The following is a 65,896-nucleotide window of genomic DNA, read 5'->3' as shown; positions in this document are numbered from 1 at the left end:
ATAGCATATTAATGTACTTTTCGGCACAGGGGCAGTCTAGAGATATGAGTGGCCTCGTGCAGCAGATGAAATTGGCATAATATTAAGCATTTTGCCTCCTGCCAGCCACAGGGCCCAAGAGAAACACTAGGGACAAAGCATCTTTCTTCCAGTAGCCATCATCACATTTGCACCCCTTCAATTAACTTTCAGAGCCCTTGTCATTCCTGGAGATTTTGATAATTAAACACCATAATCATGACTACCCTAACACTACTGCTTGCAGAATGATCTTCTAAAAATGAATAACCTGATATCATACTTTTAAATATTAAACTTTGTTTCCTATTGTGATAATCACAGGACCTGTCCTACCCTGAAGAGGCCACTAGAGGCTGCTCTCGTAGTGAAAACCCTGTAAAATGCAAGAAACTGGTCACTAGAGGGAGCTCCAAGGGGGACACCAGTGAAAGATTAGGAAGGAGTCACTAGAGTGAGCTCCAGTAAAGGCCAGGCATATAAGAGTCAGGAAGGACCCATAGCAGGAGATTCCCCTTTAAGAGAAAAGGCATCCCAGGAGAAGGTTCTGGACCCTTTCAGCTAGGAGGAAAGGGGACCTCTAGGGGATGGATGGATGGATGGATGGATGGATGGATGGATGGATGGATGGATGGATGGATGGATGGGCTAAAAACCCCAAGGATCTGACCCCAAAGAGAAGGTCCATAAGGAATGAGAGGGAAGGGCGCTAGAGAGACATAGAGCATCCAGTCGGGCTGAAACCCTTGGGGCACGGTCCCCAAAGGAAAGGATCTCTAAGGAACAAAGAAGGTACTTACCTTGAAATTGTGATGATGAAGCAAATGACTGTTGTGAATTAAGAATTAGAGTATATGAATTAAGAACTGGACTAACAGCCAGGGGTGGAGGACAGGACTGCAAATTTAGAGTGAAAATAAAAGTCCTGTCCAAGGGGTGGTGCCTGTTCTAAACTGAGACCCAGGTTCCCCATAAAGTGGGCTCAGTTGAAGAATGAGTTGCTGAACTGTTTACTTAAAGAATTCTCTGCTGGCATGATTAAGAATACTGAAGGAAGTATAATTTGTCTAATAAGTGGCTGATTTGCATATTGTGAGGAAGCATGCGAGTACAATGTTGGGTCCCCCATAAAAGGTGCCTTGAGGGTATGCTACAAGTGTACAGAACTTGCAACCTATGACTAAGGAAAACCTCACAAGGAGGGGGTCAGAAACAGGATGATTGATAACTGAAGAAGAGTCACCCTGAGTGGAGGAAGACCCCTATATCTAAGTGCGCGCTAATGATTAGTGTACGCTAAATGCTAGAGACTCCCATAGTAATATATGGGAGTGTCTAGCATTTAATGCATGCTTATTTTTAGTTATTTCTATTATTACCAGTACTGTTAAACAGTAACAGACAGAATCTAATAAAACAAAAGTCATTTGATGCAGTGGAGCTCGATCTAGACACTTATCCTTCTGCTTACATGCTTTCTGAGAGCCTTGCAAATCCAATTATAACAGTCCTGCCAGATTTTGCTGTCTGATCCCAGGGTTCTTCAGCTAGGAAAAGAGATGGCTGAGGGAGGATATGATTGAGGTCTACAAAATCCTGATGGAGTAGAATTGGTAAAAGTGAATCGATTTTTCACTCTTTCAAAAAGTACAAAGACCAGGGGACACACAATGAAATTACATGGAGATACTTTTAAAACAAGTTGGAGGAAATATTTTTTTCACTCAAAGAATAGTTAAGCTCTGGAACTCATTGCCAGAGGATGTGGTAACAGCGGTTAGCATTTCTGGGTTTAAAAAAGGTTTGGACAAGTTCCTGGAGGAAAGAGGGAAGCCACTGCTTGCCCTGGGATTGGTAGGATGGAATGTTGCTACTAATTGGGTTTCTGCCAGGTACTTGTGATCTAGATTGGCCACTGTTGGAAGCAGGATACTGAGCTAGATGGACCATTGGTCTGACCCAGTATGGTTATTCTCATGCTTTTATGCTCTTAAGGTGGTTGCTTCTTGAGGGTAACAAAGCGCAGCTGCAGTCTAGGCAAGACAAAGGGGCCTGACAGCCACATAAACTCAACAAATGTTCTGCACATGCATTCATCAGCAGAGAAGGTGGGAAATTATTGAACAAATCATTTTTCCTCTACATATGGCTTTTGGAAATTGTACTATGTATAGTGTGATGAGCCCCTCGTAGTGTAACTAGTCCCCCCCCCCCCCCCCCCCCACCAGACAGGATTATTTCCCAGAGATGTGGTCTCAGGACAGCGATGTTATAGTCGTGGCTGCTGTCAGAAAACACACTCAGGATTAGGGGACTAGTGCAGGATACTATCCTCGTCTTTCGCTCTCAAAGAACGGAAGAGGAATGAAAGCTAAAGTTTAGGATTTTTCTGATAAAGGAGAACAAACTCAGTTTTTCTTTTAAATATAGTTAAACAATTTTAATATTTCAGCTTAAACTTTTAAATTAAACATTAACTTAACTCACTATTAGAGAGAAACAAGCTTCGATTACTACCCTATTAACAAAACCCCTAAAATCTTCTCTGTAATATACCTTTTGTTTCCTTACAGGAAAACAAGCATCAACTTTTATCTATAGCGCTATCAGATAAGTGTCCACTTTCTTTAACTTCTTTTTACGGTAGTACTAGAGTTACTGCGTGTCATGAGTATGTATTTTACCAAGAATTTGATTCTTTGTTCTATTTTTTTTCTCTCTCTCCACAGTTTCCCGTAACTTTTTCTACACAAGGATGGGTAGTATATTTTGTAACCTTCTCTCATGTATAATAGTGTGAGTTTCTTACTAATTTTCTTTTGCTTAAAGTCACCAGTTACTTAGCTGTTGTGGTTTCCTCTTTCCTTTTTCCCGGGTGCAGACTTGCTTGCGTTGGAGCTCGTGAGTTATCCGGTTTTCTTCACTTTTTCTATGGTCTTCTTCCTACACCTCTCTCTTAATTAAAATAATTGGAAGGAAAACCTTACTCTTCCTACTTTCTTCTTTTAATAATCTTTAACAGGGAGTGCTGTCAACAGTGGAACTGTGGGCTCTATTTAAAAAAAATCAAAATAAATAAAGGGCCCTTACTTTCCAGCGCCTATGCTATTGATTTCTCTTCCCTACTCTTAATCAGTGTGTTTGGTCTCTCTCAGTGGTGCAGCACAGCTTCAACATTCCACCAGCCGCACAGCTCTGAACATTCCACTCACTGTTCCCACCTTACATACACAGTTTTTTAAAATTCTTTTTCCCTTACAATGTATAATTTTTCCCAAAAATGTATTAAACCTACTCAACCCCCCTACTTAACCCTCCTACTTAACCTCTCTCTCACATTCATTAAATTTTAACTAAGCTCTTACACATACCTTTCACACACTAACCCCACCAAACACATAAATTGTAGCAAAAACACTTCCCTCTTTAAACAGACCCTTCTCCTAATCCTCTCCCCACCTTAAATTATCCCATCTACCTTTAAAATTATTTTTCCTTCCCTTTTCCACTCAAATTACTCCTCTCTCACTCACACATAATGCAGCGCTTCCTCTCCCTCTGAGACCCAAACTCACTCTCTCAACTCCCAACTGACCAGCAAGCCGTTGCCAAGGCGACCAGGACTCAGCTTGCTCAGCTGTTGTCCCGGGGTGATGTCACTATAGAACCCTGATGTCACTATAGAACTCTTATTGTTTTTCTCTGGAGGAGCTCAGGAAAGATTATTTTAACCCCTTAGGGTTACATTCGTCCGGGTTTTAAAATAAATATTGCCCCCAATATTCACAATCCACCACTTCCAACATTCCTACAACCATACATCCTTTCATACAAGTCTGAAGTACCAAACTTACTCCCCACAAACCTCATCCATTAATTAGGCTACTTTCACATAATCTTACTCACCATTTTAGACTTACATCCCTTCTCTAAGCTAATCCCCCTTCTTTTTCCCAAATCAAACCAAAATAAAATTTTCCTTGAGGTACGAGAAACATAGACATTTGTTACACCTTGTGGAACTTCTTATTGGTTCTTTCGCCTCGGTTACATGTGAATGTAGCACAGGATTAAACACAAATTCAATAATAACAGCATATCCTTTTTGTTTCTCTTTTGGTAGCACTACTGGAATACACTTCTTATCTCCTGGAGTAAGCAATTTTCCCTGAGTTTGTTCTCCTTCAATATCCATTTCCTCTAAAACAAATTTTCTTAAGTCCCTGTGGACCGTTTTCTCTCCTAACTTTTCATTTCTGATTTTTACAACATTAAGATTCTCTCTATATATTTCCACCACGCTATAAGGAAAAGGTTCCCAGGTGTCCTGTATCTTGTGTCTGTCTGGAAATCTCTGTCTCCGCAACAAGACCCGATCCCCCACCTGCAGCACTCAAAACATCCATGAGGAACCTTGACCAACATCCTTTCTTGTGTCTTGAGGAGATATGGAAACTCTGATTGAATTTCTCTTTAATCAAGGACGATTCAGCTGCTGGACCCTGTCTAGCTCCAGCGACAAGACGTTCAGAATGAGTGAGATCTTCTGTCCCAGCCTTCTTTTCCAGCTCTTCAACCTCAGCTTCTGCGTACTCCATATCTAAGACATCCACTTTTTCAGGATATTCATCAGAACCTGTCTCATCCAGAAATGGGCCGTTAAAATCTCGAAGACTTAGTCCCATAGCTTGTTTAATGTTCACGTCTTCTTTCAATTTGGGTGCCTTAAGTTTCAGGGTACTCTGTGCCAGTGTTTGCTTCCGATTCCGTCTCTCCCTCTCACGTTCCAGACCACACTGCTGCAGCCAGACCATATCACTCTGGAAACCTGTAGGCCTCTCGTTCTCTTTGCTCTCTTCAAACTCTTTGGTCATGCCAATGAAGTTGGAAGGATCAGGATCCGGCTCACGTGGTACCACCAACTCCGCTATTTCCAACAACTCAAAGTTACCCAGCACTTTCTGTATCTCTTTCTCTTCATATTCAGTGTCCGGGCAACTGGTTAGCTTTTCCTCTTTTTTCTGTCCAAAAATCGGCATTTCCTTCTTGCTCGTTTCCAACCCAGCCCCAATCACCACCTCTTTACTCTTCCCACAAAAGTTACCTCTTAAGGATTTATCACTTTCTGTTCTGTTTTGTTTTTCCCCATACTTCTGCATAACCAGGGTATTAGCTTCTAGGCTCTTCTCGGGTAAGTTCATCGTTTTGGTAGCAGAAACCAGTACCACTGCTATACTCTTCCTTGTTTGTTGACCAATCAGAAACTTTTCCGGCATTGCCGGTATGATTTTGCTCACGTTTCCCTGTATCTTTACCACGCCAACAGATTCCCCAATTTTGTTGGAACGCTTCTGGGAAATCCTGGACCGAATACCCGCAATCTTCTCGGGCTCGCCCATCAAAGAAAACAGATCTCTGAATAATCCTTCCAGGTACCAAAGGACATTCATGCCCACTATGCCATGTACCACCTGGCTTTCCACTTGGCCATTGTTGAAGTTGTCCTTTACAACAAAAATACAACGCTCCGGCACCAATTGTCCCAAGCACTGGACGTCAGCGTCTATGTACCCCAGCACAGGCAAACTGGTCCCATTCACCGCTACCAACGTTAGTTGACTGGCATCTTGCAAGCAGGCAGGATTAGGGAAGTTCTTGTAGAAGAAACTCGCCAAGATAGTTGAGACACTGGAGCCGGTATCGACTGTGCAGAGCGTTTCCACGCCATTGATTAGAACTTTTAGTACCAGACTGGTTCCAATCGCTCGCTCCCCAAAATAACTTTTCTCAGGGTTCTCTTCTTTATTCACGGATTTCTGCATCTGGACAGACGGCTTTCCATCGCTCCCCTTCACAGGAGCCAAGGTATCTCCCCGAGCATTATTTGTGTTGAAGGAACCACTTGTGCTGGGCTGTTCTGCGTTGTTCCTGTTGCCCCTAACAACCGGATATTTGCCTCCTTGCTCACTTCTTGGGAGATTGCCTCTCTCAGACTGGCAATTCCTGGCTAAGTGCCCCGGCTCCTGACATTGATAGCAAATCAGCTCACCCGTGGCAGTTCTTGAGGGTCTCTCAGCATAGGAATACCTGGGGTATTCTCTTCTAGCACTGGAGTATCTTAGTTGCTCCCTCTCCATCCTTTGACGTTTCCATTCTTCGTCTTGCCTTTCACATAACTTGGCAACCATGCTAGTCAACTGCTGCATCATGGAAACTGTTGCAGACTCCTCAGGATGGTAGTAGTCTCCGGCATCTTCTCTTGATCTTTGGAGGATACGTTTAGGCGCAGACTCCCAGGTCGCCAGACCTCTCTCCTCCCCGGCCCACCTGATGGCCGCTTGCATCAACTCAGCAACAGACAATATCGGGTTGTCTTCGCTGCATTTGGACACTTCCCGTTTCAAAGACTCGTCTCTCAGGCCTAAAATAAATTGCTCCTTTAATGTCTCATCAGGGTCTCCTACACGTCTTCGGTCTCTGGCCATGATGGCCTCCAGCTTCTCCTGCAATTTATAGGCTTATACTCAGATGGAATCCCTATCCCCTTGGCGCAGATTGTAGAATTCTTGGATCCGTAAACCTAACGCCACCTTGTCACCATACACCTGCTTCAAAAGTTCAAAGATTTCCTCCACCGTGCAATCCCTAGAAAGAGAGTATTTCACTGTGTCCAAGGCTATCCCCTTCAGATGGTCACGCACCATGTCAACCTGGTCTTCCACTGGAACCCTCATAAGTCTCATCCTGGTCTTCATTTTTTCAATCCATTCACTGATCTTTAAATCCTCTGGTCCTCTGGGAAATCCGCAAAAATCGGGAACAGACTGGTCTTGTGGGATGATCACCGGATGCGCTACAACTTGAGGCACAGGAACAGCGTGAGCTCTGGACGCTTCTCCTTCCATGTTCTTCCCACTCCAGGAACAGGTGTTACCACTGAAACAGAGACTCCAGGCAAACCCAAAAACACCTAACCAGAACACTTAACCACACCCAAAATAAATCACAAATTTTTTTAGTTATCTTTATTAATTCTGCCTCCCTTTAAAGTATTTCTTCAGGTGTAGAGAATTATCTACCCATACTCCAAATTCAGTAATTTAAGCCCCCAAATTCAGGAAAATCCTGCCAACTACGCCAAATCTGTAGCTAGTCCCCCCCAGACAGGATTATTTCCAAGAGGTGTGGTCCCAGGGCAGCGATGTTATAGTCTTGACCTCTGACTGGAAATACACTCAGGAATAGGGGACTAGTGCAGGATACTATCCTCGTCTTCCGCCCTCAAAGAACGGAAGAGGAATTAAAACTAAAGTTCAGGATTTTTCTGATGAAGGAGAGCAAACTCAGTTTTTCATGTTGTTTTAAACAGTTTTCATTCAATAACTTAAGCATTTAAAATGAATATAAACTCAACTCTCTTGCACAGTTAATCAAACTTTGTTTAAAACTCTAGAACCAAACATCTAATATTTTTTTTATTATTAAAATAACTTTTTGTAACATCACCCAGAACCACGTGGAATAGGAAACAGAGGAGGAAGGGGGATCCAGAGGAGATTGTGGATGATCGAGAAGTACCCCCACTTGGAGAACACAGAGCCGAAGGGAAGAGAGGGGGGGATGGGATGGGGTGGGATTTGGTACTAATAGGGGGACACCACAATATTGGGATACATTAGGAAATCACACTATATTCAGAGTAATGTGATCCCCACAGGAGCTTTCAATATATGGAGCAGGGGGGCTGGAAGGATTAGAGAGGACGGAAGAGAGGGGGTGGAAGGGTTGAAGAATATTCCGCATTCAAAATGGACAGGACTATATTTGCAAAGAGATCCAATAGTTTTATAAAAGGCTTGGAACGTTCTTGTCCATCTACTTATCCATACTACCGTTAGAGACATACTATAGGACCCTCCCCTATGGGGCCCTTGGGGCCATAAGAGCCCAGGCTCCAGGGGATACAGCGGAGGGGGGGATGGTTTTAAGTGAAGACGAGAGATGAACGGTAATGAAGGGTCAAGCATAGTAGGAGAATGAGTGGGAGTAGGACAGAGGATAACAGGATGGGGGGGTGCCAGGGAATTGGGAGAAAATGTTGGACACAGATTATTGGAAATTGAGCTCTGTTATTATTTGGTGTACAATACGAGATGTTATGAATATTATGAATGCCTTGTTGATGTAGAATTGTACAGTTGCACTTTCAATAAAAAATGTTTAAACATAAAAATAACTTTTTGCCTTCCTACAGATAAATCAAACATCAACTTGTATTCAGTGCACTGTCAGATAAGTGTCTCTTTCTTTAACCTTTTCCTTGGGAAATGTAAATGTTATTATGTATCATTCACGTGAGTATAATTTGACAAGAATTTGATTCTTTGCTTTTGCTTTTCTCTCTTTTCAGGTTTTCAGCCAATTTTCTTCACCATGGACTTTGGGTAAGTATCTATTTTTTTATTTTCTTTCATATATTTCTGTGTATATTTCTTTCCTATTATGTTTGTTCAGTGTATACAGTTACTTAGCTGTAGAAGTTTTCTTTCTTTCTCTTCCCGGCCTTGCTTGCGTTGGAGCTCGTGGTGATTCGGTGTTCCTCACTCCTTTCGGTAATCTTCTTCCTTCACCTCTCACTTAATTAAAATAACTGGATACAAAACCCTAATCTTCCTATTCTCAAGAGATCTAAGCTAATGTGGCTATTAACGATAAGACTGTGGCCTCTATGTTACATAAAATAAAATTAAATTGAAATCCCTACTTTCCAGCGCCTATTCTAGGTTTTTCACTTCCCTAAATAATTCGGAGTGGTTTGTTTCTCTCAGCAGTGCAGCACAGCTCCAACATTCCACCAGCAGCACAGCTTGAACATTCCACCTCATTGTTCCCACTTTACACACACAGCCTTTTAAAATTCCTTTTTCCCTTACAATGTATAATTTTCCCCAAAAATGTATTTAAACCTACTCAACCCTTTACCTAACCTCCCTCTCACATTCATTAAATTTTAACTATCCTCCTACACAAACCTTTCACACACTAACCCACCAACACATAAATTATAGCAAAAACACTTCCCTCTTGAAACAAACACTTTCCCTAATGTTCCCTTCCTACTTTCAATTATCCCAACTACCCTTACAATTATTTTTCCTTCCCTTTTCCACTCAAATTACTCCTCTCTCACTCACACACAATGCAGCACTTCCTCTCCCTCTGAGACCCAAACTCACTCTCTCAACTCCCAACTGACCAGCAAGCCGTTGCCAAGGCGACCAGGACTCAGCTTGCTCAGCTGTTGTCCCGGGTGATGTCCACTATAGAAACCTGATGTCACTATAGAACTCTTATTGTTTTTTCTCTGGAGGAGCTCAGGAAAGATTATTTTAACCCCTTAGGGTTACAGTAGCCAAGGGCCCTCTCCATCCAATCTCCTCTTTCTCTGGAGGTTATGCTTGTGATCTGACCACCTCAGACAGTCAAGGCCTTGGTGAGAGTTCCCTAGTTCACCATCAACTTAACTGTAGCCTGTCTGATAAGTACCTTGGGTAGACTCTCTCCAACTGAAGGTGCAGTTACAATGCCTTCTCCTCCCTCTAGTGCAGGTCAGTGGAAGTGCTCTAGAAAAAACTTCTGTAGAGGCCTCAGTCAACCTGGGACTTCTGAACTCACTCAGGATGTTCACAGAAGTATCACAAAAGCTTGCTTCTAGGAAAGATCCCAGAAACAGCTTGTAACTATAGAGGCTCATACCTTCAGTCTGTTGGCTGTTTCACTGAGACAGAGGTCTTTGTGGATGTAGGTATGTTGTATTCCTCTCATTTTTCCCCAAGGGGCTGTGTTCTTTAGCCCTTGTCTTCTTTCTCTACGTTGGCTTCCCTGTTTGGTGCTGGCACTTTGTCTAGTTTTCTTTATCTATGGTTCGCTCATTTTCTCTCACGGGTACTTCTCCTGCCTCTATTCTAGCGGTTTTCTACCTTCAGTGTCTGCTTACCTTTTTGATGCCGGCATATTTTCCGCTGTGTGTTTTGCCAGCAGATCTTTGCCTCCCCCGTTTCATTCAACCTGATGGAATTGTTTTGTTTTTTCAGCGTCCTATTGTCTGTGCTTTGTTTAGCACTTTCTACTTTTTGTTTGAATTGTGCTGAAGTTTCGCATTACCCGGTATGTCATTTATTTATTTATTATTAAGATATATATATTTGTTAATTTTATACTAGCCTTTACACACCGGGTCTGGTGCTCAAATTTGCTTACAAATTTTCCTGCTTGTGATTTTTATGTTATGGCAATATCATTTACTAAATTATATCATATTATATAAGGAAGCCTACCATGCAAGCAGAGGTGTACTTTTCTGTCCTATTATATTAGGGTTAACTGATTGTGTCATTACCATATTTTGATTTGGTAATTATGGTCATATGGTGCCTGCATCAATATATTCATGTTATTAAGATTCTTATTCATGTATACACTCATTCTTACAGTTTTGTGTGTCATTATTAATATATCTATATCATATTTATACATTTTTGTTATTATTGTTTTATGACCTGTTTTAATATTGTTTAATTTTGCCTTTCCAGTTTTGTATAATTTTGTAAATCAATTTTATGTTTTTAGACCCCTGAAGAAGTCTTTTTGCCGAAACACGGACCATGTGCAATGTTATAGAAAACACCCGGTCCACACCTGATTTAGGCGTCGGTGTTTACGCCAAGTTTTATTTGGCATAACTGCCCACAACTAAATTTCATCGCGGAGACAGGTGCTTGGCATATTCTATAAACACGCAGAAATTTAGGCATATTCTATAAAGTACACCTAAATTTAGGTGTACTTTATAGAATACGCCTAGGTGTATTTCATTTTGGCACTGATTTTTTAGGCACAATATATAGATCCAGTCCTTAGCGCTTTTAAAAATGTTGTTCCATTTTAGAATTGCACTGACAACTCGGTAACAGTAGATAGTATTCCTGACACAAAGAAAACACAATTTTTGTTTGTTTTGCTTTTTTTTTTGGTCCATTTGTTTTGAAATTAGACAAAACAAGACTTCTTCAATTAAGCTGTCTTTCATTTCACAACAAATTAACAGGAATTGAAAGAATTTTGTAGAGTCTGTCTTTCCAGCAGTTTAGTTAAGGAACCTGCTGCTGGCCTCAGAATATAAAATGTAACAATATATTCTGCATTTTAATGAGCCTATGTCCTAACCATGAATTTATACCATGGATGTATTTAAATACTTCCTTTATATTTCCCCTTTCCCACTTCTCCTCCAGAATGTGCATGCTTAGATTTTAAGTTTGCCCCGTATGTTTTAGGAAGAGGACTATTGACCTTTTCAGTAGCCCACCCTCTGAACTGACTTGATTTGGTGTGTATCTTCAGAAACCATATGGTAATGAATTAGCTGATGGTTTAAACCCCACTGTCACATGGGGTTTTAACAACTGATGTGCCAAACTAATGATATGCAGAATGTGGTAGCATTACCATGGCCACATTAAAGATGGGTCTGACATAGTATCATAGGCTTTGCTTGCATATCAGGTAATTGGCCAAAGTGAAAGACCAGGATGTACCAGTGCTATTTTCTACTTGATGCGGGGTCCAGCAAAAGAAAAGCCAGATCCTTCCTGTCAGTGAAGATTTGTGGGTCATTTCAATGCAAATAAGTGGGGCCTTTGGGACAGGGAAGAGGTCAAGAACTGTGATGGTGTCATGATTATGACTGTTTTCCTGGTTTGTGCGCCCCTTGCCCTCTGGTGGCCAGTATCAGTGACTGCTATAGACTAGCTGTTGCTGTTTCCCAAGCCTGTGTCAGAGGCCGGTCCGGTCCGGATCTTCCTGTCTGCCAGAATTGCTTGCCTTGTTTGTCCATAAGCAGCACCCATACTTTCTTGGGATTCCTGCAGCTGAGCCTCAGCAGGTGATGGTCTTATTAAGCACCTGTGGGCTTTGCTACTTGGCCTTTGCATTGCAAAGGTCTCTGGGTGAGTTGGTGTGCTCTGTTGCACTTCTGCCTAGTTAGCTTCTTGTCTGAATTCCTTGTCTGGTTCTTGTTCAGTCTGTGTTGGTAGCTTAAGTTTTATTACTTCCTAGTCTTGTTTCTTGTCTGTTTGTTTGTCTTGCCTGGTTCCTGATCAGTCTGTGTGTAGTTAGCTTTTAGATATTGCTTGTATCTCTCCTAGTGACTGCTTGACAGCTTTCAGTCCCTGTTCCTTAGTCTGTCTGTTTTCTGCCTAGTGTTGTGTTATTTGTCTGTGAGTCCTAGCCTAGTATTCTGCCTTGCCTCTCATGTTTATTCCTTTCCCCTCTGAACCCTAACTTTGCTTCAGTCTAGCTTGTTCCTGTACCGTGTGTCTGTGTGGAATCCTGAAGTCCTGCAGGCCGCCCGCCCAGTGGCGTTCCTAGCCTGGCTGACACCCGGGGCAGATCGCCGATGCGCCCTCCCTCAGGTGCAGCACGGCCCCCCCGGCAAAACTACACCCCCCCCCCGGGTACAGCGCTGACCCCCCTGGCAAAACTACAGCCCCACCCGGGCTGGCAGCTGCGACCCCCCAGTTGCATTTTTACCTGCTGGGGGGGTGCCGCGCGCCTGTTAGCTCGGAGTCCGCTCGTTCCCTCCCTGCTGCTCCCTCTGCCCCAGAACAGGAAGTAACCTGTTCTGCACGGAGGGAACAAGCGGGACTCCGAGCTAACAGGCGCGCAGCACCCCCCCCCCAGTGGCGTGCACCCGGGGCGCGACCGCCCCCCCACTGCCCCCCCCCTTGGTACACCACTGCCACCCACACCTAGGGGCTCAACATCCGGGGAATGGCAGCCACCGCAGGTGAAGTCCAGTTGGTCCAGTCCTGTCTTTCCAGCTTGCTTGCTATAGCTTAGTTCCACTCCAATCTCTAGCCCTGTGTGTTCTTGCCTGTTGTCTGCATCTGCAGCTCCTGTCCTTGTTTGTTTGGTAATCTAGTTCTGGTTGGGGGTTTTGCCTGCTGCTGCCGCTTTACGGGCAGTAGCCCAAGGCAAGGGCGTAGCCAGACAGCCAGATTTTTGGGTGGCCTACAAGAAGTGGGTGGGCACAAATGTTCTCTCCCCCACCCCCACATCAAAAAAATATCTCAGCTTGGTGGGAAAATTTTCTCTCCAGTCTCCACCTTGGTAGTCTGCAGCACGCATGCGCTGAAACTGAGCATGCGAAGGTGCCAGTATTGTGGAGAGCAGCATTTTCATTACCATGTGCTACTGTTGGATGGGCTGAGCCCTAAGTGGGTGGGCCCTGGCCCACCCAGGCCACCTGTGGCTACACCACTGGCCCAAGGGCTCACATTTATCCCAGTGTCAGAGAAGCCAGAGATTGTGACAGATGGGCCATACAATTTCCACAAGCCCCCAGACCCAAGTGGTTTCTGAACGAGAGCCAAAGTGCTAAGTGACTGCTGGAGGTAAGAGGCAGCTGAAGGCCCACCAGACTTTGATAGGCCCAAAGTCCAAAGCTTGTTTTGGGGATGGGAAACGTCCAGAGGAGCCATGAAAACCCATAGCCTGTGTGGCAGGGTGGGATTGCGATAATCTGTCAGGGACCAATTGTCTTTTGATGATGGGCATGCTACTGAGGGACACAAATGCTATGGCAGAAATGAGTTCTGGTGATGCATATTATTGTGGACCAGCAGCATAAAAGTTAATGACACCTCTTGAAGCGTTCTTGACTTTCTTGCATTAAGGGACCTACACGAAGCCTCTCAGCTATTAACACTAGATGTACTTTTCAGCATTAATACCTAGAGACCCATTAGAATAATTTGAGATTTTAATTGACTTATTTGCATGTGTGCAATGTTAGTGCATGGCCATGCTAACCTACCTGCAAATACACACTTTGTCCATAAGCAGTAGATAATGCTCGTGTAACACAAGTTAATGCACAGGTAAGGAGTATTTATACGCTTTTTATCACAGGTAAATCCTGTTTTACCTGCAGAAAGGGACTTTATATACATGTATAAAACAGACACAGAGATGTTCGCACTTAGTTTACACAACTCGGGTGTAGGCATGTTCAGGGAAGGAGTTTGGGTGGCATGCAGGCAAAGTCCTGAATGGCTAGATTCAGTAAATGGTGCTCAAACATCGGCACCAAAAAAAACTGGCATTCAATGCTATTCAGTAATGGGCACTCAAAGATGAACATCGATTATAGAATACCATTGAGTGCCAATTTCAGCACCTAAATTTGGATGCCAGGACAACCAGACATAATTCCTAGCGCCCAATTTGATCACACATCCCTAGCAGGGGCATAGCTACATGGGGCCACGGGGGCCTGGGCCCCCATAGATTTGGCCCTGGACCCCCCTCCCACCGCCACCCTGCCGTTCAACCCGCCATCGCCTACATTGCTGGCGGGGGGCCCCAACCCCACCAGCCGAGGTCCTCTTCTTCCTTCGTTCTGTTGCTGAGTCTGACGTCCTGCACGTACAACATGCAGGACATCAGACTCACAGAAACAGAACGAAGCCCTGCAGATCGCAAGGCTTCATTCTGTTTCTGTGAGTCTGACATCCTGCACGTACAACGTGCAGGATGTCAGACTCAGAAAACAGAATGAAGGAAGAAGAGGACCTCGGCTGGGGGGGTTGGCGTCCCCCGCCAGCAAAGGTAGGCAACGGCGATGGTGGGGAGGGTTGGCGGCGGGAGGGGAGGTCGAGAGGGTCGTCGGCAGGGGGGGGTCAAAGTTGGTGGTGGTGGTGGCGGCAGGGGGGGTCGGCAATGGCGGGGAGGTTGCTGACGCCGGGGGGAGTAAAATGTACCCCCTCACCTCGGGCTCTGGACCCCCTCCCACCGAAGTCTGGCTACACCCCTGATCCCTAGTACGCTATAACACTGCGCACAAAGCTTAGGAACGCCCCCAACGTGCACCTCCCATGGCCACATCCCTTTTTTGGTTGCATGCTATAGGCTTTGGATGCACATTGTTATAGAATAGCACGTAACAAGATCTGCACTCAAATTGAAATTGGCAACAATTAGCACCCAATTATTGACACTAATGGGCTCCTTACCTAATTTAATTGGGCACTGGGGGAACTGTGTGTTTATTTTATAATAATAAGCTCATACATTTACTCCAACTCCTGAGCAGGTGTAAATATATAAAAGTGCATTATACCCATGATGGTTGCACGTTTGTGAGCTTATTTTATAAAAGTTTAGTGTTGAATGTTGTTTACTGTATTTTAGTAAGATTCAACACATGATTTAATATGACTGTATTGCTGTAACCTGCTGTGATCATTGGATGTAGCGGGCTTTACATTTTTTAGTATACTTATGTTGTCTTTATGAAATAGCCCAAAATAAGGGGCCTTTTTACTAAGCCGCATAGGTGCCTACATGCGCCCAACGTGCGTCAATTCGGAGTTACCGCTGGCTACCCACATGGGCCCGGGGCGGTAATTTCATTTTTTACACGCGTCCACTACGTGCACCGGAAAATAATTTTATTTTCTGGCGCATGGCGGGGCGGTCTCATCATTCTGCATGCGTAGATGATTACCGCATGAGACCTTACTGCTAAGTCAATGGGTGGCAGTAAGGTCTCAGACCCAAAATGGACACGTGCCAATTTTTATTTTGCCGCACGTCCATTTTTGGCAAAAATAAAAAAAAGGCCATTTTCACAGGCACACTGAAAAATGGATCTGCGCGTGCCCAAAACATGCGCCTACACTAGTGCAGCCATTTTTCAGCGCACCTTAGTAAAAGGACCCCTAAGTATCTGCTTGAACTTCCTTCCTAGGTGACCTGTTATAAATCACTGTAGACATGAAAGCATCAACACTGACATCCTATAATGCACAGGCTCCTGTAAAAGTCCATTAACAGCTTAGCAAGCCGTGTGAACAGGGTTACCATATGTATGGAGACAAAAAAAAAAAGGACACACACACAAAAAATGCCGCCCCTGCCCCGCTACACCCCGCCCCACCGCACAGTCATCTTGACGGTTCAACAACAAATCCTGCAGTTTGGTGCAGTTGTGAGCAAGCTGAGCTGAAGACAAATCCAGTCCAAGCCTCTCTCTCTCGTTCATACGCACACACGTGATGCACCTCCTCTCTCCTGATCTTGCTGCTGAGACGTGCGTTTGCACTACATGAGGATCTCTTGCTGACTCAGGACTCACACACACACAGTAGATCAGGTGACCTCTACTGGTGCATGTGTAGTCAGTCACTGCCACTGCCGGAAACCCCGAAAAATAATCTAAAACTCGCCTGGACGCCCGACGGAGCCCTCAAAAGAGGACGTCCAGGGAAACCCAGACATATGATAAACCAACCAGCATAACTACCACATTATAGAATTTTAGCTCGGGGGGGGGAGGGGGGCAGGGAAAGAGTGGGGAGCGTGTCTTGCAGTTAATATGAGTGCCATTAATGTGCTTTAACTACTAATTCAGTAGATAATGTTGAACAGTTAACTACAGCATTGTGGTCCACTGCATTTGCAGCTTCATTGTTAATGCATGATAGTGGCCATCGTCCTGTGTTAGTGGCATGATGGTTGTTTTCTTCCAAGCGCTGCAGAATTTTTGCAGCAATGGGTTAACTTTTGTAGTTAACATGTGTTAATTGCAAAAGTTTAATGTTGGTTGGTAAATGGAAGATACAGTGCATTAACCTCGCTGAGGAGATATCAAATTCATGCTTGGCCACAACTCCCCATCCCTACACACGCGTGTGCACACATACATACACACACAAGCTCGCTCGCTCTCTTTGTTACAAAATTTACAAATTTTGAAAGGAACTCCATGTTTCAGGACTCATTCTAGAAAGTTCTTCAAAGTCAGCTACATAAATGATTTTTGTAAATATTAAGGGGAAAAAACTTCTAATAGTCTTTTTCTCGTACCATAAAATGGAAAATTGTGCATGTGGAGGAGTGGCCTAATGTTTAGTGCAGGTGGGCTGTGGATCTGGGGAATTGGGTTTGATTCCTGCTGCTGCCTGACAGTTGGCAGCAGGGGCGTATCTGGAATCCGGCGGTAGGGGGGGCCAGAGCCAGAGAGACGCCGAACTGGATTCAACGAATCAGCACTGCAGCGTTACTTCCTGGAAGCATGGCCACGGAGGAAGACGAAAAACGGCGATTGCGGGTCGGACCTCGGCGCCAGCAAAAGTAAGCAGCGGGGGAGGGTTGACGGCGGGGAGGGGGGCCAGGGCGAAATCTGCGGGGGCCCAGGCCCCTGTGGCCCCACGCAGATACGCCCCTGGTTGGCAGTGAGTTGAGATCCTCAGGAACCAGGTTCAATTGCTTCTGCAGCTCCATGTGATCCAGGGCAAGTCACTTAGCCCTCCATTGCCCCAGGTCCAATATATAACTTAGACCGTGAGCCCATTAGGGACAGTGCAAAGTATCAGTATTAGAAATTGTAAACCGCATAGTCGCCTCAGGAATCATTTGTAGACAGTGGCATAGCCAGAAGGCAATTTTTGGGTGGGCCAACAGGTTGGATGGGTGGGCACTAGAGTTGCCAACTTTTTTGAAAGGGAAAAAACAGCAACCTGATGCACCCATGCTCTGTCCCTACCCCACTCCCCATAACTTCAATGAGGGTTGCAGGGCAGGCTTCAGTGGCTGCAGGCCAATTGAGAGCTAAGGGAAGTACAATAGACTGCACTATTCAGCCCCATTGAGCCATGGTCCTCCAACACATATATGGTATTGAAGCCAAACACATTCTGCATCAAGAGAACCTCCTGGCCCTCCACATAAGTACATAAGTAATGCCATACTGGGAAAAGACCAAGGGTCCATCGAGCCCAGCATCCTGTCCACGACAGCGGCCAATCCAGGCCAAGGGCACCTGGCAAGCTTCCCAAACGTACAAACATTCTATACATGTTATTCCTGGAATTTTGGAGTTTTCCAAGTCCGTTTAGTAGCGGTTTATGGACTTGTCCTTTAGGAAACCGTCCAACCCCTTTTTAAACTCTGCTAAGCTAACCGCCTTCACCACTTTCTCCGGCAACGAATTCCAGAGTTTAATTACACGTTGGGTGAAGAAACATTTTCTCCGATTTGTTTTAAATTTACTACACTGTAGTTTCATCGCATGGCCCCTAGTCCTAGTATTTTTGGAAAGCGTGAACAGACGCTTCACATCCACCTGTTCCACTCCACTCATTATTTTATATACCTCTATCATGTCTCCCCTCAGCCGTCTCTTCTCCAAGCTGTATAGCCCTAGCCTCCTTAGTCTTTCTTCATAGGGAAGTCGTCCCATCCCCGCTATCATTTTAGTCGCCCTTCGCTGCACCTTTTCCAATTCTACTATATCTTTCTTGAGATGCGGCGACCAGAATTGAACACAATACTCAAGGTGCGGTCGCACCATGGAGCGATACAACGGCATTATAACATCCTCACACCTGTTTTCCATACCTTTCCTGATAATACCCAACATTCTATTCGCTTTCTTAGCCGCAGCAGCACACTGAGCAGAAGGTTTCAGTGTGTTATCGACGACGACACCCAGATCCCTTTCTTGGTCCGTAACTCCTAACGTGGAACCTTGCATGACGTAGCTATAATTCGGGTTCTTTTTTCCCACATGCATCACCTTGCACTTGCTCACATTAAACATCATCTGCCATTTAGCCGCCCAGTCTCCCAGTCTCGTAAGGTCCTCTTGTAATTTTTCACAATCCTGTCGCGATTTAATGACTTTGAATAACTTTGTGTCATCAGCAAATTTAATTACCTCGCTAGTTACTCCCATCTCTAAATCATTTATAAATATATTAAAAAGCAGCGGTCCTAGCATGGACCCCTGAGGAACCCCACTAACTACCCTTCTCCATTGTGAATACTGCCCATTTAACCCCACTCTCTGTTTCCTATCCTTCAACCAGTTTTTAATCCACAATAGGACATTTCCTCCTATCCCATGACCCTCCAATTTCCTCTGTAGCCTTTCATGAGGTACCTTGTCAAACGCCTTTTGAAAATCCAGATACACAATATCAACCGACTCCCCTTTGTCCACATGTTTGTTCACTCCTTCAAAGAATTGAAGTAAATTGGTCAGGCAAGATTTCCCCACACAAAAGCCATGCTGACTTGGTCTCAGTAATCCATGTCCTCGGATGTGCTCTGTAATTTTGTTTTTGATAATAGCCTCTACCATTTTCCCCGGCACCGACGTCAGACTCACCGGTCTATAATTTCCCGGATCTCCCCTGGAGCCTTTTTTAAAAATGGGCGTTACATTGGCCACCCTCCAATCTTCCGGTACCACGCTCGATTTTAAGGATAAGTTGCATATCACTAGCAGTAGCTCCGCAAGCTCGTTTTTCAGTTCTATCAGTACTCTAGGATGAATACCACCAACAATGGATACAGAGCACAGCAAGGACAATTCTCCATAAAACTCATCATACAAAGAAATTTTGTTTTCTAGTGTAATCTCAATTACAGACATATTATAAATTAACTTTAAAAAAATCTATAAAACAAAAGTCACTCAGAACCTAGAGCAAATCTACCATGCCAACACTAACTTCCAAAAACAAAGATTCTACCTATGAAAAAGAAGTGCCTTAAATATTATAGTAGGGCCCAAAAATACAAATACATTTATCAGGAAAGCTGAACAAGCCAAATTACTACAGAATGCTACATGGAAACTTCATGCTAACAGAATACCTCAGTCACACACACAAGACACAAATGCCAAATACAGAATAAGTGACCACAAACTCTAGAAATATAAATTAAACTGAAACCCCAAGAAACTAGACCTTGCATGTAGTACAACACTAGAGAAACAAGAAAGAAAGGCATTTGCTCCTGTGCAAAATATAAAGATGGCACATGCCAGGGATGGTGTTAGGGATTGTAACTAGGGCAATTGTGCTTGGTTCCTTGGCCAGAGAAAGCCTGCATTCTGGAAGCTGAAGGCGCAGCCTGGTAATGGGGTCCTTTCCTAGATTTCTGTCCTGGACCCCAGTCATGTTTAACATCAACTTTGGCAAGATGTACATTCCAAAAGAGGGGCAGTGAGGGTGGTCCACCCTGTGTGCAGGCAGCAAGGGGGTGCACGGAGCAGTCTTGCAGCTGTTGTCTCCGCCGGTTTCCTGCCCCCTCTGACATTACTTCCTGTTCTGGGGCAGGAGACCAGTGAAGCCGACAGTCACGTGACTGCTCCATGCATCTGTAGATAGTGAGGATGATGCACTTCGGAGAGAGGGGTGATGCGTCGAGGTGGAGAACAGCAGCAACCCGCCCCTGGTTGCAGCCAACCTAGGTATGACACTGGGACTTAGTGCTTTCTAATGCAGGACTTTCACATGCGCTAAACCCAGATTTAACATAGCACTTGTAAGGGCATATTTCTATTTTATGTTTTGGAGGTTGTGCACTAAGATTCCCATTAATGCATGAAACCTGTAAAAAAAAAACTAACGCAGGAACAATTACCCTCTCCTATTTAAGAGGCACTGCCAGATTCTACATAGCGCACCTAGAGAACTGCACCAAAATCCAGGCGTATTCTATAACAACGCACGTAACTTTGGCTGAACAAGTTAATCATCATTGATAACAGCACTTAACAAGCAATAATGAGCACTAATTGGCAATAATTAGAATTTATGTGCACAACTCACTAAGCATATTCTCTAATGAACTGCGTCTAAATTTTAATGCGTGCAGCTCAAAAGGGGCATGGTAATGGGCGTTCTGTTGGCGTTCCCAAATTTATATGCGTACTTATAGAATATAGCCAAGTGCAGGTAAATCTACATGCAGGGATTTACACCACGTTTTTATTGGTATAAATGGACCCACATGGTTTTACATGCTGGGATATCAACTAAGCATATTCTATCTACCGTGCCTAAACCTAGGTGCCGCTTATAGAATACGCTTAAATGGAAATGTTTACCACGTGGATTTTTTAGGTGCCTTATAGAATCTGACCCTAAGTGCGCTCATGTTAAGTCTGCATTATCCAGCTAGCACAACACAAGCAAAAAGATGAAGGGGCTACACCAATGTGGTTCCAACACGCGTTGTTTATTATTAGTTAAATGACTTCTGCAACAATGACTCAACGCAGTCCTGCATTTCAAGCACCTGCTTCAGAAGTCAAACAATGTCACAGTTGATGAATTAAAGCTGATGAATAACAGCAGTACAACAAGGCAAAGTTGCACATGCAGAGACTCGCGACTTTGCCTTGTTGTACTGCATTTTCATGCAGTTTTTCTGGATATATTGTCCTTACCAGCTGTTATTCATCGACTTTAATTCATCAACTGTGACTGATAACATTGTTTGACTCACAGAAACACAGGACTCTATCAAGTCATTGTTGCAGTTACACAAACTGTGGCTCATGTTCAAAGCACTTACAAAGTTCCATAGGTTACTATGAAACTTTGTGGAACCACATTGGTCTACCCCCTTCTTTTTGTTTGTGTTGTGGTGTTTTGTTGTTAGGGGAATACTTCTGCTAATTTTTTTGCCTATTTTTATCCAGCTAGAGCACATTAACCAGAATGCACTAGCTGGTTAATGCAGATATGCCCATTCTCTACCATGTCATACTTCTTCCGCATTTTGTGGTAGTCTGTTGGTGCACGCTAACCACACCTTTAAGGCTTAACACCCTTTAGTAAAAGGGCTCTTAAACTTCCTTCAGTTTCAGGAAGTAAAAAAAAAAATCCACAGAAAAAATTGTGCCAACAAAGCCTGCAAAGAACACTGAAGGGCTTTTGCCCAAAATTGTTAACTGAAGAACCAGGAAAAAGTCTGCAGTACTTTTTGCACATATTATTATTATTATTATTATTAATAAATACCAATTTTATGCATTATTGTATACAGATATGTAATAGACAGGCAGACAGGACACATAGCAAGAAATAAAGCTAAGACATCAAGACTATGATGGAGAAGGATTAAAGTGGATTAAAGTGAGGATATTAAATGACTATCATTAAATATGTTTCTGGGATTCATTATCTCTATTTCAAAGCATTGCCAGCAAACTGACTGTACATGTTTTGCCTAATCATTAAATCTATCTCCAAGTTCCCAGTTCAATCAAAGGCTTAAGCGTATGCACCATGATCATTAAGATCTATTTGCAAGTTGGGATCCCCTTTTTACCAATACTTGGAATATACCTAGCTTTTGGATCGCATCTTTCACATTCTTACAGTTGTTCCATCCAGTGGCAACTGATGGGCCAAACTCTAAGTGATGCAGAATAGTAGCATCTACCCCCCTCTCCCCCATTCCCATCCCTATCTCATTTTACAATGGCTGCTCTTATCTAATCATACTTCCCAGGCTCATTCACACTAGGGGCTTCGTCCTGCTTCTTCTTTGCTCAGTCCCAGACCAGCAGTGTAGGTTCAACTCTGACCACCTAGGTATAAAGGATCTGGAAGCTACATAACTGGGTGTCCTGCTCTGCTAACTAGACTCCCTCCTTCTAATGCAAGATGAGCCAGTTTGGTTACAATGACTTCGACAAAGAACTTCTGTTCTCCAGAGGTCCTTCCCTTTCTCCAGCTTTTATTCAGAGGAACTCAGGAAGCATTCATTACTAACCCTTCAACAGAAGAAACAAACAGGTCGAGGAAGCAAAGGCTGCTTCGATTAAGCATAGTTATCTTGAGAAATGATTGCACCATTGCACTTTAACAGCAGCCACCACTGGCCCTATTTCCAAGGAAAATGCTAGTTTTATACAAAATACCAGGGGAACAACACATAATATTGTTCAGATAATAATTGCATGTGCACGCCAGGCTCTGTATTATGAAGGATTAGTGACCACAGAGTTGCTTTGAAAGAGAGGTTGCATAAATAGCCCAACAGTTCCCAGCACACAAACAAAGATGAATATCCATAGGAAGAGTCTGTCCACTACCATGGCCACATATTTCCAGTCTTCAATGATCTGCAAAATGAAAAACAGGAATTACAGATCTAGCAATGCACATTGTCCATAAGAAATTTCAGAGAAAAATTCTAGTATTTAAGATAGACCATGTAGAGAAAAATTCCATGCATGCCACATCCCTAATATATTTATTCCATACTGAGTACAGTAATCATTGCATTTTAACATTTCTTCAGAAACCATTAAATAATCTACTGCAAGAATTAGAATAAGTGATTCAACAGACCCTCTCTGGCCAATCACTTATGACTGATATCATAGAACTCAATGACATCACAAAGGTACTTTGCAGACCAATCACAAAAACCTGAGAGAGCCACAGTAGGAATTCATTGAACATCAGGTGGTATTTGTCAATAATGGGGAAGCTGACTGCTTGTCGAACCAATGGGTTAGGATGGTAGTTTGCCAGTACGTATTCACTGCACAGAATGGATAGGTGTGACTAACCACCATCTCCCTCATGCCAGCCCCGTATCTCTCTCACTCTTCCCTTTTCCTCCTTAGATATGCATACAATCACATGCATGCACTTTCACTCTTCAGACACATAAATATACTCTTGCTCTTCAGATACACACATGCACCCACTCTCATTCTTCAGGCACACACATGCACTCTTTTGCTCTTCAGACAGATATACACTCTCTTCTGGTGTTGTGTTGCTGCCTGCTGCTCATGTGCTAATTCAGTGAGTGCCCCCACCCCCCATCATCAGTTTTGCCGACCATCATGTAAAGTTCTTGTGTTTTCTGCCAACTCCTTCTTAGTCTGCAGCAGCAGCCCCCTCCCATTTCCCCCATTTGTCTTACATTCTTACCCTTTCAGAACAATCCCATTTCCTTCCAAGACATTCACTGGTTCTACTGGCTCTCAAGAGCCCAGTCTTCCTGTGATTAGAGCAACCTTTCCAGAGCCTGGATCCCACCACATTCTCTGCACTGGAAGGGAGGAGAATTGGAGGGCTAAACTCTGAAAAAAATATCTAGGTGATTCTGGCTTCAAGAGAGTTAATTTAGAAATCTATAGTGTCCTGAAAAAATCCAGACAGTTGGCAATCTTATCCTCCTGAGCACATCTAACAGGGCTCACCTAAGCTTTTGGGCCCTAGGCACCTGCTTAGTTTACCAATGCATTAATCCAGCCCTGGCCCTATCCAAAATGGAATTGGCTAAGAAAGGGGCTGTGGCTATGACAATAGTCACACTGATGGTGTTCAGGCCAGTGAACTAAATATTGGAAAGATCGATATTCAAAGTGATTTGACTGGACCGAAATGACTCCTGACCAGTTAGATCACCTGTTTGGGGCTAACCGGTTATTGGGGGGGAGGGCATTCTGTGGTCAGAGTCAGCACTTGACTGGTTAAATGCCAATATGCAGTACTTAAGTGGCCATGGTAACTGCATAAATAGGACCATATAAAAGGCAGTCCTATCTTTATCCAGTACCCCAAAGCTCGTTCAGTGCTGAATATCGCACTTAACCGACTACGGTTTTAGCTGGCTCTGAAAACCCGGAAATTCAATACTGAAGCTCGGACATGACCCAGCACTGAATTTCCAGGCATAATGGCAATGGCAGTCAGCAAAGTACTGAGCACCGCCAGCTGAATATCAACCCCTGGATTTGTAAATTATTCTTAAAATGAAATTGAATTTTGTTTTCTACTTTTGTTCTTCATCCTAGAATATTGGGAATAGTTAGCAAAACTTGAAGCATAACAATTTTTTTTCTTACACTCTGACTATCATCATCACTTTTCATGTGGTCTGCAATAAATCTGACCCCATCCATTGCTTCTTGAACTTCGGAAGAAACCTTCATTGAAGATCTTAGCCTTAGGTCATTAAGGTTGTTTAGTTTATCAGCCACGTCAGTAATTTTCATATCATAATTTCTTGGAGAAGAAATGTTCATAGGGTTAGTGTGATTCCTGTAGACTTCTGTTGGCTCAAGACGCAAGTTTTCAAAGTTATTCTTTCTACGGTTGCATAGCTTCTGGATAGATGCATTATGCTTTGGTCGCTTCATAAATAAACATCCTGGAAGTCTCTCAAGGAAAATCAGTTTTACCCATGGTGGCATACTGTGTGTGCTGGGAGATCTGTGATGGACATTAAGCACACAAACCGTAGTAATTATTGAGAACGTTACTAGCACCATAGTGAACATGAGATACTTTCCAATCAGTGGAACATCTAATGATGTTGGTGGGACAATTTTGGATATTAAGAGTAAAAACACAGTCAGAGCAAGCAGTACAGATATACATAATGTCATCTTTTCACCACAGTCTGAAGGGAGATAGAACACCAAAATGGCTAAGGACGTGATGAGTACACAGGGAATAATAAGGTTGATGGTATAAAAAAGAGGCTTCCTTTTAATTATGAAATCATATGTTACATCAACATAAGTTGGATCCAAGGGGTTTACAGTTCTTCTTCCAGGTAACTCAATGAGATCCCACTCCCCACTGGGAGTAAAGTCATCCAACTTTGCAAACGGGCTTGAAAGCACCAAGTCAATCTCTGTGTGATCATATGTCCAAGATCGAAATTTTAAGGTGCAGTTTTGTTGATCGAATGGGAAATGTTTCACTTCAATTTTGCAGGCACTCTTGTAGATGGCAGGGGGTAACCAGGAGATGCTTCCATTGCTTTTCACAATCGCATTAGTATACAAAGAGACTTCATAAGTACCATCAGCACTAAAAAAAAAAAATAGAATACAAAAAGCATCAACATGAGAAATATAATTTATAATTGGGGACCATCAGAAATATGGCAAACAGAAAGTAGAAGGCAGCAGGTCTGTTTTGATAGCTTTTAAGTATCAGTAGTGAGATAATTTTTGCTTTGGTTTCCTTGTATCTGTTGCCATAGGGGGTCTTTTACTAACGCTTAGTTCGAGTTATCTGCAGCAGGGCCCATTTAAGTTTCCAAAATATTCCTATATCTCTGATCCTAAGAAGGCCGCCGAGAAGGGGGGGGGCAGGGGGGAAAAATTCCCCGAGCCCAGCACCACAGTCCCTCCACCCCGCCGCCCTCCGTCCACCACCGGGCCGGGCCCCCTGAATTCAAATCATAGTGCCTCACCTCGACCTCGCTCCGTGTGAAAGAAGCACAGCAGTGGCAGTATGCAGATCGCCTCCCTTCGGGCCTTTCCTCCCCTGTGTCTTACATGCATCACTTGTAGCTGTTCCAGGGGGCATAGTTTGAGCAGAACGGAGGCAGAGTTATAATATTTTTATTACATTCAGCATTTGTAGATGTTTCTAGGGGCATAGCTTGACAGAGCGGAAGAAGAGTTATAATATCTTTATTACATGCACCACTTCTAGGTGTTCCATGGTCAAGATTTGGCATAACAGAGGCAGAATTATGATATCTTTATTACATGCACCACTTGTAGGTGTTCCAGGGGGCAAAGCTTTGGCAGAACGGAGGCAGAGTTATAATACTCTTATTACATTCAGCACTTGTAGATGTTTCAAGGGGCATAGCTTGGCAGAGCGGAAGAAGAGTTATAATATCTTTATTACATGCACCACTTCTAGGTGTTCTGGGGTCATAGTTAGGACAGGATGGAGGCAGAGTTATAATATCTTTATTACATGTACCACTTGTAGGTGTTCCAGGGGGCAAAGCTTTGGCAGAACAGAGGCAGAATTATATCTTTATTACATGCACCACTTGCATGTGTTCTGGGGGCATAGTTTGGGCAGAAAGGAGCAGAGTTATAATATCTGTATTACATTGTTTGGTTAATAAATCCTTGGAGACGTGAGACGTTCTGTGGGATTGGAGAAGAGTGGATGTGGTCCCGCTTCACAAAAGTGGTGATAGGGAAGAAGCTGGAAACTACAAGCCGGTAAGCCTCACTTCGGTTATTGGAAAAGTAATGGAAGCGATGCTGAAGGAAAGGATAGTGAATTTCCTGGAAGCCAATAAGTTGCAGATCCGAGACACATGGCTTGACCAAAGGTAAATCCTGCCAAACGAATCTCATTGAATGCGTTGACTGGGTGACCAGAGAACTGAATCATGGACGTGCTATAGACGTAATCTACTTAGATTTCAGCAAAGCTTTTGACATGGTTCCCCACAGGAGGCTCTTGAATAAACTTGACAGGCTGAAGATAAGACCCAACGTGGTGAACTGGATTAGGAACTGGTTGACGGACAGACGCCAGAGGGTGGTGGTTAATGGAATTCACTCGGATGAGGGAAAGGTGAGTAGTGGAGTGCCTCAGGGATCGGTGCTGGGGCCGATTCTGTTCAATATATTTGTGATGACATTGCCGAAGGGTTAGAAGGTAAAGTTTGCCTTTGTGCGGACGATACTAAGATTTGTAACAGAGTGGACACCCCGGAGGGAGTGAAAAAACATGAAAAAGGATCTGCAGAAGCTAGAAGAAGGGGTATAAGATTTGGCAATTAAAATTCAATGCAAAGAAATGCAAATTGAGGCACTTAAGGAGTAGAAATTCCCAGGAGACGTATGTGTTAGGCGGTGAGAGTCTGATATGTACGGACGGGGAGAGGGATCTTGGGGTGATAGTATCTGAGGATCTGAAGGCGACGAAACAGTGTGACAAGGCGGGGACCGTAGCCAGAAGGTGCTAGCTGTATAGAGAGAGGTGTGAACCAACAGAAGAAAGGCGGTGTTGATGCCCCTGTACCAGTGGCGTAGCTACGTGGGGCCTGAGGGGGCCTGGGCCCCCGTAGATTGGCCCTGGACCCCTGGCGACGATCCCCATTGAACCCCCCTCCCGCCACGCCGCCACATCAGATACCTTGTTTGCTGCAGCCAAAGCGAGTCTTCTTTAGTTCAGCGCCGGAGTAGCGCCTTCGTTCAAGGAAGTTCCTGCTGTGATCAGCTATTTCTGACGCCTTATGTCCTGCGTGTAAGGAGTCAGAAACAGCTGATCACAGCAGGAACTTCCTTGAACGAAGGCGCTAGTCCGGCGCTTAACTAAAGAAGACTCTCTTCGGCTGCAGCAAACGAGGTACCTGATGCGGCGGCAGGGCGGGCGGGGGAGGGTTGGTGGCGGGAGGGGGGTCCAATGTGGCGGCGGCTGCGGTGGCTGGGGGAGTTGGTGGCGGGAGGGGGTCCAATGTGGTGGCTGCGGCTGCTGGGGGGAACGACGGAGTGGGTGGTGGCTAAACAGTGCCCCCCCCCCCACCTCGGGCTCTGGCCCCCCTCCCAGCGAGGTCTGGCTACGCCCCTACCCTGTACAAGTCATTGGTGAGGCCCCCCCTGGAGTATTGTGTTCAGTTCTGGAGGCCGTATCTTGCTAAGGATGTAAAAAGAATTGAAGCGGTTGCAAAAGAAAAGCTACAAAATGGTATGGGATTTGCATTACAAAGACGTATGAGGAGAGAGTTGCTGACCTGAACAGGGGTGATATGATACAGACATTCAAATATTTGAAGGTATTAATCCGCAAACAAACCTTTTCCGGAGATGGAAAAGTGGTAGAACTAGAGGACATGAAATGAGATTGAAGGGGGGGCAGACTCAAGAAAAATGTCAGGAGTATTTTTTCACGGAGAGAGTGGTTGATACTTGGAGAACTCTTTTATTAAAAAAGAAACGCAAAGCCATACAGAAACATATAACCCCAAACCAATATATACAAACAAGTCCCCCACCTTAAATCCACCTATCTACCTATATACACTGTCAACCCCCACCCATCCTAAATGAAATTAAATGAACATAAAATTCAAATAAAACTCGGAAGCCAATTCAAAATAAACTGTCCAACCCCTCTATGGAGGTTTCAAGTGCACATGCCTCCACCAAACATTGGTCTTGCTATCCCCTCCGCCACCCGTTCCCACTGGGCTACCCCCTGGACCGCCCGAACCACCTCCCAACTAACGCTGTCGGCTGATCGGTAGTCCTGGTGCAAGGAGACCCCACACCGAGCCATCCAGAGGCTAAACCGAGTATCATCGAGATGAGGAACTCCGTCACCGGATCTAACCACCCACCTCCCCCCTGCCGCCCGTAAACCCAATCTGCATATGAATATGAATTAAAACTCGGGATGTGTAATAATGCTGCTACCTGCCACATACCATTCGTGTAAAAGGGCAATTCCCGTAAAAAATGTTCCATCGTTTCCTCCCTCCCACGCACTCCCCCCTTGGGCAATCCCGTTCCTGCACATGCAGTGGTTGATACTTAGAATGCCCCTCTGCGGGAGGTGGTGGAGATGAAACGGTAACGGAATTCAAAAATGCGTGGGAATAAACATAAAGGAATCCTGTTCAGGAAATGGAATGGATCCTCAGAAGCTTAGTGGAGATTGGGTGGCAGCACCGGTGGTGGGAGGCGGGGCTAGTGGTTAGGAGGCGGGGCTAGTGCTGGGCAGACTTCCACGGTCTGTGCCCTGAAAATGGGCAGATACAAATCAAGGTCAGGTATACACATAACGTAGCACATAAGAGTTTTATCTTGTTGAGCAGACTGGATGGACTGTACAGGTCGTTCTCTTGCCGTCATCTACTATGTTACTATCCAGCTTATTTTCAAAAGAGAAGGGCAGCCATCTCTCCTACACAAATCGGGAGACGGCCACCCTTCTCTCAGAGGTGCCCAAATCGGCTATTTGCCTAAATATGTTTGTCTATCCTTGCCATGTTTCAAATTCTGCCCTATTTTCGTGGCAGAAAAAAAATTACCCAGACAAGAAAAAGGAGGGGTGGGCTATTCTCAAAGGGGCAAATTTATGTGAATAAAAGCTGATTTTATCTTCATAATCTTTTGAATATTAATGTACTAGTGTAATGGATCATGACCAAAGTGTGCTCCTCTCTAGTATAAACATTCTTGGTTGCCCCAGGCCTTTCCTCCCTCCCCAAAGACTCCAATTGCTCACCCAGCTGGTGTTTCAGGTCCACTTACTTATTGTACAGCACAATGTCCGGGAGCCAGATTTGCTTGGGGGGGATCCTCAATTTCTTTATCCCATCGTAAGCAGCTGGTTCCCAAGTCAAACGGTAATCAACCCAATCCTAAAGGAGTACATATACATTTGAGATAAAATTAGTTTAATGTTATTGCTCTTCACACATCCATTATCTGCACAGTCGTATTGAATATTATACCATTATGTAGTAATTACCTGGTTTAGCCACACATTTATTGTCATAATCTGGTCACGTTCATTCTGGAAAAACAAAAACAGAACAAAAGAGAGATAAAATCTTATGAGGGATTTTTTTTCTACCCAACATATTTGGGGAAGGGGTGGGCAGGAATATGGCTGCAGCTTTATGATAGGTTGTACAAATGCCTTTGTTGCAACATATCCAACAGCCTCATTAATCAGCAAATGCAAATAGGGTTATAATTTATTTTCTTACATAGACCCAAGCTGCCATTAGAAAGCAATGCAATTGACAAAAATTGTCATAAATAAGTTATGCAAAATCAAAGGCTTGTGGTTTTAAAAATTAGATTAGAACAGAAGTCTTGTATATACATCATCACCATGGAAAATGAAGAACCAACAACTGGCTCTATTCACCCAAATTCAGTTTGGTCTTTATTGGTTAAATAACTGGGGATATTTAGGTTTTGCTACATGGTAAAACAGAAAAACACCAGAACGGCATTAACCATAGAGGAGTCAGTCTCTGTGAATCATATGGTGAGACAGAAGATCCACAAGTACAAAGAAAATGTGCCAGAAAGATACAAAAATATTTCCCATTGTACACTCGGAGACATTGCTTATACATGTTGCATCCTACAAACTCCAGAGGGAAACTCTTTTAGCACAATGCAAGTCCTACAGTGAGCGTTAGCAGTAAATTTGAGAGAGTGAGGTCATACTTCATATACTCTGGCTTAGGAATGAAGTTCATTATGTCCATGGTATAAGTACATAAGTAATGCCACACTGGGAAAAGACCAAGGGTCCATCGAGCCCAGCATCCTATCCACAACAGCGGCCAATCCAGGCCAAGGGCACCACAAGCGTCCCAAACGTACAAACATTCTATACATGTTATTCCTGGAATTGTGGATTTTTCCCAAGTCCATTTAGTAGCGGTTTATGGACTTGTCCTTTAGGAAACCGTCTAACCCCTTTTTAAACTCTGCCAAGCTAACCGCCTTCACCACGTTCTCCGGCAACAAATTCCAGAGTTTAATTACGCGTTGGGTGAAGAAACATTTCTCTGATTTGTTTTAAATTGACTACACTGTAGTTTCATCGCATGCCCCCTAGTCCTAGTATTTTTTGGAAAGCGTGAACAGACGCTTCACATCCACCTGTTCCACTCCACTCATTATTTATATACCTCTATCATGTCTCCCCTCAGCCGTCTCTTCTCCAAGCTGAAAAGCCCTAGCCTCCTTAGTCTTTCTTCATAGGGAAGTCGTCCCATCCCCGCTATCATTTTAGTCGCCCTTCGCTGCACCTTTTCCAGTTCCACTATAACTTTCTTGAGATGCGGTGACCAGAATGAACACAATACTCAAGGTGCGGTCGCACCATGGAGCGATATAACGGCATTATAACATCCTCACACCTGTTTTCCATACCTTTCCTAATAATACCCAACATTCCATTCGCTTTCCTAGCCGCAGCAGCACACTGAGCAGAAGGTTTCAGTGTATTATCGACGACGACACCCAGATCCCTTTCTTGGTCCGTAACTCCTAACATGGAACCTTGCATGACGTAGCTATTATTCGGGTTCTTTTTTTCCCACATGCATCACCTTGCACTTGCTCACATTAAATGTCATCTGCCATCTAGCCGCCCAGTCTCCCAGTCTCGTAAGGTCCTTCTGTAATTTTTCACAATCCTGTCGCGAGTTAACGACTTTGAATAACTAATCTATTTTGGAGACATTGAGCCCCAGAAGAAATAGTGAAGAAGTATTACCTTATTTCCTTTCCATTTCTCAAGCAGGAAGGGGAAGCTGAAGGGCATAGGCATAGTTTAACTGTTCCATTTGGTGGGGCAAAGGGTGGGCTGTGACATATTAGCATATCATTTGCATATATACATCTCATACATATTGTCGAGGGCAGGAGGCTTCCAACACAGACTAGCTGCCTCTCAGCATTCTGTTTCTGGCCACACCTTCCTTAAACACAGTTCTCAAGAGCCATTCCATAGTATTAGTCACCAGGCTTTATTAAGGCATCAAACATTGCAACATAGTCATAGCGTCAGGTGCCTGGTTAACCCTTCAGTATCCATAGCAAGTTGGTTCCAGTCTGTCTGCACAGTCTCTCCCCCAGGCTCCCTCTCCTTCAGGCAAACCTGAGGCAACCAGGCCTGACCATCTCTGGTGTTTTGGTATCTTCACTCTCCCCTCCCCCCCCAACCCTTCTCTTCTTTTCACTTTCCCTTTTCCCAATTCTGAGGTGAGTTCCCTTCCTTCAGTCTTCTTCCCATTAACAAACAGTTCCCCCAAACAAACCCCTCAAAACACAGCCCTGGCTTTGTATTTCTGAGCCATAAGGGCTGGGGCAGCCTCCTCTCTTGTCGAGTCCTTCACACTAGCCCTCCCCCAGGCTACTTTACTAACAAAACACAGTCCTCAGCCATCAGAAGCCTCCAAAGGCTCAAATAAAACTTCTCTTCAAAACTTCTCTTCTCCGCTGAGTCTCCTCTTCAGCACCATGGTTATTTCTCGCCCATCTCTGGTCTCAGGCTGCCCTTCTCTCCAGGGGCTTACACCATCCAGTTCTATCACTCCTTGACTGAGCGTATATTTCTGGATCCTACTTGCCCTGGGCTAGATAACATACTTACCCCCTACAAGCCTTTTGTGTCCACCACTTCCTGGTTATGCATCTACTTCAGAGTCCTCCATTCCCCAGGCTAGATAACCTGCTTCCTAGACAAAGGCTTACTGGGGTTTTCTATCAAGGGGGGGGGGGATCTCTCTTCTCGCCCTCTCCTCTCTGTGTCTGGTTCTCTCTCTTTCTTGGCTTCCTATCTGTGGGAGTTCTGCAACCCATCCCCTGGGCCCCTCCCACCTGTGAGTGGCCACTAGAGGGTTTAAAGCAACTGGAACCTTCCTCCTATTGACTTCACTCCTCTCCCTTCCTGGGATTCCAGCCGCTGTTTTCCTTCTTCCATTCTCAGCCCATATTCCCTCTTGAAGCTCCAGTCATATACCATTCCAAATGGAGAACAGAGGGCTCTAAGCCCTGGGACCATAGTCTTACTACCACAATATTCATTATGGTTATCTCAAAAAAACAGAGTGGATAGGCAACCAGTTTATTGGACAGTGAAGATTTTTTTTTCACTGAAATAAGCCAGCACCAAAGGAAGTTTGTCTAATGGTGCCCCCACTCACATCCTGATGAATTATCAAGGGCAGTGCACCCCTTCCCCTCGCTACTGCAGCCTGCTCTCTCTTTCTCCCTCTCCAAAGCTCTGCTCTTTCTCTGTTCTCTCCCCCTCCTTTATCCAGTTCTCCCTCTTCCTCCAGTACTCCAGTATTTTCCCCATACCACGCCAGTGTGAACCTTATAAATGCACAGGCTCTAGATGTAGAAATGCTGTACTCGGGAAGCAAAATAGCTTACCTTCCAGAATAACATCTTCCAATGGGTTAGTTTTGTGTATTTCATAACCAGTCTCGGCTCAGGCCCACCTGAAAATTCTGACACCCTTATGGCTGGAAGGGATCCCCAAGACCCGCCAGCTGAAGATGTCCTTCGGCAGCCAGAACAAGAGATTTTCCTACCTGCTTCGGCTGGCGGCACTTTCCATCTGTTGCCACTGAACCAACACCCCCCCCCCCCCCACACACACACACACACACATACCTCATGCTTGTTTTTCGCACATGCCTTAAAACCAAGCATGTGCAGGAGGGGAGAGGCCAGCATGGCGGCAACGGGTGGAAAGTGCTGCTGGCAGTAGTAGGTAAGAAAATCACTTGTTCTGGCCACCAGGCATCTTCAGCTGGCAGGGCTTAGGGATTCCCTGCCAGCTCAGGTATTTATTTTATTCTTTGGGGTCAGTGGTGCAGGACAGGAGCAAAAAAGCATACGTGTGCGGGGGAGGGGGGAGGATTGTATGCGGGGCAGGGGCAGAAAGTGCAAGCGGGGGGGGGGGGGATTGTATGCCCACCCAGTTTCTGCTCAGACCCACCCAGAATACTATGTCTGGCTATGCGACTTGTCCGTAACACTTACAGGAATGAACCTCACTCTTAAATTAGACTACACTGCCTAGAGATGACCTCAGACTCTCAGATGTACTGTTAATGTTAATCTCAACACTTTCCATTCTGTCAAAAACAGCCTTCTTCAGAAGTCTGTAGGGTGTGGTATCAACAAGGAACATATGCACTTTGATATGTAACCTATTGATGTTGCACCTTACAGATTTCTGAAGGAAGTCGTTTTAAACATAATGAAAGATTTGAGATGAACATTAACAGTACACCAGTTTACCATGATCACTAATTAGAAAAGTGGACTGTTACAAATCCCTAGGAAGAAAATATATCCTAGAAAAACATCCTACCACAAAAGGGGCTCAAGGATCCCACCATTTCTACCTCTCCCCTCCCCCACCCCCACCCCCACACAGAAATACAGGGCAATTCTACAACAGGACACCTATATTTAGGCACCTGGTAGGAGCCTATTCTAAAAGGAAGGTAGGCAGCTACTTTTCTTCAAATGTAGGTGTCCTGTTACAGAACTGCCCTTAAAATATCCCTTCCAAATCCTCTTTTCTCACTGAAGATTTTGCAGCACAGTTTCCCCATTTTCTTGCTCCTTACGCTGACCTACACTTTGCCCTTCAATCCATCATAGGCAGTCAGTGACTCAACTATTCGGGGAGGTTCAGATGGATGGGACTAAGGTGGGGTAGGATGGGGTATGTTGGGGTGATAAAATCCTTATGGTGGGGGGGGGGGAGCAACTCCTATATCAACAGTAAAGGTACAGTAGGAGCATTTTTGAACACAGCAGGGAAGGACCCCTTTAAGTTGCCTTTGGTGTTCAGCAGCACTTGAACAGAAATCCTGTGGTTACCAGTAACCGTAATGTGATTTGCCTAGTAGGTCACCAAATGGCCACCAGGCTTCATATCTGCTGGCCTTCAGTTTATTGTTGGATTACAAAACATGTTTGGAATAAGTATCATCTGTAGCAGCTGTACCTAATGGTTAAAGCAGCAGGCTGCCAACCAGGAAAGCCAGGGTTCAAATCCCATTACGGCTCCATGATTTCTTGGACAAGTTGCTAAACACTCCATTGCCTCAGGTACACACTTAGACTGCAAGCCCTCTGGAAAAAGGAAATATCTGCTGTACCTGAATGTAACTTGCCTTGAGCTACTACTGAGAAAGGTGTAATCTAATCCAGTATCAGGAATATTTTAAAGTAATACAAAAAAAAAAACCTTAACAATGTCACTCAGGAACTATAGAGCAATTCAAGGAACTATACTGTAATAGCACTAATTTCCCAGAGTCACACAAGAAGGGCCTATCTAAGAAAAGATTGCACCATAAACATTGTGGTGGGCACTAGATCATCAGTATACCTACTGAAAAACTAAACAAGCCAGATTAGTACAGATTGATGCTGCACAGACATTCAATGCAAGCAGAACACCTGGGGCCCTGTTTACTAAGCCGCGCTGTAGGCACGCAAACATTTTAGCGCGCACTAACAATAGAGACACCTATAGGAACCTAATGGGTGTCTGTATCGCCGCACTAAAAAATTCGTAAACAGGACCCATGCAGGCTTATTTTTGAAAGAGAAAGACGCCCATATTTCGACCCAAATCGGGAGATGGGCGCCCTTCTTGCATGGGCGCCCAAATCGGTATAATCGAAAGCCGATTTTGGGCGCCTCCAACTGCAGTCTGTCGCAGGAACGAACAAAGTTGATGGGGGCGTGTCGGAGGCATGGTGAAGGCGGGACTGGGGCATGTTTATCGGCCGAGGAGAGATGGGCGCCCTCGGCCGATAATGGAAAAAAGAAGGGCGGCAGTAGCGAGAATTTGGGCCACTTTTTTTGGATCCTTTTTTTCACGAACAAGTCCCCAAAAAGTGCCCCAACTGCCCAGATGACCACTGGAGGGAATCGGGGATGACCTCCCCTGGCTCCCCCAGTGGTCACTAAAAAAAAAAAAGAACTTTAAAAACGTTTTTTCCAGCCTGTATGCCAGCCTCAAATGTCATACCCAGCTCCATCACAGCAGTATGCAGGTCCCTGGTGCAGTTGTTAGTGGGTGCAGTGGACTTCAGGCAGGTGGACCCAGGCCCATCCCCCCCTACCTGTTACACTTGTGGTGGTAAATGTGAGCCCTCCAAAACTCACCTGAAACCCACTGTACCCACATTTAGGTGCCCCCCCTTCACCCCTTAGGGCTATGGTAGTGGTGTACAGTTGTGGGGAGTGGGTTTGGAGGGGGGTTGGGGAGCTCTGCACCTGGAAGCAATTTGTGAAGTTCACTGCAGTACCTGGCAGAAACCCAAATCGTGGCAACACTCCATACTAAAAATCTCAGGGCAAGAATGTCTGTCTCAATAGCAGACTATGGACTTTTCCTCCAGGAATTTGTCCAAACCTTTTTTAAACCCAGAAACGCTAACCGCTGTTACCACATCCTCTGGCAAAGAGTTCCAGAGCTTAACTATTTCTTGAGTGAAAAATATTTCCTCTTATTTGTTTTAAAAGTATGCCCAAGTAACTTCCTCGAGTATCCCCTAGTCTTTGTACTTCTGGAATGAGTAAAAACATTGATCTACTCGTTCTACACCACTTAGGATTTTGTAGACCTAGAGATACAGTGGTGGAAATAAGTATTTGATCCCTTGCTGATTTTGTAAGTGTGCCCACTGACAAAGACATGAGCAGCCCATAATTGAAGGGTAGGTTATTGGTAACAGTGAGAGATAGCACATCACAAATTAAATCCGGAAAATCACATTGTGGAAAGTATATGAATTTATTTGCATTCTGCAGAGGGAAATAAGTATTTAATCCCTCTGGCAAACAAGACCTAATACTTGGTGGCAAAACCCTTGTTGGCAAGCACAGCGGTCAGACGTCTTCTGTAGTTGATGATGAGGTTTGCACACATGTCAGGAGGAATTTTGGTCCACTCCTCTTTGCAGATCATCTCTAAATCATTAAGAGTTCTGGGCTGTCGCTTGGCAACTCGCAGCTTCAGCTCCCTCCATAAGTTTTCAATGGGATTAAGGTCTGGTGACTGGCTAGGCCACTCCATGACCCTAATGTGCTTCTTCCTGAGCCACTCCTTTGTTGCCTTGGCTGTATGTTTTGGGTCATTGTCGTGCTGGAAGACCCAGCCACGACCCATTTTTAAGGCCCTGGCGGAGGGAAGGAGGTTGTCACTCAGAATTGTACGGTACATGGCCCCATCCATTCTCCCATTGATGCGGTGAAGTAGTCCTGTGCCCTTAGCAGAGAAACACCCCCAAAACATAACATTTCCACCTCCATGCTTGACAGTGGGGACGGTGTTCTTTGGGTCATAGGCAGCATTTCTCTTCCTCCAAACACGGCGAGTTGAGTTCATGCCAAAGAGCTCAATTTTTGTCTCATCTGACCACAGCACCTTCTCCCAATCACTCTCGGCATCATCCAGGTGTTCACTGGCAAACTTCAGACGGGCCGTCACATGTGCCTTCCGGAGCAGGGGGACCTTGCGGGCACTGCAGGATTGCAATCCGTTATGTCGTAATGTGTTACCAATGGTTTTCGTGGTGACACTGGTCCCAGCTGCCTTGAGATCATTGACAAGTTCCCCCCTTGTAGTTGTAGGCTGATTTCTAACCTTCCTCATGATCAAGGATACCCCACGAGGTGAGATTTTGCGTGGAGCCCCAGATCTTTGTCGATTGACAGTCATTTTGTACTTCTTCCATTTTCTTACTATGGCACCAACAGTTGTCTCCTTCTCGCCCAGCGTCTTACTGATGGTTTTGTAGCCCATTCCAGCCTTGTGCAGGTGTATGATCTTGTCCCTGACATCCTTAGACAGCTCCTTGCTCTTGGCCATTTTGTAGAGGTTAGAGTCTGACTGATTCACTGAGTCTGTGGACAGGTGTCTTTCATACAGGTGACCATTGCCGACAGCTGTCTGTCATGCAGGTAACGAGTTGATTTGGAGCATCTACCTGGTCTGTAGGGGCCAGATCTCTTACTGGTTGGTGGGGGATCAAATACTTATTTCCCTCTGCAGAATGCAAATAAATTCATATACTTTCCACAATGTGATTTTCCGGATTTAATTTGTGATGTGCTATCTCTCACTGTTACCAATAACCTACCCTTCAATTATGGGCTGCTCATGTCTTTGTCAGTGGGCACACTTACAAAATCAGCAAGGGATCAAATACTTATTTCCACCACTGTATGCTTTCACAGATTCTTAAAGGAAATGTTTAAGTCTCTTCCACCAGTGCAAAAGCTATATTATTTATTGACTATCCGGGCAAAATCTGAAGAAAAGAAGGAAGATCAATCATTGCTGGATGTATCATCAGATAGTCTGGATGTAACAACATTGATAGAGCAGACGGTGGAAATTAAAACAAAAGCTACATTGCTTATTCCTTTTAATTTTTACAAGATAAGGATGCTTTGTTGAGATTATATCTTCAAAATTCACAGCCCAGTTTTTTGGGTGGGAAGGTACAGATTTTTCCTGATGTTTCCAAATGAACCAAGGAAAGGAGAAGGAAGTTTTGGGGTATGAGACAAGAAGTGGTATCTTTGTGAGCCCGTTTCCAGCATGGTTTCCCTGTAAATGTGTTCTTCTTTTCAAGGATAAAAGCTACATTTCTTTGAACTGCCTCAGTTGCACAGATGTTTGAATTCACAGGGTATCTTGGGCTCTATGCAATGGTGTGCAGGAGCCGGCTCGCAAGAGCCTGTTAAATTTTTTTACCAACTTGCAAGCCGGTTGTTCTTGAGGGCAAGCCGGCTCTCCTTCCTCCCTCTCTCCCTCCCTCCCAGCTACAGGGTCCGGGTCCCTCCCCTCCCTTTTCCAGCGAATTCTTCGGGGCAGGCAGTCTTGCCTGCCCGCTGCCGGCGCTGACCCTCCCCCGCTGCCGGATCGCTCTTTAAAAATGGCCGCCGAGACTTCCAGCGGCGGCCTTGCAAGACTTCTGCTGAAGTCTTGGAGGCCACCCTTGTAAGTCTCGGCAGCCATTTTGAAGAGCGATCCGGCAGCGGGGGAGAGTCAGCGCCGGCAGCAGGCAGGAAAGACTGGGGATCTTTCCTGCCTGCCCCGAAGCATCTGCTGGACAACCTCAGTGGCTGGAGAGGGGGCAGGGGAGAGAAGGGAGTCGCTGGACATGGGTGGCTGGAGGGGGCAGGGGAGAGAAGGGAGTCACTGGACATGGGTGGCTGGAGGGGGGCAGGGGAGAGAAGGGAGTCGCTGGGCATGGGTGGCTGGAGGAGGGGGGCAGGGGAGAGAAGGGAGTTGCTGGGCATGGGTGGCTGGAGGAGGGGGGCAGGGGAGAGAAGGGAGTTGCTGGGCATGGGTGGCTGGAGGAGGGGGGCAGGGGAGAGAAGGGAGTCACTAGACAGGTGGCTGGAGGGGGGGCAGGGGAGAGAGGAGGGTTGCTGGACATGGGTGGATGGAGGGGAGGGCAGGGGGAGAGAAGGGTCACTGGACATGGGTGGATGGAGGGGGTAGGGGAGAGAGGAGGGTCGCTGGAAATGGGTGGATGGAGGGGAAGCAAGGGGGAGAGAAGGGTCGTTGGATATGGGTGGATGGAGGGGAGGGCAGGGGGAAGAGGAGGGTCGCTGGACATGGGTGGAGGAGAGGGAAGGGAGAGAGAAGAAATGCTGGACATGGATGGAGGGGAGGGAAGAGTGAGGAAGGAGATGAGATGAGGGAAAAGGAAGAGAGGAGAAACGCTGCACATGGACTCACAGAAACAGAAGTCTGCGCGGCTGCATTGCTGATTTGGAAGGGCAGGCTTCTACATGGAATGTTGCTAGTGGATGAGTAGCCTAGTGGTTAGTGCAGTGGACTTTGATCCTGGGGAACTGAGTTCAATTCCCACTGCAGCTCCTTGTGACTCTGGGCAAGTCACTTAACCCTCCATTGCCCCTGGTACAAAATAAGTACCTGAATATATGTAAACCGCTTTGAATGTAGTTGCAAAAACCTCAGAAAGGCGGTATATCAAGTCCCATTTCCCTTTCCCCATTAGCACTCACCAGCTTGCCCACAAACATTTAGGAAGACTATGCACTAATAAGTGTTACCCATATTTAATGTGCATTAACACAGGCATTGTCTAATGCAGGAGTGTCCAATCTTGGTCCGTGAGAGCAACAATCCAGTCAGATTTTCAGGACTTCCCCAATGAATATGAACGAGATCTATTTGCATGCACTGCCTCCATCGGATGCAAATCGATTTCATGCACATTCATTGTGAAAATCCTGAAAACCTGACCAGGCGAGGGCTGAGGTTGTACAATGTTGCTGTAATTTGTATGTATAGTAACAGTATTTAAATAAGCAAGAATAGTGGTTGGCTGCCGTAATGGTCACTATAACGTCACATATTCTTTCACTTACCACACTAATGAGCTGTGCTAGGGATACATGTAGATGTATCGATACCAACTGGGAGTTGTTGATGACTGGTCTTATTAGCTTATTGTATCTGCTTTCATTGAGAAGTTGTTTTATCAGCTTCTCTTCAGCATCAGAAGCACTGCTTCCTATAAAACATGATATAATTGCATTAAAAAGCTGAAATACGAGTAGGACATTCAAAGGATTACCACCACAATGCCTGAAGAATAGGTACTGATATGTCTGTAATATTAAAATGCCGCAAGAATTTATTTAAAAGTTATGTAGACACTTCAGTAATATAACTGCAGTCCACGACAGTATTCAATAACAAACTGGAAGTGGCATTATTGAGCACATCCAGAAATGTGCTCAATTAGACAAAGAATGTGGTTCAACAACTGGGACTCTGCACTACTGATTTAGCTTCAAACAATGAGAGTGGCAGTGGCAGTGGTGAAAAAAAACTCAGAGCTCTCTGACACCTTGCTGGCTCTTTGATATTTATGGGGAAAATGTGGACAAGATCATCATATTAACCCCCCCCCCCCCTCCATTTACAAAGCCACACTAGTGAATGGGCTGTGTCGGCATTACCGCACCGGCAGCCGCTAGCGCGGTTTTATAAACAGGGGGGTAAACAAGGAGTGACTAAATTTATTTATTTGCTGCATTTATATCCCACATTTTCCCACCTATTTACAGGCTCAATGTGGCTTTCATTAGGCAGCAATGGAGATCGCCATTAACGGGAGAGAAATTCAGATTATTAATACAATTAAGGTACATAATAAATAACAGATAAATAAGGAGTAAATAAATAATTCATATCAGGCATATGAGATCAAGGACAAGGTATAACATACAATAATAATAATGTGATTAAAGTAACCTAATAGTAAGAGTTCAAGATTGATTTGTTCTGGTGTAGTTTTGAAGTTAAGTCTTTTATGAAGGATTCATTTCATAAGACTCTTTAAACAGGTTGGTCTTCAACAGTTTCCGGAAAGTTATCAGATCATGCGTTGTTTTTATGGCATTCGGTAATGCATTCCACTTTTGCGTGCAGATGTAGGAGAAGCTGGATGCATGTAATGCTTTGTATTTAAGTCCTCTGCAATTGGGATAGTGGAGATTTAAGAAAGTGCGTGATGAAGTTTTTGTATTTCTTGCTAGTAAATCTACTAGATCTGACATATATGATGGGGCCTCTCCATGAATGACTTTATGAACTAAGGTGCAGATTTTGAATGTAATTCGATCTTTTAGTGGACGCCAATGTAAGTTTTTTCTGAGTGGTTTGGCGCTTTCATATTTCGCTTTTCCGAATATGAGTCTGGCTGCAGTGTTCTGGGTAGTCTGGAGTTTCTTAATAATTTGTGCTTTGTATCCTGCGTAGATGGAATTGCACCATAGGCATCCACTAGTAATGTATTTATTTATTTAGGGGCCCTTTTACAAAAGCGCTGCAAGCCTACTGCGGGCCTGTCCCATGGCAATTTGGATCTACCACCAGGCTCCCAGGCCATTTCCTTCCTTTAAAAAAGCCTTTTACTGATGGTGAGGCAAATCTGCTCGCTGACGCCACTACAGGGCCCCTATTACTGCTGTTTGATAAAAGAAGCCCTATTTCCATGATGGCCTGAAAAAATGTTTATTTATTTTCCATTTTCATAGTGTGTCTTACCCAAAGCATCCCACAATAAGCCAATGCAAGCATAAATAGTAAAGAGTAATGATACAGACAGAGAGAACTTGGGAACAATGAGAACAAAACTGGAATGAAAAGCGCATAATTAGGGCAGTGGGATTAGGTGAATGTTTAACCTGACACAGGGTAATGTGGCCGCCATTTCAGTCACAATTCATCATAGATATGATTTATCATACTTCTGAGTATCTAAAAGAGAACCAAAATTCTGAATGAAAGATATCGCATAAGCCTATACAAAGAAGAAAACCAAACCAATCCATGAGACATTCTCTTAGGCTTTTTCGGATAGTGTCATGATTGTCGCAGTTGTCCAGTTCTTGCTGCATCCGAGTAAGTGGAGCCGATGTTTCAGCCATTGTTCTGTGGCTTTCTTCATGTTGTGAAGAAATGTCAGTTCCACTTACTCAGATGCAGCAAGACTCAGACAACCACAGCAATCAATCCATGAGACCTTTATTTCTGCTTCACTGGTGAATGATATTGAAATGATGTAACAAACGGAGACTAGTCAAATTCAATGCAAAAACAAGAAAGTAGGATTAGAATTTTCCATGCCCAAAAGCCAGCTTCTGTGACAGCACCTGGAATAAGAGGCTTGGGGATCCTCCACCCCCCCCCCCCTCCAAATAATAATTATCATGCCTATTCCTAAGAACCCCAAGGTTAGCATGAACAAAGTATTTAATTATAGGCCATAGTCTTCCATAGCACTGTTAGTTAAGGTTATGGAAAGCCTGATATCAAGTCAGCTCATGGACTATCTGAAGGCTCATACTATCATACATAGTTCTCAGTCAGGGTTTAGGCCCTCACACAGTACAGAGACAGTCCTTACTACCCTGATTTCCAACTTCCAAATGAACCTAAGTCGGGACAAGAAAATCTTGATCCTACAATTTGATATGTCTAGTTCTTTTAATACAGTGGACCACGATATTTTATTGGGCCTGATGGATCAGTTTGGCATTTGCGGAGAAGTCCTGCAATGGTTTGCTGGTTTCTTAAAGTCTAGGCAATATCAAGTTACCTGGTAATTTATCTTCGTCCTCGATCTCTGTATGTGGAGTTCCCCAGGGTTCCCCGCTTTCTCTCATTCTGTTTAACATAATGATGCCCTCCCCCTCCCAGGTAGATTTCTAGGTTCACGTGACTTTAACACCTTTATTTATGTTGATGATGTTACACTTTACTTACCATTTATGGAGAACTTAAATGAAGTCCTGCCTAGAATTAACTCCGGCTTAGATTTAATGGAATCTTGGGCTGTTGCTTTCAAACTGAAGCTAAATAGAGACAAAACCAAGTTCCTAATCCTAACTAATTCTGCTCACCCAATGACTAACAAATACTTCTCTACTGATAATGTGTCTTACCCTTTTTCTGCCACCTCGAAAATCATGGGAATAACTATCAACCAGTATTTATGATTTGAACCACAGGCTTCTGTGGTAGTTTCAAGTGTCTTTAATTCTCTATGGAGATTAAAAAGACTGAGGCCTTTCTTATCAAATTCAGTATTTCATTCTTTAGTACAATCCTTAGTGATGTCCAAGTTTGATTATTGTAATGCTGTTTACTCAGGTTTGAAAATCTCAGCCCAGAACACTGCAGCCCATCTTGTATGCAAAGCCCCTCGGTTTACCAAATCAGTCCCTCTTTTAATCAAGTTGCATTGGCTTCCTAAAAATGCAAGAGTCACCTTTAAACTTTTGCCCATGTTTATCAAATGTTGTTCAATCTTCTACTTGATTATATGCAACACTTGCTGCGGTTACCATCCTACGTCAAGAGACTATCTACTTCTCCATTTTCCGAATTGTAAGAATCTCTGTTATAAATCAATTCATGATGCCAGTTTCTCATACTAAGCTACTAAATAATAGAATTCCCTCCCAAAGTCAGCTAGGTGTGTTTCTGATTACCTAAAACAACTTAAATTGTCGAAAGCATTTTTATAGTGAATTCCTTGCCACTGTTGACCACTGTAATTATCTTAGCTAGTTTGTTATTTTCAAATAAGTCATTCTGCTGCTATGATGTTATACCTCTTATTGTCTTTTACTTTTGTTTAATCCTTATTGTACTTTGCTTTAAAGTTTGATGTAAGCCACATTGAACCCAAACTTGTTTGGGATAATGTGGGGTATAAATGCTATAAATAAATAAATAAATAAATAAATAGTGCATCTATTACAAAATAGTGCACTGCTTAAAAGGGGCGTAGCCAGTCTTTGGCGAGAGGGGGGTCCAGAGCCCGAGGTGAGGGGGCACATTTTAGCCCGGTACTGCCAACCCCCCCCCCCGCCATTGCCGACACCCACCCCCCCCCCCCCGCCACCACCAACTTTGCCCCCCCAATGACAACACTCTCGACCCCCTCCCGCCGCCAACCCGCCGTCGCCTGCCTTTGCTGCTGGGGGACCCCAACCCCCACCAGTCAAGGTCCTCTTCTTCTCACAAAAGGCTTCCTTCTGTGATATATGTACAATGTGCAGGATGTCAGAAACAGAAGGAAGCCTTTTTGCGAGAAGAAGAGGACCTTGGCTGGCAGGGGTTGGGGTCCCCCACCAGCAAAGGCAGGTGACGGCGGGAGGGGGGTCCAGGACCAAATCTATGGGGGCCAAGGCCCCCCTGGCCTCACATAGCTATGCCACAGGTTTAGCAATAGTGAATCCTATTATGTAATAGTGCACTATTTGAACACTGAGCAATGGGCACTATTGTCTAATAATACACCATTGTATAAGTCTCTGGTGAGGCCCCACTTAGAGTACTGTGTGCAATTCTAGAGACCGCACCTACAGAAGGATATAAACAGGATGGAGTCTGTCCAGAGGGCGCCTACAAAACTGGTAAGTAGTCTCAGTCATAAAACATATAGGAACAGTTCTAGGATCCTCAACATGGAAGAGAAGTGGGTATTTAAATACCTCAGTGGCGTTAATATACAGGAGGTGAGCCTTTTTCAAATGAAGGAAAGCTCAGGAATGAGAGGGCATACAATGAAGTTAGGAGGAAATAGGCTTAGGAGGAATCTAAGAAAATACTCTTTCACCGACAGGGTGGTGGATGTGTGAAATGGCCTCCCGGCAGGGGTCGTGAAGATGAGGACTGTGTCAGAATCTAAGAAAGTGTGGTACAGACATGTGGGATCCCTTAGGAAAGGCAGTTTGTGGTTAGTGAGGATGGGCCACTGGGCCCTTATCTTCCATCACATTTCTATGTCTATGTTTCTCTGTTTCATTTGAACACTGAGCAATAGAGAGCACTTTTGGTGACAGGAAAAAATATGAAATTTCAGAGTTTTCCAGTTTCAGGTTAAAAGTTATATGAAATAAATACACAAGTCTAAAAAAAAAATAGCACACCCAAAGTTTCACCATGTTTATGATGCCTACTGTGAGAAGTAGCTGAATGAAGTTACCACTCATTTTTAAGTGAGCTGCACTATATTCAGGTTTCAGCCTCTGCTGTTTTCAGTTGCAAAGGCTTAGCTGTAGGGACTGATCCCCAATTTAAGGACAGGAATGCAAACTCAGGAACGGGGCAGGCTAGTGTGTCAAAAAATAATTTTAAAATACAAATACCCTGCTGCAGTAGGAAACAAACTGCAATCCTCAGCAGCTCTTCCATTAAAAAAAACATATTGTATAAATAGAATTCAAGAAAGGAATACACAAGAGTAGTCGACCCAATGGTACCCATGTACTACAGTCCCTCAGTGAGGAAGGGAGGAGGAAGGACATGAGTATAAAGCATTTCTACATGAAATCATGTTTTACATGCAAAACATGAATCTTACAAAATTGCATGGATGTATGCACACATCCAAGCACACATGCAGACAGGTATTTCTGGAGGATGGGATTTTGGTCAGAGTTGCAAAATGCAAGCATACATTATAAAATTTACTGCATGCAATTCTGTGGTATCATATAATCACCTCACTTGGAGAAGATTTTTATTGATCAATTGATCGATTAGGATTTATTTACCACCTTTTTTAAGGAATTCACTCAAGGCGGTGTACAGTAAGAATAAATCAAACATAAGCAGTAGACAACTTCAGCAGTAAAAATATTCAAACAACAATACAAAGTATGGCATAGGATACTACTTACAATGTCAATGACATGTATTATCAATGATACTACAATGATAATGGCCAGACCATCAAGAGCAAACACCCAACTCATCATGTGTTCAATCAGTATTTTATATTTCTTAAATATCCTCTTGATATCCACAGGAGGATATTAATAAATACTGATTGGATCCATAAGGAGTGAGTGCTCTCAGTTTTGAAAGAGTTTTACTGAGCCCACCCTCTGATGGTCTGTTCATTATAACATTTGCACACGCCTGCATAGAGTGCACTGCATCTGTTTGTAGCTGCCTTCATTGAACAGATGTAACTTTGTGTAAGAACATTTGAGCACTACTACCTTTCCTGTACATACATATGTTGCCTTTATCAAATACCCTAAACAGAAGTCTTTCTGTTTAGGAGTTTTGATAGTGTCTCTCCTTCGGATTTCTTCTTTCATTGGCCTTTATCAAATAGGCATGAAGTAGGTTTGTGTTTGATTGTTTTTATACCACGAATGTCAGGCTATATATTACTATATCCCAAGCAGTCTCAAATATAAATTGTAAATAACTACATCTACTCAGGATCCTATCCTAAGACGAATCTATGTCCATTCAAACAGACCTCAACTGCACAACTCCCAGCTCCACTACTTCATTGCTCTAAGCTTTAGTGCTCTCTCGTCATCGGTATTTCCCTATCAAAACTGCATTTACATATAATTGGAATCCAATGCGCAAAATGTTTACATTTATTCACACTTATCTTTAAGCAGAAAGAAGTTTAAATCGACAGCTTTTTCATGACCAAGCTGTGGCTATAGATGTGTTCGGCATAAGGGGCAGTTCTTTGATACCCATGGGGCGAAACATGACATGTGTTAGGATAAATAGTCCCCTTGTCGATTTAAACTACTTAAATAAGATATTATATGTAAATGCAGTTTTGATAGTGAAAGACCGATGACGAGAGTCACGAGAGAGCACGTAAAGCTTAGCGCAATGAAGTAGTGGAGCTCGGAGTTGTGCTGTTGAGGTCTGTTTGAATGGACATAGATTCATCTTAGGATCCTGAGCGATTATTTTTATAGGCACATACATTGTTATTACCCTCCATATGCACAGCAATACGCCAAGTCGTGGTCTACTTAGTTTAGCAGATTAATTTGAAAATATGACAGCACACTGAGAAACATTTCAGTAGCCAAAGAATTAAGAATGGTGGGGTAACTTTTAATACAGAAACCGCCCGAGCAAGCTGTCTTGTAATCTACAGAATTAGTGGGAAGTAGTCAGTATGAAATCTTCAGAACACTGCCTGGTGTTAATGTTGACTTCTATCCTGAAATGCAATGCCAGGAGATCTAAGACGTATTTTAGATTGCTTAGATTTCTTAAGCAGTATAAATGATGACTCGATTGGTAACTTGTCCAGGCCATATTGATTCTTAAGATTTTTAGAATATTGCTGAAATTTTAGCGCCAAAACGCGTGAATGACTAGGAGTGATTTTCTGTGTTACCTATAACTATTTGAACAGAATATTATTGAATTTTATAAGAAAATGAATGAATAATACAAGAAAATGTTACGTGCCCTTAAGTGTATATACCTATATTGTCTATGCCTCGTGTTCCCAAAAAGAACGATCGATTCGTGAAAGTATTAAATAAATATAGGAATAAATAAATAAATAAATGCATCTATGTACGTTTTAATAGAAGCAGTAAGCTTGGCAGGCGGACATTAACAATACACAGGAATAGGAATAGCTTAGTTCTAGTCGAGTTCCGCTTTCTTGTAGGGTTGTGTTTGCGTTTCGATTCCAGGGCACTGCTGCTGCAAGTTGCTTATATGCACTTTTTAACAGAAGCAGAAAGCTTGTTGGATGGGCATTAAAACACACACAGGAATATGAACAGCTCAGCTGTGAAAAAGGTAAAAGACGGATAGTGCGGGATCCCCCGGATTCTCTCGGATCCTTGGTGTTCCAATACCAGGGCACTGCTGCAAGTTGCTTATCTGTATATTAAGCTGTATATTCAGCACAGAAAGTACGAATTGACTATTAACATGTCAGGTCCGAGTCGACTGTTAAAAGTTCTGTAAAACACCATTGGCTTATATTCACAGATCAGCCTATGTCCATCCATCTCTGACAAAATAAGCACATAATTGTTACAAATCTAAAGACAGGTATCACTCACCAGTAAGGAGAAGTGAAAGCAAGACGAGCAGCATGAGCCAGAACATCCTCCCCATAGCAACTGTGAGCTAGTGATATGAATAATAGTTCCGCGGGAGAAATCACTCGAGATCATCTGAGCCGTCAGGAGGAGACAGCGGCCAAGCCTTCAGATTTGGCTGCGGCGGGCATTAGGACCCAGCGGAGCAGAAGCAATCGCAAGGTGCAGCTGTGAAGGAAGAGTACGGTCCCTCCTCCCCCACCACACAGTTAAACTGATTTAGCAAAAGCGTGCACAACCAAAGTTAATCGCACTTCAGGTCGCTTACGGTTTGGAAACAGTAAAATTACCACTAAATCTAATCTTTTAAGGGGCCACTCAGCAGCCGTCTTCTTAAAACAATGTAAGGCTCCTCCGGTCCATCACTGATACGCTATTATAACATATGAGCCCAGCAGCCCAGGCAAGAGCAAGGTAATCATATTTAACCCGCGCCAGGCAGAAATATCAGCTCAAGGTAAGGGACCATGATGGTACATAAATCCCACACCACATGGTCGGAGCTGGGAGTCTCTGTGTGCTTTGTTCTTTTTAAGGTTCTGTACTTTGCTAGGTAGGTACAAATACAGCAGTCCATGTCCTCTGCTGATTCTTATCTGAGTATTAGGGAAAGAGGATAGAGTCCTTGGATTGGTGAGGGAGCAATTCTATTAAAAAATCAATAGGCTAGTTAGAGATTGCAGTTAGAAATTGCCATGGCATCTTCCTTAGACCTTTCTGCATTGACCCATCTCTGTATCATCAAGTTGTCTGTTTGATGTACTGCCATAATAGGGAGGTCATTTACAATAAAAATGGAAATGACAGAAAATAAGGCAAGTAGCTAAGGGATCCTTTTACTAAGCCATATTAGGTGCTAACATGTTGCCAAGGGCCCCTTTTACTAAGCTGTGGTAAAAGCAGTGGCAATCTTAGGTTGGCTGCCACCCGGGGCAAATCGCCGCTGCGCATCCCCCCCCCCCCTGAGTGCAGCGACGCCCCCCCCCCAGAGTGCAGCATGACACCCCCCCCTCCGGTGCATCAAACACCCCCCCTCCGACGCATCAACACCCCTCCCAGGTGCCTTCTTGGCTGCTGGGAGCAGCCGCGCGCCTGTCGGCTCCACTGGCTTACTACTACTACTATTTAGCATTTCTATAGCGCTACAAGGCATACGCAGCACTGCACAAACATAGAAGAAAGACAGTCCCTACTCAAAGAGCTTACAATCTAATAGACAAAAAATAAATAAAGTAAGCAAATCAAATCAATTAATGTGAACGGGAAGGAAGAGAGGAGGGTAGGTGGAGGCGAGTGGTTACAAGTGGTTACGAGTCAAAAGCAGTGTTAAAAAGGTGGGCTTTCAGTCTAGATTTAAAGGTGGCCAAGGATGGGGCAAGACGTAGGGGCTCAGGAAGTTTATTCCAGGCGTAGGGTGCAGCGAGACAGAAGGCGCGAAGTCTGGAGTTGGCAGTAGTGGAGAAGGGAACAGATAAGAAGGATTTATCCATGGAGCAGAGTGCACGGGAAGGGGTGTAGGGAAGGACGAGTGTGGAGAGATACTGGGGAGCAGCAGAGTGAGTACATTTGTAGGTTAGTAGAAGAAGTTTGAACAGGATGCGAAAACAGATAGGGAGCCAGTCTTGAGGAGAGGGGTAGTATGAGTAAAGCGACCCTGGCAGAAGATGAGACGGGCAGCAGAGTTTTGAACCGACTGGAGAGGGGGGAGGTGACTAAGTGGGAGGCCAGCAAGAAGCAGATTGCAGTAGTCTAAACGAGAGGTGACAAGGGTGTGGATGAGGGTTTTGGTAGAGTGCTCGGAAAGAAAGGGGCGGATTTTACGGATGTTGTAAAGAAAGAAACGACAGGTCTTGGCAATCTGCTGGATATGAGCAGAGAAGGAGAGAGAAGAGTCAAAGATGACCCCAAGGTTTCGAGCTGAGGAGACAGGGAGAATGAGAGAGCCATCAACAGAAATAGAAAACGGAAGTAACCTGTTCCGGGGCAGAGAGAACAGGGAACCAGTGGAGCCGACAGGCACGCGGCACCCCCCCATCAGCGTGCACCCGAGGCGGACCGCCCCCCCCCCCCCTTGGTACGCCAGTGGGTAAAAGGAGCCCTGCGGTAGTAGCGCAGAGTGCCCTTTTACCACAGCGAGTGAAAAAAGGGCCGTGTGGTAAGTTCACACTTTCCATGTAGCCATTTCAGGAGAAGCAATTACTACCACCCTTTGAGGTGGCGGTAAGGTCTCCTGCGCAAACCCAGTGGTAACTGGGCAGAGTGCAGCGCTGCCTGATTACCGCTGGGCAATCCCCTGGGTTGATAATTTTTTTAAAATTCCAGCATCGCTGGAAATGCCTCACGCTGGGGGCAGAAGTTCCGCCGGCAGCCACTGTGGGCTGGTGGTAGTTCCAGATTGCCACACGCCAACTCTTTAGTAAAAGGGTCCCTAAATGCAGCTAAAAATGGAGTCATGCCGACACACTCAGCTGTCCTGTGTTAACTTCAAAATGTGGCATGCTAACCATGCACTAAAATTTTTTTCTATGTTGTTTTTTTGAAGGGACTTGAGAGACATTTTTGTGCTAACAAGTTAGCATATTTACATTACTGTACACTAACTGGTTAGCGCAGGGATACCGCACCAGCCCTTATAAAATGGGTGGCAGTAAGTGCTTACACTGGCCTAGTGGCGTAGCCACAGGTGGGCTTGGGTGGGCCAGGGCCCACCCATTTATGGCTCAGGCCCACCCAACAGTAGCACATGTTTAGTGGTAACTGGTGGGAATCCCAAGCTCCGCCAGCTGAAGATTTTCCCCTGATGGTAACGAAAACGCTGCTCTCCATGATACCGGCACCTGCGCATGCTCAGTTTTCAGTGCATGCCTGCTGCCAAGGTGGAAAGAAGCATTTTCCCACCAGCTGAGATATTTGTTTTTGGGGGGGGGGGGGGGGAAGAACACTTGGTGCCCACCCAATTCTTGCCTAGGCCCACCCAAAATCTGTTGTCTGGCTACGCCCCTGCACTGGCCATTAATACAAAAAACAAAAACCATTTTACGACTGTGGTAAATGGCCTTAGCACATGGGAAATACTTTTTTGCCACAGCTTTGGAAAAGAACCCCTAAGTTAGAACCCTTTCTTACAAGTACATTCCAAAAAAGCAAGGAGAAGAATACAATTCAAAAGTGAAATAAACAAACAAACAAATTGTTAGGGCCACCCAGAGCCTTCAAGTAATAGCACTGAAATGATGCCTTGAATTTTCTTTGCAATTTGTCTTGTTGCATTTCACCTAGTTTTTTTCATTGTTTTGATGCATGTGGCAGTCTCTGCAGAATGGTGGATATTTGGGTACAGTTTTCGAATGCTGGTGGAGGTCAACAGGATTGGTCAGTTCCATTGCTTGAATTTGCATATCTTTACTATTTCACTAGCATCACAGTAGAAGATGCAGGTAGGAACACCTAGAAAGTGATACAATCATCACTGTAAAGCTTTGAATTCTATATCTGATAGATCTATTTTTATGTAAAATTCATTAAATACTCTGAGGAAGAAATAAACTTTATTTTTGGCCCAACAGATTTATCCTATTCCCGTTGGTCTTCCAGCTCCATCAGAACTGGCTACTCTTGGGCTACAGTGCTTTGAGCTTTGGATTGCAAGTTCAACAGCTAAGGTTTCACCCTATTCCCCATCTATCCCAGTCATCAAGTTAATCCCTGGTCCAGGGGTGTAGCCAGCAGCCCAGTTTTTTTTTTTGGGGGGGGGGGCGGGATGGAACAGGGAACCGTGCATTTCCTCTCTGCTCTCTCCCCTCATTAAAAATCTTACCTTTTGGAAGAAGGGTAGAGTCAAGATGGTGGCTGCAGTATAGTTGGGTCCCAATTGAGCTTGGATTATGGTAAAGAAGGGAAAAGTGAGGGTTTTCCCCTCTGAACCCTCAGCTCTACCTTTTACATCTTTAATTAGAATTATGAATCCCTTTATATTTCAAGGAGGACCAATCCCTCTAGGTTTCAGGGAGTTACCGGCTACCTTAATGCCATTGCCGGGAGGGTTGGAATTGGGCCTTGGTTTAAATACGATATTTCACTCAATCCCCAATGTGCAGACTCCCCCACTGCAGCCAGGTTTGTTAAGGTCTGGGAGCCTATTGGCAGACGACCATCGCACGGCACTGGATTCTTCAGATGAATGGGGGAAGGCACCTGGATCAAATGTAGGAGTGTTTAAAAAAGGTTCCAGAGGTGATCCGGGGAAGCACCAGGCAAATAAGCAAATTGTCCATATACAGCAGCTCTTTATTGTATAAACTTGCAAATGGGACTCGACATGAGTCGTGTTTCAGCATACAGCCTTCCTCAGAAGTCCAAAATAACCATACAGTACAATAATGATGTCTATAAATAGGGAGCTGTATTGAATACAAAGTTATAATAAAATACAATCTTCAGTGCAATATACTAAACGCAGCATACAAAAATGGCCTGGAACACAGTTCTGCCACTTCTTTTTAGACTTCAGAGCAACAGAGGTGTTCTGCTTAAGCCCTTCCTTCAAGGCAGCCTGCAGAGAAGACGAGGAGAAGGGGGTAAGCCTGGAAAATAAACTGTCACTCTACTCCCTAATCTAGCACCTTTTCTCAAGTCCTGCCCATGCTCTATTGTTCCATTTCCTTTTTGTCTACAAATTAAAACCTGCCCACAGTCACAGGGGCCCTGATGATCAGAAGCAAACACATGCGCTAAAGGCCATTAGAACTGGACTAGCGCCCTTGTTTGCTTGCGCCCCAGGATCAGAGTCGGTACATCCTGGGATGTGCTGGGTGGGATTCACATCCATATAAGGGTTAAGCCCCACCCAGCATGCACCAGGCAGGGCAAGGTGCTGCCATTTTGAGGAGGCACCCGAAGAGGAGGGAGGGAGGGAGTGCTAGTCTCTCCCTCCTCTAACCACAGGCAATGAGGTAGGCAGTGGAGGGGTGCCAGGAGGGAGGGAGGGAGGGCTAGCGGCCCCACTGGACCACCAGGCCATTTTTTCAATGTTGGGAGGGTTCTTTAGTGTTTGGGAGGGGGCTTAGATTTGGCAGGTCCAGAATAAAATCCCGGACCTGTCAAACCTCTTCTGCTGTTTGACAGGTTCAGGCTTTTTACAGCCCAGACCTGTTGAACAACTTCTGTGGGAGGATTGTGTCTTGGGCGCATAAAGGATGCTCCTGACGAGCACTTGGCACTTGAGGCGTATTTGGTGTGCGCAGAGCAGCCAGCATAACGCTTTGCTGCTCTGCGCATGCTTGACCGGCCGATTCTCCGACTGTTTTACGAGGGAATAGAGAATGCAAGTGAGCTACAACGAGTAGCTCATTTGCATTCCCTTTCCTTGATGCATAGCAGTTCCCTACCAATTCGCTATGGAATTCGGTAGGGAACGGCTCTAACGACGACTTTTGTGCATCTGGCCCTGAGTTTACTGAAAGGAGCAATTCCTGGTAAGCAGAAGGGGCATCCATTTCTTAGGGGGTGCATTTCCTGGATGGTCATCGGATATGCAGTTCACAACATGTAATGCAAAAACAGTCTTATCACATGGTCCTTCTCATTCTTATCCTGCACTAGAGCAGGAGAAGTTTATTCCTAAGTGCCAGTGGTAATCTTTGGCAAGTTTTAAAAAGCATACATTAATCCAGCAAAATGTATGGAGATGACTGTTGGATAGTCTGATGAATGCAGAAGAGCAAAAACAGTTTAATTTACTTGTTTTGATCTTCATGGGAAACTTAGATGAAGGCTTTCAGGAAACAAACATGTCATGTTGGGGCCCTTTAACCAAACTGCAGTAAAAAGTGTGTCATTTTTGCATTCTAAGGCCATTTTTACCACTAGGGTAAAACGGATGATTTTAATATTTTCTGTATTGATGGTCACATGCTGATTTTCACATTAGCATGTGGCCATTAGTATATGATCCCCTATTATCATCTATTATGTTGCAAGTAAGGGCTCATGTGCTAAGCATGTGCTAATAGCTGCAGTAAAAAAGGCCCTGAGGTAGCAGCAGCAGCCATTTTTGCTGCATGTTGAGGCCCTTTTTACTGCAATGGGTAAAAAGGCTGCAAAAATGCATGGACATTGAGGTGGCGGTAAGGGCTCCCGCGCTAACCCAGTGGTAACCAGGTAGCGCGCAGTACTGCCTGACAGGGCCGCAGAGAGACTGAGCAGGGCCCGTGGCAAGGCCGCCCCTGGGACCCCCCCCCCCCCCCGTCACCCGCCTGCCCCCTCGGCACTGCAGTCCCCAGTCTCACCTGCCTGCCCTCGGCTCCGTCGACAGCCCCCCTCCATCCGCCACCGGGCCCCCTGCATTCAAATCGGCAGTGACTCACCTCCATGTGAAAGCGGCAGGATCGCCTCCCTCCCCCCTCACTATGCCCCGCCCTCGTGGAAACAGGATGTTACATCAGACGAGGGCGGGACACAGGGAGGGCCCTTAGGGAGGTGATCCTGCCGCTTTCACACAGAGGTGAAGCGCTGCCGATTTGAATGCAGGGGGCCCGGTGGCGGATGGAAGGGGGCTGTCGATGGAGCCGAGGGCAGGCAGGTGAGACCGGGGACTGCAGTGCCGACGGCCTGGGAGACCCCGGCGCCGGGCCCCCCTTGGAGGCCAGGGCACAGGGAATTTTGTCCCCCCCCCTGCCCCCCCCCTCGGCGGCCCAGATGCCTGATTACCACCATGCACAAAAATCGAGTCCTTATTTCCCCAGCACAGAAAATGGCATGTGCTAGGGCTGGAACAACTGTTGGCACCTGTGTTGGGCCAGCGGTAGCTCCAAATTGGCATACGGTACCACTGCTTTGTAAAAGGGCCCTTTAGCATACAGCAATGTAGCTGCACTAAATGATTAGCACAGAACATGCCCACTCTCCACCCCCAGAGCCGCCCCTAGACCCACCCCAGTGCTAAAAAATTTTAGCACATGGGTAGTGCACAACTAGAAATTACCGTGGGACAGCTCAGCACACCCTGCAGTAAGTACGTGTTAGTGTATACTGCAGCTTAGTAAAAGGACCTCATTATTTGGTATAGCCACCATTCACTCACATCCATTGTGACCGCTAGAGTATGAATGAGGAGATATATTCAGATTCTGTCAAATAGCAAATAGTTGTTAAAGATGACATTGATGTGGCATTGAAAATCGAGTTTTGTTTTTCTCTCCTCCACAACCAGTAATGTTTATCTTATTAATGTGATGTTACAATTTTGTATAAATTAAACCAGAATTAACTATTCTGACTACTTGCATGACAATTTTACATGTGCTGCCAAGGTAATACATGTAGCCCCTAATTCTATAAAAGTCACCAAAAATTGCGTGCACAAATTTGAGCACAGGCCCAATTTGCTCATGCAATTTAATTGAATGACAAGCCAATTAGTGCCAATAATTGGCATTTTATCAAGCAATTATTGGCATTAATTAGATTTAATTGGAACTTAGGTGCATAAATTTTGGCATGGGATCCTCACCTAAATTGTACGCGTGAGTAAAAACAGGGGCACAGAAATGGGAGGATTATGGGTGGAACTGGGGCATTCCTAACATTTACATGCGTTGTTATTGAATGATGGGATACGTGTCTAATTTAGTCGTCTACACTTGCACCATGTTTCAGTTGGTGCAAATGGCCACACCTAAAGTTAGGCACAAGTTCCAGGAGTAAGCGCTATACTATAAACCGTGCCTAACTTTAAGCATAGCTTATAGATTAATGCTTTTTTGGTTCGCCCATATATAGAATCTAGCCCTTAGTGGTTAGGACAGAAGGAAATAATATACAAAATTAACAGCAGCATTTGGATAATTTGCACATATTTTGCCAGAGATAATTGATTGGTTTTTTTTCCAAGAAGATATTGAGATTCAGACCAGGAGCATTACTAAACATACCTTTCATAAATGGAACGAAGAGGGCGAGTTATCAAAAGAGTGTTTTCGCTGTGACAGTGGGGTAGAATAAGCTACCAACAGAGATGCAACAGGAACAGAATTATATGTTTTTGTTAAAAAAAAAAAAAACCATAAAAACTTGGGTGTTTGAAGTTGAGAGGAGTATAACAGCAGGCTTTGAAAGAACTGTGATGAAGTACTGATATGCGAATTATAATTATAAGGTCTTATTTTTATGCATATGTTTTGATTTTTTTTACAAATGTTGGTATTATGCATTCTATATTTGTATGTTGCCTTGGATTCTGGTTGATAAGTGTATATAATTAAAAAATAAATAAAATTTGGCATAAAAGAAAGAAAGATATTTGGATCAGCGTTTAAAAAGGAGCTATCCAGGCGGAGGATCCATCATCAATGCTCGATTAATATGCTCAGACCTGAATTTAATTATTTCTGCTGAGTCTCAGTCTGAGCACTGCTGCAGTCTCACAGCTCCTATTACTTCCTTTCTGACAGCTTTTAAAACTTGTTTGTGTTGGGAAAATAGGACAGCAGGCTACGAGGTTTCTCCTTTTCTTTTATAGCACCTGACACCAGAAAAGTACTTTTAAGCACTGCCTAAAAGTTTATACGGAAGAGTTACTTTTAATGGGCCAATGACATTTTTACTGCCAGAAATCATTCAGTGGGTAGTTATTAAGTTGCGTTACAGCCATAATGCTTGTTACTTGCCCCTTAACATGCATTAAAAGACAATACTGTATGTTATATCACTGTAATGTATGTTAATATAAGTTACTTTGGTATACATATTAATAAGATGCATAGCATGCAAATGCATGCAAAACACTTCGCTATTGTGTAAATTGAGCAATAAAGTTCATGGTAGCATGATTCCTAGCGGTAGTATTGTAAGATTACCACTAGGAATCATGAGTGCCATTTTGAACCTGGCGCCAGTAGGGAGCCTACAGGAGGGTCAGGGGGTATGTGGGAAAGGCAGATTCTTCCTAGGATAGGGGGGCTTGTGATAGGGTGCTTCAAGAGAGGGGTATTCAATGATGGGATCTTTGGAAGAAGGAGATAGGTTTACAGAAGGGCTTTGGGAGGAAGGAGTTTAAGAGTTTATTGCCCAGCCATTTTAAGGTGTAGCCCTGGAGTGTCATGCCACAAGTTAGCAGATTGAAGCTTTTGGGCAATATGAATTGTCTCACCAATCTACTATATTTCTTTGAAGGGGTGAATAAACATATAGATAAAGGTGGAACTGGTCAATATTATGTATCTGGATTTTCAAAAGGCATTTGACAAAGTACCTCATGAAAGACTCTTGAGGAAATTAGAAAGTCATGGGATAGGAGAGGAAGTGATGTCACTGTCCGGGATGGAAGCATAGTTGTGCGGCTCCGCAGGGGCTATTGAAAATTAAAGCAATTCCTGAGACATTGCTAAGCCTGTCGGGGTCAGAACTGTTGGGAGAGAGGTCCCAAAATCATGCCACTGAAAAAGAGCTTGGAAAGATTTCGATATTCGGTGGAACAGAGTGAGAAACAGAAGCCGATCCAGCGGGACCAGGGTCGAATGTAAAAAAGATGGTGTTGATTCCCTCCAACTCAGAGGAGGAACATTGTAATGTAACTAAGTCGGATGTGGTGGGCTGCTTCCAGGATTTGAAAGCGGACCTGGCTGGGGTACACAAGGATGTACAAAATACATTGAAAGATATTAAAGCTGAAATCGGAGAATTGGGCACCCGAATAAGTGAGGTGGAGGATAGGATCGGGACTCTTAAAAACAAAATAGGAACGCTTCACAAAACCGTGACCATGGATACTATGTAAATACTACAGCTGAAAGAGCACTTGGAAGATCTGGAAAATGAGCCTTGACGATGCAACTTGAGATTTAAAAGAATTCCGGAAATGGATATTTTCAGTTACTGTGAGGCAGTAATCCAAGAGTTTTGCTTGTATTTGTTAAATCCAGCTGGCAAGGAACAGCAGGCGGAGCTCTGAATTCAGAGAGCGCATCTGGCTATGGGTCCCCAACGAGATTCCACCCCAAGGGACATAGTGGTATGTTTTGCAGACTATCCCACCAAGAAGCGGATCCTAACTAAAGCAAGACAACAGAAGGAACTTCCATGGAAAAATTGTGATTGGGATGTACCAGGACTTGGCATAGTCTACTCTCCAAAAACACAGATCTTTCTAGAGGTCATGGAGTTCATGAGGTCCAAGGGGATTTGGTATAGGTGGCTATTTCCATTTATGATGTGGCTTACTGTGGAAGGGAAGTCGCGTAAAGTGAAGACCCCAGATGAAGCATGGACAGCACTATGGTCCCTGGGGTGTATTGGGATTCCTGAACAGACAAAGCAAATGGTGTCATCTATGGCACCCAGAACGGATTCGGCATGGCAGCAAGTGGTGGACTGAGGGAAGAAATCATACAAACATGTCTCTTGAGGAGTGTCCACTATTAAGGATTATTTGATGGTCTTATTGAACATTGAGGACACTGGGTATACAAGATGGTACCAGAGGCTTGTTTTTGCATGTGGGTTTGGCGTAGATTGGGGGGGGGGGACTATGGGGGGAGTTTGGGAGGACAGAAAATGTTTTGATGTTATGGGGAAGAGTTGAGGGGATGTTAATCATTCTAGGACATTATTGGAAATCTATATAAGAATCTGGTAACGGGGATGGGATGTTTGGATGAATGGAGAGGAGGGGGATGTGTGTGTGGAAAGGGAGTAATGGAGGGACATGTGCAGGGGGGTCTCGGGAATTGGGCTAGGGGGGTTCAAGCCTTTCGGGAGAGTGAGTTTATTCCTCTGGGGATGGCTGATCTGACAGGGAAGAGATCAGCAGATGGGAGGGGAGGGGGTGGGTAGGGGTGGGGTTTTAGGGAGGGGACAAGGTCAACAAAAAGGGGCTAATAAGGGGACTACTTTTGGGTGCAATCTAGAGCGGATGGTGGGGGGCAGGGAGGGGGGGAGGAAAGGGGGAATCACTACTGGTGGGGACTTGGAATGTAAATGGGCTTAATAATCAGGGGAAACGTGATTTGATATTTAAGGAGTTAAACAGATTGCAGTGGGATGTGATATTCTTGCAAGAAACACATCTGAGACCGCGGGATGCCCATATGTTACGTTGTAGGCCTTTTCGGGAAGTGGTGGTTCATCAGGGGATAGGAGTTAAACGAACTGGGGGAGTTGCTAGCCTAATTAGGCAAAGTTGAGGATTCGTTATACAGCAGGAGTTTCAGGACTCAAGTGGAAGATGTGTAGCCCTGTAAGGAGCATTGCAGGGCAAGGAACTTACTTTGATTAATTTATATGCCCCTAATGTGGGTCAGAGGAGATTTTTTCAAACCCTGTTAGGGGAGATTCAAGGATTTGTCAGGGGACAGGTGGTGGTGGGTGGCGATTGTAATGTCGCCCCTGATACACATCTAGATCATTCCACTGGGGGTGGGCAGTATAGTGGTCCCAGTCGCAAAGCACTATTGCATTTTTTATGGGCCTTAGAGGTGGTAGATTTCTGGAGATTTCTACATGGAGTGCAACGTAATTATACTTTTTACTCACACGCAGCCCAAACCTATACTCGTATAGATGGGTTATGGGTCCACCAAAATGGATGGCACATGGTGGAGGAAGCTAACATTGGGAACATACAAATCTTGGATTATGCTCCAGTGTGGATTAGACTTAGGGGAATGGGACATATTAAGCGGCGGGGTTGTTGGAGACTTAATGAATCACTGATGAGGGAGGAGAAGGTGCGGGAAGAGATTAAGCTTAATATACAGGAATTTTGTCAATTTAATGACAATGGAGAAGTAACTGATGGTGTACTGTGGGATGCTTTGAAAGCAGTGGTGAGGGGGACCCTGATCAAGTGGGGGGCATTAAAGAAAAGAGAAAGAGTGCAGAAAAGCAACATAAGCGGAACCCTACATCGCAGATCTGGGAGGATCTTAAAAAAGTGAGAGGGGAATTAGCATAACTGCAGATGGTGAAAGTAGATTTTATGAGAACTAAGCTTAAGCAGCAATATTTTGAATTTGCCAATAAATCAAGTGCTATGCTGGCTCGCTATTTACGGGCTCGGAGAGTGAAGTCTCTTATTCAAAGGATGAGGGACAGCAGGGGCGGCTGGCAATATGCTGACTCTGAAATTGCAAAATGCTTTCTGAAATATTTTCAGGATGTATACAGTGCCCCCGATGGAGAATTGACTGCAGAAATAGCTCACTATTTGGATCGTATTCCATTAAAAAGCCTTAATGAATCAGAAAGAGCACAGCTGGGGAAGCCCATTAGACTAGGAGAGGTGCAGGGGGTGATAAAAAGGCTCTCAAATGGTAAGGCTCCTGGGTTGGACGGGTACACGGCAAGGTTTTATAAGTGCTTTGTGGGGGAGCTGGGGGACCTGGTGGTAAGGGTGGGTAATGGAGTTCTGGCTGGTAATGGGTTACCACTGTCTATGTCTGAGGCTGGTGTGACGGTCCTGCCTAAACCTGGGAAAGATCCCACTGTGTGTGGATCCTATAGACCTAATTCTCTTGTGAATGTTAACGCAAAGATTTTGGCTAAGGTCATAGCTAACAGACTGGCTAGGGTACTGCCGAAGTTGATTCATATAGACTAATCTGGGTTTATCCCAAGGCGGCAGGTAGGAGATAACATTAGGCGTACTCTTCATTTGATTTGGGAAGCGCAGTGTTCCTTACCCAGAACAGCCTTGTTGGCCATCGACGCAGAAAAGGCTTTCGACCGAGTTAGTTGGACGTTCTTGCGAGAGGTGATGCATCGCATGGACCTTGGAGATAATTTTGGTATTTGGCTGGCGGCACTGTATGCGGCTCCAAAAGCTTGCCTTAACATTAATGGGGGGTACACACCTTTCTTCCCAATTGGCAGAGGGACTAGGCAGGGATGCCCCCTTTAACCCCTTTTATTTGCACAGTATATCAAGCCTTTAGCAGAACTGATACGTCAACATCCAGATATTCGGGGCATTACGGTTGGGGGGGGGGGGGGGTGGAACATCACATCACTCTTTTTGCGGACAATGTGCTGCTTTATGTTAAAGACCCCGAACAGACATTACCCATAGTGATGGAGATTCTTCGGGAATCCGAGAGGTATGCCGGCCTAAGGGTCAATATGGATAAAAGTAAATTGTTGGGGATTTCTTTATCCCAAATGGAGGAAGGTAGATTGAGAGCAGCGTTTGCTTTTAAATGGGCCTCAAATAGCATTCGCTATTTGGGAATCCAGGTCCCCAAGGATCTTTGTAGAGTTTACTGTCTAAATTACAGTAAGATAGTATATCAAATTCGGGTGGAATTATCCCGATGGAAGGATTGTGGCTTTCCTGGTGAGGGCGTATAGCAGTAGTGAAGATGAATGTGTTACATAGGTTGTTGTTTTTATTTCAATCACTGCCGGTAGCGGTTCCGCGACGGATACTTAAACAATTGCAAAGATCCTTATCACAGTTCATTTGGGGAGGCAGGCATCCCCGCCTGGCTGGAAGGGTTTTGTGGTGGGGGGGGGCTCCTGAACTGGGTGGGAGAGCAGTGCCTAATATTGAATGGTACTATCTGGCTGCTTAAATTCGGATGATCATGGATTGGGAGAGGGGGAAAAATAAGCCTGCTAGTCAGGTGGAGCAATCTCATTGAACTCTTGTTTGTGGACTACAGAATGAGTGGGAGTAGTATTGGCTGCGATACAGAATCCATTTGTAAGGCATCTGATGGGGTTGTGGGGAGAAGTACGGAAGAGATGGGGGCAGGTGGACCAGATGTCCTCACTTGCTTCAATACAGAGGGAGACGAAATTTGGGGCTGGGAGGGAGAATGCTACATATATACGGTGAGAACAATTAGGATTATTGTGTTTTCGGGATGTTATGCAAGGGGGACGGGTAAAGAACTTTGAAACTTTGCGCTCCATGTATGCTCTCCCTGAGGGAGACTTTTTCTCTTTCTTACAAATGCAGCACTATGTAGGTACCTTGGGTTGGAAATGAGAAGACCCTCAAAACATGGAAAGCTTGGAAAATTTATGGGTCCTGTGTGGAGAGTGCCTAGGTCTATTTCTGTGATGTATAAATATATTAGGGGATGGGATCCTAAGCCATTTAGCTTCCAAGGGGCTTGGGAAACATTTAAACTGCAGATTTTCTGGCCAAGAATGGGAAACAGTTTGTGGAGAGGTTCAAAAAGCTTCAGTGTGTGCATTGGTGCAGGAAAATGCTTATAAGGTCCTTACCCGATGGTATTATACACCTGATCGGCTGAAGCGGATGTATCCTAGTACATCTGATGTTTGTTGGAGGTGTAGGTTTCAAACAGGTACATTCCTACATATACGGTAGTCCTGCCCCCGGATAGTCCCGTTCTGGTAGGAAGTTATGAAAGCATTAGTAATTATGATGGGAACATCTTTAGTGTGTAGTCCCTCAGTTTGCCTCTTGGGTTTGCATAATGAGGGGGACTCTTGGGGAAAAGGGTAAACTGATGCGTTGGGGGCAGGCAGCAGCTAAGTGTCCTGTAGCGCTGCATTGGAAGAACATGGATCCCCCGATTCTGGGAGATTGGAAGTGCAAGCTGGGACAGTCGATACAGATATCACAGGGATCCATATCAAGGGCTTTTACAACACAAAAGGGAGTGGGATAGATTTCAACAATAGCACATATTTGATAAGGAGGGGAAGATGTGAAACATGAGCTCTGATGGGGTGAGAGGGGGAGGTTGTACCGGGGGGGGGGGGGGGGGGAGGGGGAGAATGTCCTGAAGAAACCACGGGGCATTCTCATGATGTAGTGGAGCATGGAGTGGATGGGGGGTGGGGGAGGGGGATAATAAATAATAATAACACAAAAGTTTGGTTGTACATGAATATGTTTTGAGGAACAATGATAGCAAGATTAAGGCTGGGGAGAATGCACAGGTGGTATGTACTTCATGGTGTTGTAACTCAGATAACATTTACCCCTGTGAGTGTAGCAGTGGGAAACTTGTGTTTATTTTGTGTATGTTGGAAGTTAAAAGTACAATAAAAAATTTAAAGAGAAAAAAAAAAGAAAGTCATGGGATAGGAGGTGATGTGCTGTTGTGGATTAAAATCTGGTTAAAAGATAGAAAACAGAGAGCTGGGGTTAAATGGTCAGTATTCTTAATGGAGAAGGTAGATGGTGGGGTTCCCCAGGGTTCTGTGCAAGGACTGCTGCTTTTTAACATATTTATAAATTATCTAGAGATGGGAATAACCAGTGAGATAATTAAATTTTTGCTGATGACACTAGGTTATTCAAAGTTGTTATATTGCAAGAGGATTGTGAAAAATTGCAAAAGGACTTTATGAGACTGAGAGACAGAGCATCCAAATAGCAGATGATGTTTAATGTGAGCAAGTGCAAAGTGATGCATATGGAAAAGAAGAACCAAACTATAGCTATGTGATGCAGTGGCGTAGCTACGTGGGGCCACGGGGGCCTGGGCCCCCGTAGATTTGGCCCTGGACCCCCTGTCGATGACCCGCCTGACCCTCCCCCTCTTGCCGCCAACCCGCCGTCACCTGCCTTTGCTGGCGGGGGACCCCAACCCCTGCCAGCCAAGGTCCTCTTCTTCTCGCAAAAGGCTTCCTTGTATGTGCAGGACGTCAGACTCACAGAACGAAGCCTTGCAGATCAGCAGGAGTGGAGGAGTGGCCTAGTGGTTAGGGTGGTGGACTTTGGTCCTGGGGAACTGAGGAACTGAGTTCAATTCCCACTTCAGGCACAGGCAGCTCCTTGTGACTCTGGGCAAGTCACTTAACCCTGCATTGAGCCTGCCATGAATGGGAAAGCGCAGGGTACAAATGTAACAAACAAAAAAAAGATATACAATTAAGACCTCAAATATCAGTGCTATATGGATAAATTATTAGTTTGGCTCAGATGATGCATGTTACACCTGGTTTTCCTAAGTCAGAGTTAAATATATACCACTCAATATTCAGTATTTGTTTTTTACATGCTGACTGCTGTGGGCAGAATTAGCCCCGGATATTCAATGCCGGGCCATGTCTGAATATGTGGAGATAATTCTACATGTCCTGGCTGCCAGATCTTATGCAGGTGTGTTCTGATTTCCCCCCATCCCAAGGGAAGAAGAAGCCCTGGCCCAAGCTCCCATTCCCCCAGTCTCAATTCCCCCACTTTCTCCCGAATGACAAGTAGAACCCAGCCTGAGCCCTTGCCCCTGGGTCTACCTCAAATGTCCTGGTCACCAGGACAGCAGGATCAGCAGTCTGGTTCCTCCAGCTCTTCATTCTGCTATTGGCTCCTCTTCCTATTGTTTGACTACTGCATAAAGAAACCGGTGGCAACAGGAGCAGATTAGAAGTATAAACAGATTGACCCCTCTCTGGGTCATGAAGGGAGATGTCTCTTGCTATCTTGGCTCTAATAAAGTGTGAAAAAATTCTGTTTCTCGCTTCACATGGGCTACAACAGAAGGGAAGATCAATAGAGGTAAGAGTATGGAAGAACCTGATGCTGGGGACATAGTTGAAAAATGGAATTAGCTGGGAAACTTATTCAGTGATGTTTCTATTGGGGGAAGGCCTGAACTGGGGTAAGTGCTTGTGAGGAGGCTGAAGGTAGCATCAGTGTGGAGTCTGACCTGTAGGTGACCTCTATCTAAAAGCACAAATTATATAGCTTAGTCCAGCTCTTGCAGAGACTCTGGAGGTCTGCACCTTTACAAAATACAGAAAAACAGAATGCAGCGTCTATTGTGATTAATGACAGTTGGGGACTAGAAAAAAACAGGAAAGGGACTGAAAATTTACAAAGAAGGAGCATCACATGAGGAGTCAAGGGCCCTGACCGAGTCATGTGCTATTTAGCCATATACTGTTTTAATCATGTGCTGTTCATATATGAATTATAAAAATACCTGCAAGACTCCTATTCAGTGGAGTCATCCACTGACAAGCGTGAGGTTTGTTCCTAAGCAAAATCTTCTAGGAAATCCCTGAAAAGGACTCCCCAGCTGAAGTTGGCCTAGAATGAAGCTGGGCTTGGTGATGTATATTTAATCTCCTAATAAACGTCTGTATTACTTTTATAGTTGTGTGTCTGTCATATGTGAGTCTGTGAGTTTTCTTGCTCTTATACATTCAGGATCCAATCGGACCTAGTACACTTTCTTAGTACACTGCTCCAGGCCCTGGACAGCCATGTTAGCTCTGCCCCTGGTATTATGTCAGGGGCAGAGCAAATAATATAAATTTTAT

General features: G+C 44.5%; 1 protein-coding gene across 1 annotated transcript; it reads right to left on the bottom strand.

Annotated features, from left to right (window-relative positions):
- Positions 1–21,945: 21,945 nt before the first annotated feature.
- CHRNB4 (cholinergic receptor nicotinic beta 4 subunit) lies at positions 21,946–48,737 on the bottom strand. Its single transcript, XM_030190361.1, has 6 exons — positions 48,617–48,737; positions 40,607–40,752; positions 30,156–30,200; positions 29,936–30,045; positions 24,755–25,727; positions 21,946–23,011 (listed from the first exon to the last, which is right to left on the bottom strand). The coding sequence occupies exons 1-6, from the start codon at positions 48,669–48,671 to the stop codon at positions 22,868–22,870; spliced, it is 1,473 nt and encodes a 490-aa protein (XP_030046221.1). The 5' UTR covers positions 48,672–48,737; the 3' UTR covers positions 21,946–22,867.
- Between the last annotated feature and the right edge of the window lie 17,159 nt (positions 48,738–65,896).

The sequence above is a fragment of the Microcaecilia unicolor genome, chromosome 1 (assembly GCF_901765095.1).
Source record: "Microcaecilia unicolor chromosome 1, aMicUni1.1, whole genome shotgun sequence".
In the NCBI taxonomy this organism is placed as follows: Eukaryota; Metazoa; Chordata; class Amphibia; order Gymnophiona; family Siphonopidae; genus Microcaecilia; species Microcaecilia unicolor.
Note: the sequence above shows the minus strand (reverse complement) of the source record. Positions and strands in the feature narration are given on the sequence as shown.

Coding starts and splice junctions, on each gene's coding strand:
- CHRNB4 (XM_030190361.1), bottom strand. CDS start 48,671: ATGGGGAGGATGTTCTGGCTCATGCTGCTCGTCTTGCTTTCACTTCTC. Junction 30,046..30,155: donor TAAATGTGTGGCTAAACCAG/GTAATTACTACA, acceptor GTACTCCTTTAG/GATTGGGTTGATTACCGTTT. Junction 23,012..24,754: donor GTGATGATGATAGTCAGAGT/GTAAGAAAAAAA, acceptor TTCATTTTGCAG/ATCATTGAAGACTGGAAATA.